This window comes from Pseudorca crassidens, chromosome 20 (genome assembly GCF_039906515.1).
Source record: "Pseudorca crassidens isolate mPseCra1 chromosome 20, mPseCra1.hap1, whole genome shotgun sequence".
In the NCBI taxonomy this organism is placed as follows: Eukaryota; Metazoa; Chordata; class Mammalia; order Artiodactyla; family Delphinidae; genus Pseudorca; species Pseudorca crassidens.
In genome coordinates, this window is record NC_090315.1 from 25778361 (window position 1) to 25850449 (window position 72089).

At 42.7% G+C, this 72089-nt stretch overlaps 2 protein-coding genes across 3 annotated transcripts in view; both read right to left on the bottom strand.

The window, feature by feature from the left end:
* Positions 1 to 2723: 2723 nt before the first annotated feature.
* Positions 2724 to 60439, bottom strand: MYLK3 (myosin light chain kinase 3). 2 transcript variants are annotated; one of them, XM_067719876.1, is made up of 13 exons: positions 60397 to 60439; positions 42940 to 43030; positions 41781 to 42165; positions 33072 to 33529; positions 31556 to 31661; positions 30845 to 30938; positions 30315 to 30424; positions 29236 to 29377; positions 22735 to 22805; positions 9071 to 9199; positions 7738 to 7890; positions 6656 to 6788; positions 2724 to 5614 (listed from the first exon to the last, which is right to left on the bottom strand). In XM_067719876.1, exons 3-13 carry the CDS (start codon positions 41846 to 41848, stop codon positions 5555 to 5557), a joined length of 1524 nt encoding a protein of 507 aa, XP_067575977.1. In that variant the 5' UTR covers positions 41849 to 42165; positions 42940 to 43030; positions 60397 to 60439; the 3' UTR covers positions 2724 to 5554. The 2 variants fall into 2 exon arrangements, with proteins under 2 accessions (XP_067575977.1, XP_067575976.1); XM_067719875.1 differs by lacking the exon at positions 60397 to 60439 and adding an exon at positions 49149 to 49782.
* A 10947-nt stretch (positions 60440 to 71386) lies between these two features.
* CEACAM18 (CEA cell adhesion molecule 18) overlaps positions 71387 to 72089 on the bottom strand; it is a 1339-nt gene continuing 636 nt past the window's right edge. Inside the window, 2 exon segments of the mRNA XM_067718398.1 lie at positions 71387 to 72027; positions 72030 to 72089. The exon segment at positions 72030 to 72089 is cut by the window's right edge and continues 21 nt beyond it. Of these exon segments, the coding sequence (XP_067574499.1) occupies positions 71726 to 72027; positions 72030 to 72089 (362 nt within the window). The 3' untranslated portion in view covers positions 71387 to 71725.

A 72089-nucleotide genomic window follows, 5' to 3' on the forward strand; every position in this document is an offset into this window, starting at 1 on the left:
AAGAGTGAACCCTAATGTTAGCAATGGACTTTGCGTGATAACAATGTGTCATTGTAGGTTCATCAACTGTAGTAAATACACCCACTGTAGCGGGTGATGTCAATAGTGGAGGAGGTTGTGGATGAGGCGGTATGGGCAGGTACAGAGGGCATAGCAGAAATCTCTGTCCTTCCTGCTCAATTTTGCTATGAACCTAAAAACTGCTCTAAAAAATAAAGTTTATTAACTTTCAAAAATAAAGAATACATGATCTAATTAAATATTTCCATGAAGAATGCAATAAAGTGATTGCATCCAAATTTTTAAAGCCTAATCAGAATGGAATCAATAATAGTGGTTGCCTTCTATCTGCTGTAAATAAGGTATAATACCTGCTGCATAGAACAGGAGTAACTAAGGGAGTGATTTTCTTTCCCTGCCCCTTTTAATTCTAGACATTTAGCAAGCTAAGGTTAGAGAAATGCTGTAATCAAATGATCCCACACATGCATAATGTCCCACAGCCATGTGGTAGAGGGGAATGAACGTGAGCTTTGGAACCACATGCACTTGCATTTAAATTCTGACTCTGCCACTTATGCCCTGAGGAAATATTACAACCTTAATGAGCTTCAGTTTCCTTGTTTATAAAATGGAAATATTATCTACCTTGTGAGAATTAAAGGTAATATTTGTAAAGTGTGTGACACTTAGAAGGCATTCACTAAATAGTGCTTCTATTATTACTTTGATCTAAAATGGATGTGAGTCTTTTCCTCATTTATTTTAAGAAGGTATATAATTTGATTTTGGTACCAAGATTTAGATTCTAGCTTTGGGTCAAAGCAATCTATTCATCACCAGGTAAAATTAAAGCACATTCACTTTTTTAAAAAATTGTGGTAAATATAAAATTCACTATCTTAACAATTTTTAAGAGTACAGTTCACTAGTGTTAAGTACATTCACATTGTTATGTGATCTCCAGAACTCTTCATCTTGCAAAGCTGACTCTACCCATGAAACCCATTAAACAACTCCCATTCCTCCCTCCCCCAGCCTCTGGCAGCCACCATTCTACCTCCGTCTGAATTTTAACTATTCTAGCTAGATACTTCATCTAAGTGGAATCATATGGTATTCATTTTTTGCTGTTTTTCACTTAGCATAATGTCCTTGAGGTTCATTATATTGTGGCATGTGTCAGAATTTCTTTCCTTTTTAAGTCTGAATAATTTTCCATTGTGTGGATATACCACACTTTATCCATTCATCTGTCAATGAACATTTAGGTTGCTTTTACCTCTTGGCTGTTGTGAATAGTGCTGCTATAGACGTGTATAGTTATGTGTCTCTTGGAGATCCTGCTTTCTATTATTTTGGGCATTTACCTGGAAGTGACATTTGATAATTCTGTTTTTAAATTTGAGGAACCACCAGGAAACATATTATGTTTTCCATAATAACTGCATCATATTACATTCCCACCAACAGTGCACAAGGGTTCCAATTTCTCCACATCCTGGCCAACGCGTATTTTCTGTTTTTTTTTTGTTAGTAGCCATCCTAAATGGGTGTGAGGTGGTATCTCATTGTGGTTTTGATTTGCATTCCTCTAATGATTAGTGAGCACTTTTTCATGTGCTTGTTTGCCATTTGGGAAAATGTCAGTTCAAGTCCTTCACCCATTTTTTTAATAGGTTTTTTGTTGTTGAGTTGTTCTTTATATAGTGTAAATATTAACCCCCTATTAAAAAATTATTGCAAATATTTTCTCCCATTCTTAAGATTGCCTTTTCACTGTTGATTTCATGAGAATAAATATAAGTACTGTTTGTGACTTTTTCTTCTATGCCCTGAAAGCAGGTGATGGTAATATATCTTGATTATCTGGAATATAGTAGGTACTTCGTTATTTTTTAAACTAGTTGTGGGGTAGGGGAATTGCCTTAAAGCAATCTTGTCCAAATGCCCTCCTAGGGCAGGAATCCTTCACAATTTTCCAACACATTCATACTCCAGCTATGGAAGCTTACTACTTAGTGGGTCCATATTTCAGTACTGTTGTAAAGACTTTCTGGAAGCTCATTTCTTTAACAGCTCCTCTTGGCTTATTTAACTGATCAAAAAATGTTTTATCATGGAAGTTTTCAAATGTATACAACAAATATATACCTCTTTACTAGAAGACAATATTATGCTACCCCATACTGACTACCCAAACCCAACAGTTAAGATTTTGCCACACTTGCTTAACTGTATCTCCCTTTTTCCTGAAGTCATTTAACCCACATTATAGCCACATTACCATTATCATACGTCACAATATTAATAGAAATTCTATCATCAGATATGCAATTTAAAAAAAATTATTTAGTTTTGGCTGCATCAGGTCTTCGTTGCTGCACGCGGGCTTTCTTTAGTTGAGGTGAGTGGGGCCTACTTGTCATTGCAGTGCACGGGCTTCTCATCGCGGTGGCTTCTCTTGTTGAGGAGCACAGGCTCTAGGCATATGGGCTTCAGTAGTTGTGGTGCACGGGCTTAGTTGCTCCGCGGCATGTGGGATCTTCCCAGACAAGGGCTCGAACCCGTGTCCCCTGCATTGGCAGGCAGATTCTTAACCACTGCACCACCAAGGAAGCCCAAATATGCAATTTAGAATTAAAGTTCCCTGGATGTCTCTGAAATATCTTTTTATCGTTTGTTTGCTCAAATCAGGGTCAAGACAAGGTCCACACTTGACAGTGGGTTGCTAATTTTTAATTTTAAAAGCAATACATGCTCATTGTTAAAAAAAAATTCAAATGATTTAGAAAGTAATAAAGTGAAAAGTAGAATTCCCTCTCTCCCCATCACCCACTTTCTACACCACACTGTTAACTTTCTTGCATAACCTAGAAAAGTTTAATGCACATATAAGCATGTCTCTCCATAAATGGGATAATACCATATATATGTTCTATAATTTTTTTCATAATAAAACTCAGTACATCAAGATCTATCTTTACTGGCTACAAGGTAACCTTCCATATGTATGTGGCAAAATTTAAACCCTTGCTGATAGGCACATATAGGTTGTTTTCAACCTATATGGGCCATTTTGCTACAGTAAAGGTCACTTTGCATACATCTCTGCCCGCTTGTTCAAGTATTGCTGAGGGATAAATTTCTAGACATGGAATTGCCGGGTGAAAGTATGGGCATGACTTTTATTTGGATACATATTCATCAAAAGTGAAAAATTCCATCTTCCCCACACCCTCACCAAATCTGATAGGTGAAAAAAGTGGGTCCTGACTACCTTTCAGAGTTCCTCTGCCCAGCAGTTTTCTTTCATTTTTTTCAATTTAATTTTTATTTTATATTGGAGTATCATTGATTTCCCAGAAGTTTTCAATGACTGTTCATTCAAATTAAAAAGTCCCGTTTGAAATAGTTAATGCTAGCAAAGTTGCAATCTAAAAAATTTTCAAGTACACACCAGCAGAGAACTAAAAATATCCAGAAAATTAAAGTTTCATAAAAGCTCCCTCGCCTTTCAAATAAGGGAAGCTAACTTCTGCAGTACCTCTCACTTGTGTGGGCCTGGTCTAAACAAATCCCTCAAAGGAACTTTGTTGAAAAGTTTCTCTAGGTAGAGAATAACAGCATATAGGGGGAAAAATTAAAATTTGATAGCTATCGGATTTTCTCTGGATCTGCCCTGTCTTATATAGAAGCCACTAAACATATGTGGCTATTAAGCACTTAAAATGTGGCTAATGCAACTGTATTTCTAATTTTATTTCATTTTAATTAATCATAAAAATACTAGAAAATATTTAAGATGCTTGAACAACTTGAATATGTGACTATATTTTTCCACAGTAAATTTTATGAAATCTAAATACAAATTGTATGTCTGATAAAAATCTAGAATCTGAACTGGCATGTATTTTAAGTGTAAAATACACACCAGATTTTGGAGACTTAGTATGAAAAAAATTCAATAATTTTTATATTGATTACATATTAAAATAGGTTTTGATATGTTAAATAAATTATTAAAATTAATTTTACCGGGGTATTTTTAGAGAAGCTATCAGAAAATTTTAAATTATGTATATGGCTCATATTATATTTCCATGAGGGAGTGGTGCTCTAGATCAGGATAACTAACTACATTTTTCTGGGGAGAAGATTTATAGCATTCCCCCAAGAATGTGAAGTCCCATGGAAGGGAAGAATCACCATACTATAGATGGAACTATAGATATCCTCTATAGCTCCTTCTGGAGGCTGCCTTCAGAACACCTTAAAAATAAAGCATTTTACCAAATCACTGTTACTGGCCCATGAAAGGGAGGTTTCCAGCAGCCATCTCTTCTGATATTCATCCACAAGCTGACAAGCTTGGAGCAGGCCTAGATGTGCTGATACTGAAAATCTTAGCTTCCCAACAGGGGTTAGTGTTCCAGAGGAAAGTTATAACCGAAGAAATGCAGCAGGAGGATTAATATCTCCATCTTCTGCCTCTCTCCCCACAATAAAAAAAAGTCTTTATTATGGGACAAAAGTCCTGAAAGGCTGTGAAACTGTTGCATGGCTAATTAAAAATTAAAAGTAACTAAAAACTTCTGGCCCAAGAAGGTCATGAGAATAGCAAAAAACTTCCTTACAACTAAGGAAATTAAAAGGATTGTTTCCTTTTGAATAATTACTCCTTGTTAATAATTTCTTGAAGTTAGTTAAGTGATGGGTATATACCTGATAAAACAGTACGAGAGCAGTTTGCATTTGTTTTCTCTTGATGCATCATTTCTGTGTTTCTCTCAGAAAGCTGAACATCATTACATTCTTATCTCTCTTTCACATATTACATATCAGTTCCCAGACTTACTAGACCATAGATTCATAACTGTGGAAGAGAGATCAGGAGGGAGACTGCCAATGTCAGGACAGGGCAGAATTAGGAGAGGGTAGAGGTATGTACAGATTTTAAAAGCTTATTCAAAACTATCATTACTCTGATATAGCCATGACAGTCAGTACATTTTGAAATTTCAAAGAATATTAAAGGATGCATGTTTTGATTCTCAAAAAGGAGCACACGTTAAAACAAGTTTGAGGATCTCTGCCCTGAATCCACGTTGCTTCACACTAGAGCAACAAATGTAGTACAAAATGTCAGCTCACACCTGAGCAAGTCAAAATGCTAGGAATTCTTTGCACTGGAGGAGGTAATACTAACATGCCCTGCGTGATAGTCCACTGGGTTCTTTAATCAGAGTAAGCTTAGACATTAAATTTGACATATGCAAAGTAGAAGCTTTCCTACCTACCTAAAGCATGCCTACACTTATCACCAAAAGTAGGTACACTTGAAAAGTAATCCCAGCATTTCAACTGATCTTATAAGGCAGAAAAAAGTTCTTAGGTCAGTCTCTTTACAGCCACTTTTCATCCACAAGGAAGGCAACAGCCATAACCTTTTTTTACAAAATAAGTAGAAGGCCAGATTATTAAAAATCTTCAGTCATGACTTCACCACAAGTCTCAGTAATTTCTGGGCCCATGGGAGCAGCAGAGTTGAGGATTAGGGACAAGGTGGAAATTTCCTTAACCTGTTGGCAGCAGTCACCACGTAGAAGTGTTTCTTAAGGTAAGGAGAGAAAAAAGGAAGGGAAAAAGGCATATTTATAGATCAATTACTTTAAGAAGAAACAATAAAAGGACTTGCTTAAGTTTAGCCACTTGGGTTTGTTTAAAATTGATAACTAAAGGGGAAAAGAAGATTCTAGCACAATTATAGTAAAACAGTCACATGACTTTCAGGGACATGTTTAGAGCAAGTTTGAAGTGAGAAAATATGTTATCCCACCCTTTTCATGTGAAAAATGGAGCACCCTAGAATGGTATTTTTCAAATTGTAACTCACAACCCACCAGAGGGTCATGAAATCAAACTGGTGGGGCATGACTAACAACTTTTTTTAAATGAAACTAAATATCATAGAATAGAAAATATCAAAAGTGCATCACACTCTGTGGAGCAAATGTCGCAGTATTTTTGTTTCACATGTGTGCGAGTATACGTGTACTTGTATACTGGCTCTCTGGGTAAAGCATTTTGGTTTTGTTTTTTATTGAAGATCTAAGCCAGTATCAAAATGTTGGAAAGTCACTTCCCTGGAGGACAATTGTTTTTAAGAGACATTCTATGTCCATGGTTCCAAAGCGTTCTGCTGTAAACAAAATTATAAAGCTTTCAAAGCCTAATAGGGCTTTCCTAGGCCCTTTTTCTAAAATGTGGAGGAATCATCCTCAAGCTATGGGCAGTTAGTTCTGAGCGCTGCACTGCGGTGTTCATTGAGAACACATGCTCAGACTTCATTCTGTCACTTCAAGTGTTCACATAAGTATGAATTGAAAGCTATTTTTATGCCAGTCACTTTTGGTCTGTGGCATTTTTTAATCAAGGTAACAGGTTTTTTTGTTTGTTTTTGTTTTTTTGCGGTACGCGGGCCTCTCACTGTTGTGGCCTCTTCCGTTGCGAAGGTAACAGGTTTTTGACGTGAGACAGTTTTCCCCCTAAATAATCTATTTAGAATCAAAACGTAAGTAAAAACTTAGTACACTTCTTTCAAAGGACATTTTAAGAAAACAAATGCTGCTTTTACTAAAAGAAAAACAGATACCTTCCATTTCCTCTGAGCCATGTATTTCTGCAGCAATAGTTGGGATTTGAGACGAACTTTCGATTTAGAAGCTTTGGCAGGCAAGTTATTCAACCACTCATGTTTCAGGCACTGTGTGGCACTCATTCTGCAGCTGTGAAATCAAACAGCAGGTGAGACTTTTAGTTGGGGTTGCATTTTTCTGGCTATCCAAAATCTGTTTAATTGGTAGGAAGCTGAGTCAGTGGAACAGATTAATCATATAGGCAGATTCATGCCACGTGCTAAAAAAAGACCTACTACCTAAAATTCCCATCCTTAAAAGTGCAAGAATGTCGTCAGCAAAATGTTCCCTGCCCTCTATTGAGGGTATGTGTCCTGGTGATTAATCACCACCTCCCAGAGAGAGCTGGGGAATCAAGGCAGGACAGTAGGAGGGCCAGCTGTGCCTGGAATTGCTCTTAAGAAGTAAAAGAGCATGAGCCTTGAAAGAAGCTCATCCTTCTTCACAGAGAATAACGTCAACTTGTTCATCTGAATTAGAAATATATTTCCTCTCACATAACTTTTCAAACAGTCAAGGCCAGGGAACGAGAGCTGTCTCAGAGCCCAGATCTTGGGCCCCACCACTTGTAGTTATTCCCATATGTCTGAGTATCGGAAAACTCAGTGGCCCAACCCATAACCTTGATATAGCTACTGAAAACGAAGTAGGTCTTCATCACCAAGAAATAAAGTTTTCTGTCTTTTATTCTGGGGAATAACAACTGCATATCTCAACTTTTTTTCAACATTAGCCTATGAAAAGCAATAACTTGGAAATAGGTCTTATTTGTAAATATGGTCCTTTCTAAAACTCTTGTCTAGATTTTATGCTCCTAGTTGCTTGTTTCTTAACTGACTTCCTTTGTCCCTTTCCCTGCTACCTTTTCTTTTTTTTCCCCAAAGAAGTAGCAGACTAAGAAATCCTGAAGAGAATCGGTCTACAGGGAGAAAGGACCATTCGCTCCAGCAGCCCTGCCCAGCACCAGCCTGATTTCCACAGCACCCAAATGGATGGTCACCATCAGGATGGATCATGGGTGACAAGCAATAAAGGGTACCTCTTCTCTTTGACCAGCAACCGGGAGACAAAGTCCTTGGCCTCCTCTGACAGCCCTTCAAAGGTGTCAGCATCAAAATCCCAACTACAGTTCACAATGAAATTCATGGTCTCTGCATCCGTTTCCCCTAGAAATGGCGACAAACCACTGAGCCTACAGAGGAGAGAAAGGACTGTCAGTATGTGGAAGCTATACCTGCCAACACACACCGACAATATAAAGAAGACTCTTACAAGGTCAAGCAGAACTAATCAGAACCAAGAGGGTTCAAAAAAAAAGCACCCCCATTGCCTCTCCACGGGAGAAGTCCAGTGCGCTCAATAAAGTGGAAGCACTGAAAAATTGATGACAGGAAGAGTGGTGGAATAAGTCCCCTATCATGCTCACCACATTCCCCCTTACCCTGAAGTAAGAGTAAATTTGGATCCAACCCAATATGCCCGTTTATCAGGTACATTTGACTGAATGTGAAGGTAGCTTGGCATGTCTCTGAGACTACCCAGGCCTCAGGGGCCAAAGGAAAACTGGCTTTATTAGGCTCCTCTAGAGGAGGGCAGAGAGATGAGACAACTTCACTGGCTGGCCTTGGGCCACAATATTCCCCAACCTGGTGTAGCACACACACAAAGTGTGGGGAAAGAGTTAAACTGTAATAATAAGACTAGGAGCAAAGCTTGATTTTGTTGGGCCTCTGAGGAAATAGCTGAGGGATGTCCACAGTTGGAGAGAGAAGAGGACATTTAGTCTGTGTACATATCTCCTCTCAGCCCATCCTAACTCTGCTTCCTCAGCCCACAGAAAACAGGGAGTGCAGAGCAGAAGGACAAAGTTAGAAGATGCAGGAGCTGTGCCCTGCCCTGCCCTCCCCTCTCCTTACCACTTCAATGCACTCCAGTCCCACTTGCACCACAGCACCTGCATTTCTTTGCCAGAGGGCTTTCTCTCCAGTGGAAGCTGATTTATCCACCCAGAAGTTTCAGGGAATTAATAATTCTGGGACCAGCCCACTAGCAACAACTGATTAGAGTCGGTGTATTAATACCCCAACTCCCTCCCCCACTAGCTGGCCTAGCTCTGAGTGGGTGTCCCACAGTGGGCCCCAGTTCCCTGCAGGATTAAACTCCAGGTGCCCACAGTGGTTACTGACTCCACCACACACACTTTACTGGCTGCCTTCCTTCCCCGTTTCACTTCCCCACTTCTCTGTTGGCTTTTCTTAGGGATGCCTCCCCAATAAATTCCTTGCCCTCAAATTCTTGCTGCTTCTAAGGATACCCAAACTAAGACAAATGGCCCCCATTCCCAGTGGGGCATGAGGCCCCTGGGCACTCACAGCATGTAGGTTATGACTCCCACACTCCACATGTCCGTTGGGAACGAGACAAACTCGTAATTGACGACTTCTGGGGCCAGGAACTCGGGAGTGCCAAAGTTCACCTTCAGCTTCTCCCGAGGCTTGTACCTGGGGAGGAGAGGTGCAGAGGACAATGGGAGTGGGCCCTGAGAGAAGTTGTGGATGTCCGGCTAATTCCTTGGGGGGCGCTAAACACTCCCTAAACTTTGCTGTCAGCCATGTTTTCTGGACATCACATCCCACCACACTTGGTTTACTGGGAAATCATCACACACCCAGGCCCTAAATGCAGACTTTCCTAAGTCACTGTGGAGAATAAGAAAACCACAATCCTCCTCCTCCTCCAGGTATTTACAATCTGAAAAAGAGGGAAGATCAATATATCTTATGTGACTGGCCTGCAGTCACACGGATGAGCACAAACAACCTGTGTAGAAGCTGTGTGGGGAGGACTGCTCTATTGTGCATCATAGTTAAAGGGAAGACGATAGGAGTTATAGAAAGAGGCAAAATGCTCAACATCACTGATCATCAGTGAAATGCAAATCAAAACCACAATGAGACATTACCTCACACCATCAGAAAAAAATAGCAAATTGCAAGTGTTGGCTAGGATGTGAAGAAATTAGAACCTTGTCAGTAGGAATGTAAAAGGGAGCAGCTGCTATGGAAAACAGTATGGCAGTTCTTCAAAAAAATTTTTTAAAGAACTACCATATGATCCAGGAATCCTACTTCTGGGTATGTATCCAAAAGAATTAAAAGCAGAGTCTTGAAGAGATATTTATACCCCCATGTTCATAGCAGCATTACTCAGAATAGCCAAAAGGTGGAAGCAACCCAAGTGTCCATCAGCAGATGAATGGATAAACAAAATGTGGTATATACATACAATATGATATTATTCAGCCTTAAAAAGAAAGGAAATTCTGACACATGTTGTAATATGGATGAACTTCGAAGACATTACAATAAGTGAAATAAGCCAGTCACAAAAAGGCAAATACTGTATGATTCCACTTATATGAGGTTCCCAGTGTAGTCAATTCAGAGACAGAAGGTAGGATGCTGGTTTCCAGGGGCTGAAGGCAGGAGGAAAATGAGGGGTATAGTTATTTACTGGGTACAGAGTTTCAGTTTTGCAAGGTAAAAAAAGCTCTGGAGATTGGTTGCACAAAAATATGAACATATCTAAAGACTACTGTAACTAATCTTGAAAATTGTTAACACGGTAAATTTTATGTTATGTGTATTTTATACAATTACAAAAAGAGAAAGATCTAGAAAAAGTATTCTGGACATGAAGTTTAAGGAAGGCTAGGAAGAGAATTGGTGGCTGTATGGGGAAAGGGGTTGGAGAAAGTTGGTTTTTAGAATCAATCTTGAAAAAGAAGAAAACTTCTAGCTGAAATTTAATGGGCAGCAAAAAAGATGTCCTTCAGTTGGAGAATGGATAATATAAAGTATGGTACATCTAGAAAATGTAATAGTATTCAACACTTAAAAAAAACAAAAAAAGAGATTCACAGAAAGAGAGACAAGATGAAGAGGCAGAGGGCTATCTACCAGATGAAGGAACAAGATAAAACCCCAGAAAAACAACTCAATGAAGTGGACATAGGCAATCTTCCAGAAAAAGAATTCAGAATAATGATAGTGAAGATGATCCAGGACCTCAGAAAAAGAATGGAGGCAGAGATCGAGAAGATGCAAGATATGTTTAATAAAGATCTAGAAGAATTAAAGAACAAACAAACAGAGATGAACAATACAATAACTGAAATGAAAACTACACTAGAAGGAATCAATAGCAGAATAACTGAGGCAGAAGAACGGATAAGTGACCTGGAAGACAGAATGGTGGAATTCACTGCTGTGGAACAGAATAAAGAAAAAAGAATGAAAACAAATGAAGATAGCCTAAGAGACCTCTGGAACAACATTAAATGCAACAACAATCGCATTATAAGTGTCCCAGAAGGAGAAGAGAGAGAGAAAGGACCCGAGAAAATATTTGAAGAGATTATAGTCAAAAACTTCCCTAACATGGGAAAGGAAATAGCCACCCAAGACCAGGAAGCTCAGAGAGTCCCATACAGGATAAACCCAAGGAAAAACACGCCGAGACACATAGCAATCAAATTGGCAAAAATTAAAGACAAACAAAAATTATTGAAAGCAGCAAGGGAAAAACAACAACATACAAGGAAACTCCCATAAGGTTAACAGCTGATTTCTCAGCAGAAACTCTACAAGCCAGAAGGGAGTGGCATGATATACTTAAAGTGATGAAAGAGAAGAACCTACTCTACTCAGCAAGGATCTCATTCAGATTTGACAGAGAAATCAAAAGCTTTACAGACAAGCAAACGATAAGAGAATTCAGCACCACGAAACCAGCTCTACAAAAAATACTAAAGGAACTTCTCTACGTGGGAAACACAAGAGAAGAAAAGGACCTACAAAAACAAACCCAAAACAATTAGGAAAATGGTAATAAGAACATACATATCGATAATTACCTTACACGTGAATGGATTAAATGTTCCAACCAAAAGACACAGACTGGCTGAATGGATACAAAAACAAGACCCATATATATGTTGTCTACAAGAGACCCACATCAGACCTAGGGACACAAACAGACTGAAAGTGAGGGGATGGAAAAAGATATTCCATGCAAATGGAAATCAAAAGAAAGTTGGAGTAGCAATACTCATATCAGTAAAACAGACTTTAAAATAAAGAATGTTACAAGAGACAAGGAAGGACACTACATAATGATCAAGGGATCAATCCAAGAAGAAGATATAACAATTATAAATATATATGCACCCAACATAGGAGCACCTCAATATGTAAGGCAATTGCTAACAGCTATAAAAGAGGAAATCAACAGTAACACAATAATAGTGGGTGACTTTAACACCTTATTTACACCAATGGACAGATCATCCAAACAGAAAATTAATAGGAAACACAAGCTTTAAATGCCATAATAGACCAGATAGATTTAATTGATATTTATAGGACATTCCATCCAAAAACAGCAGATTACACTTTCTTCTCAAGTGTACATGGAACATTAACCAGGATATACCACATCCTGGGTCACAAATCAAGCTTCAGTAAATTTAAGAAAATTGAAATCATATCAAGAATGTCTCCTGACCACAACACTATGAGATTAGAAATCAATTAAAGGGAAAAGAATGTGAAAAACACAAACACATGGAGGCTAAACAATACATTACTAAATAACCAAGAGATCACTGAAGAAATCAAAGAGGAAATAAAAAATACCTAGAGACAAATGACAATGAAAACATGATCCAAACCTATGGGATGCAGCAAAAGCAGTTCTAAGAGGGAAGGTTATAGTTATACAAGCCTACCTCAAGAAACAAGAAAAATCTCAAATAAACAATCTAATGTTACACCTAAATGTTACACCTAAACTAGAGAAAGAACAAACAAAACTCAAAGTTAGCAGAAGGAAGGAAGTCATAAAGATTAGAGCAGAAATAAATGAAATAGAAACAATAGCAAAGATCAATAAAACTAAAAGCTGGTTCTTTGAGAAGATAAACAAAATTGATAAACCATTAGCCAGACTCATCAAGAAAAAGAGGAAGGGGACTCAAATCAATAAAATTAGAAATGAAAAAGGAGAAGTTACAACAGACACTGCCAAAATACAAAGCATCCTAAGAGACTACTACAAGCAACACTATGCCAATAAAATGGACAATCTGGAAGAAATGGACAAATTCTTAGAAAGGTATAACCTTCTGAGACAGAACCAGGAAGCAACTGAAAATATGAACAGACCAATCACAAGTAACGAAATTGAAACTGTGACTAAAAATCTTCCAACAAACACAAGTCCACGACCAGATGGCTTCACAGGTGAATTCTATCAAACATTTAGAGAAGAGCTAACGCCCATCCTTCTCAAACTCTTCCAAAAAATTGAGGTGGAAGGAACACTCCCAAACTCATTCTATGAGGCCACCATCACCCTGATACCAAAACCAGACAAAGACACTGCAAAAAAAGAAAATTACAGACCAATATCACTGATGAATATAGATGCAAAAATCCTCAACAAAATACTAGCAAACAGAATCCAAAAACACATTAAAAGGATCATACACCATGATCAAGTGGGATTTATGCCAGAGATGCAAGGATGCTTCAATATACGCAAATCAATCAATGTGATACATGATATTAACAAATTGAAGAATAAAAACCATATGATCATCTCAGTAGATGCAGAAATAGCTTTTGACAATATTCAACACCTATTTATGATAAAAAACTCTCCAGAAAGTGGGCATAGAGGGAACTTACTTCAACATAATAAAGGCCACATATGACAAACCCACAGCAAACATCATTCTCAATGGTGAAAAACTGAAAACGTTTCCTCTAAGATCAGGAGCAAGACAAGGATGTCCACTCTCACCACTATTATTCCACATAGTTTTGGAAGTCCTGGGCACAGCAACAGAGAAGAAAAAGAAATAAAAGGACTACAGATTGGAAAAAAAGAAGTAAAACTGTCACTGTTTGCAGATGACATGATACTATATACAGAGAATCCTAAAGATACTACCAGGAAACTACTAGAGCTAATCAATGAATTTCATAAAGTTACAGGATAGAAAATTAATGCACAGAAATCTCTTGTATTCCTATACACTAATGATGAAAATTCTGAAAGAGAAATTAAGGAAACACTCCCATTTACCACTGCAACAAAAAGAATAGAATACCTAGGAATAAACCTACCGAGGGAGACAAAAGACCTGTATGCAGAAAACTATAAGACACTGTTGAAAGAAATTAAAGATGATACCGACAGATGAAGAGATATACCATGTTCTTGGATTAGACGAATCAATATTATGAAAATGACTATACTACCCAAATCAATCAACAGATTCAATGCAATCCCTATCAACTTACCAATGGCATTTTTATACAGAACTAGAGCAAAAAATCTTAAAATTTATATGGAGACACAAAAGACCCCAAATAGCCAAAGCAGTCTTGAGGGGAAAAAATGGAGCTGGAGGAATCAGACTCCCTGACTTCAGACTATACTACAAAGCTACAGTAATCAAGACAATATGGTACTGGCACAAAAACGGAAATATAGATCAATGGAACAAGATAGAAAGCCCAGAGATAAACCCATGCACCTATGGTCTATGACAAAGGAGGCAAGAATATACAATGGAGAAAAGATAGTCTCTTCAATAAGAGGTGCTGGGAAAACTGGACAGCTGCATGTAGAAGAATGAAATTAGAACACTCCCTAACACCATACACAAAAATAAACTCAAAATGGATTAGAGACCTAAATGTAAGAGTGGGCACTATAAAACTCTTAGAGGAAAACATAGGAAAAACACTCTGACATAAATCACATCAAGATCTTTTTTGATCCACCTCCTACAATAACGGAAATAAAAACAAAAATAAACAAATGGGACCTAATGAAACTTAAAAGCATTTGCACAGCAAAGGAAACCATAAATAAGACAAAAAGACAACCCTCAGAATGGGAGAAAATGTTTGCAAATGAATCATCGGACAAAGGATTAATCTCCAAAATATATAAACGGCTCATGCAGCTCAATATTAAAAAAACAAACAGGACTTCCCTGGTGGCACAGTGGTTGAGAGTCCACCTGCGGATGCAGGGGACACAGGTTCGTGCCCTGGTCCGGGAGGATCCCACATGCCGTGGAGTGGCTGGGCCCGTGAGCCATGGCTGCTGAGCCTGCGCATCCGGAGCCTGTGCTCCGCAACGGGAGAGGCCACGACAGTGAGAGGCCCGCATACCACAAAAACAAACAAACAAACAAACAAACAAAAACAACCCAATCAAAAAATGAGAAGACCAAAATAGACATTTCTCCAAAGAAGACATACAGATGGCCAAGAAGCACGTGAAAAGCTGCTCAACATCACTAATCATTAGAGAAATGCAAATCAAAACTGCAATGAGGTATCACCTCACACCAGGTAGAATGGACATCATCAGAAAATCTACAAACAACAAATGCTGGAGAGGGTATGGAGAAAAGAGAACCCTCTTGCACTGTTGGTGGGAATGTAAATTGATACAGCCACTATGGAGAACAGTATGGAGGTTCCTTAAAAAACTAAAAATAGAATTACCATATGACCCAGTGATCCCACTGCTAGGCATATACCCAGAGAAAACCATAATTCAAAAAGACGTATACACTCCAATGTTCATTGCAGCACTATTTACAATAGCCAGGTCATGGAAACAATCTAAATGTCCATCGACAGATGAATGGATAAAGAAGATGTGGTACATATATACAATGGAATATTACTCAGCCATAAAAAGTAGCAAAAGTGGGTCATTTGTAGAGACGTGGATGCATCTAGAGACTGTCATGTGGAGTGAAGTTAAGTCAGAAAGAGAAAAACAAATATTGTATATTAACGCATATATGTGGAACCTAGAAAATGGTACAGATGTACCGGTTTGCAGGGCAGAAATTGAGACACAGAAGTAGAGAACAAACGTATTGACACCAAGGGAGGAAAGCAGCGGGGTGTGTGGGTTGTGGTGTGATGAATTGGGAGATTGAGATTGACATGTATACACTGACGTGTATAAAATGGATGACTAATAAGAACCTGCTGTATAAAAAAATTAATAAAATAAAATTTTAAAAAATAAATAAATAAATTCAGTGATAAAAAAAGAATCATCAATCCATGAAAAGACATGGAAGAACTTTTAAAATCTACAAACAGTAAATGTTGGAGAGGGTGCAGAGAAAAGGGAACCCTCTTGCACTGTTGGTGGGAATGTAAATTGATACAGCCACTGTGGAGAACAGTATGGAGTTTCCTTAAAAAACTAAAACTAGAACTACCATTCGATGCAGCAATCCCACTACTGGGCATATACCCTGAGAAAACCATAATTCAAAAAGACACATGTATCCCAATGTTCATTGCAGCACTATTTACAATAGCCAGGACCTGGAAACAACCTAAATGTCCATCAACAGAGGAGTGGATAAAGAAGATGTGGAACATATATATAATGGAATATTACTCAGCCACAAAAAGAAATGAAATTGGGTCATTTGTAGAGATGTGGATGGACCTAGAGACTGTCATACAGAGTGAAGTAAGTCAGAAGGAGAAAAACAAATATCGTATATTAATGCATATATGTGGAATGTAGAAAAATGGTACAGATGAGCCTGTTTGCAGGGCAGGAATAGAAGGGCAGACGTAGAGAATGGATGTGTGGCCACGGTGGGAAAGGGGAGGGTGGGATGAATTGGGAGATTAGGTTTGACATAAATACACTACCACGTGTAAAATAGATAGCTAGTGGGAACCTGCTGTATAGCACAGGGAGATCAGCTTGGTTGTCTGTGATGTTCTAGATGGGTGGGGTGGCTGGGGGGAGGGAGGTCCAAGAGGGAAGGGATATATGTATACATTAACTGATTCACTGCACTGTACAGCAGAAACTAACACAACATTGTAAAGAAATTATACTCCAATAAAAATAAATAAATAAAATGGATAACCAACAAGGGCCTGCTGTATAGCACAGGGAACTCTGCTCAATATTATGTAACAACATAAATGGGAAAAGAATTTGAAAAAGAATAGATACACCTATATGTATAACTGAATCATATAGGTGTATCTATACACCTATATAGCTGTATAGATATCTTTAGGTGTACAGCAAAACTGTACACCTAAAACACCTAAAACTAACACAACACTGTTAATCAACTATACTCCAATATAAAATAAAAAGTTTAAAAAAAAGCATATTGCTAAGTGAAAGAAGCCAGTCTGAAAAGGCTACATACTGTATGATTCCAAATATATGACATTCTGGAGAAGGCAAAACTGTGGAGACAGTAAAAAGATCCGTGGTTGCCAGGGATTAGGGAGGAGGGAGAGATAAACAGGTGAAGCACAGAGGCTTTTTAGGGCAGTGAAAATACTTTGTATGATACTATAATGATGAATACATGTCATCATACATTTATCCAAACCCATAGAATGTACAACACCAAGAGTGAACCTAAATTTAAACTGTGGACTTTGGGTGATTATGATGTGTCAATGTAGGCTTATCAATGGTGATGAGGGGAGGCTTTGCATGTGGGGACAGGGGATAAATGGGAAATCCCTGTTCCTTCCCCCTAATTTTGATGTGCACCTAAAACTCCTCTAAAAAATGAAGTGTTAATTTAAAAAAATTAATGGGCACTTCCTATTCGTCAGATACCATGCTAAAAGTTTTACTTATATAAACTTCTCATTCTCACAACAACCCTATGAAGTAGGTAAGTTTATTGTTCCCATTTTACAGATGAGGCAATTGAGAAATAGAGAAGAATAAAATAAATATCCTGCCAATGTGCCTGATTCCCTTAAATCAGGGATGTGCGTTTTCAAAATACAGTCTCTTCTTTTCCAAATTTGCTGAGAGTCAGGCAAATGCAGACCCTGAGCCAACACAGACCATACTCATCCAGTGAAAGAGCAACAAAGATCAGCTTGGTGGCTGAGTTGTGGTGGGAAGCCAGGGAGGGGAGGAGAGTTAGAGCCTTCCTCTGGCAGTCTGTTCCTCCCCTGCTCTGGCACCTGACTGGAGCCTCAGGGCCAAGGAGCCAAACTGAGAGGAACAGGCTTCCCCTTGAGGAGAGAAGGTCCAGGCTCTCAGCCCCTGGATGTCCCTTTCCCAGGATGCATTCCTGTTTCCACTGCTTCATCTGCCCTACAGCCACATCCTGTATCATGTGACTTTGTAGTTCCTTCCACTAGAGATGGCATATACTGCCCCATCCCATTGATGGTGAGCTTGGTCACATGAGCTGCTTTGGCCAGTGGAATGTGGGTGGATGTGACGGTGGGCCAATTCCAAGCTAGGCTGTAGGAGCGTGCCCTCTTGCTCCTCGGCCATCACCATGAGAAGAGAATGAGACACACCTGGAACAGACCTGTCCTCACTGACCTGCATCCAAGCCCAGTTCAATTCAGCCTAGATCAGTGACTCCCAACCAGTGGTCTGTGGGTAAAAGTTTAATAACCAGCTATCTGATTTCTTTTAAGTTTTGATTTGTAGCATTTGCCAATCGTGTAAATACTGATTTCACCGTGTCTGATTTAAAAGTACCATCACCATGTCACTGAATGAAGAGTTGGGAAGAGATCGGCAATAGCACACTATTCTATAGTCTTTCCACCATATAGATAACAATCGGCGTAAATAAACTCATGAACATAAATAACTGTGAAATGTAGTGAAATAGTTAGGAAGTGTTAACTTTTTAAAATGTAACATCTTTGTTTTAAAATAATTTCTTTAATTGTAAGCTTATACAACTTAATTTTTAATAATGGCCATGTTTAACAACTGGCTTACAAGATTCCTTATCATAAGCTAGTATAAGTTGGGTCCAGCATACTAATTCCCCAGCTGACTCGAAAATGTGTGGAGGAAAATAAACAATTGGTGTTTTAAGTCACTGCATTTGGGGGTGATTTGTTATACAACAGTACTGTAGCAATAGTTAACTGATCCATCCACCCCAAAGCTGTGTCAAAATATCCACTAAGACCCCCCCTCCAGATTCCCAGCGCAAGGCCCTCTGTGATCATAAGGTCACATATGAGGTTGCAGCCTCATAAGGTTTGAGATAGGCAACTCCTTGCCCTGCCAAAGGATCTGATGAAATGGGCTTAGATTCCAATCTGAGCACTGGACTGGGAGTCAGGAGGCTCATCCCTGCACTCAACATTCTGGAGACCAAGATAATTAAACAAGATACTTCCCATTCTGTCTCCATTCTCGACCCCTTGACATGTCCCTACTTAGACCCACTGATGACTCTCACCACCCAGCCTGGTGTAAAACTGGTCCCTCTTGGGCTACCCTGGTGGTGCAGTGGTTGGGAGTCCGCCTGCCGATGCAGGGGGCGCGGGTTCGTGACCCGGTCTGGGAAGATCCCACGTGCCGCGGAGCGGCTGGGCCCGTGAGCCATGGCCGCTGAGCCTGCGCGTCCGGAGCCTGTGCTCCACGATGGCCGCAGCAGTGAGAGGCCCGTGTACCGCAAAAAAAAAAACAAACAAAAAACTGGTCCCTCTTGCTAGATGTCAGAGTCTCTGAAGATTTGTATGGCCCTACTCTACTGGGGGTCATACCTGCACTCAGAATCTCAGCGCCTTCTCATAGTCCCACCCAGAAATACAACTGTATTTTCTATAATTCGTGTTATGGGGAAAATTTGTCATTTCCTCCCTCTTTACAAACATTTAACTATTCCGGAGCATAAAGCATGCTCTCTCAAACTGCACATTCCCCCCACAGATCCCTTCTTTTAGAAGGACACACTTCCCAGGAAGCAGGCCAATTTGTCAAAAACCAATTTGCCAAAGAATCTTTTTGCTGAATGACCAGTTTGCCAGACTATTGAGGATGCTTTTGATGTTTTCCTTTCATCTCACAGCCAGAACCTGTGAACCTGTCAGCCCAGTTCCACTAAGTGCAATTTCCTGAGTATCATGTTTTCTGACACCTGCACTTCTCCAGTGCCCAGCAATTTTTCATGGGTGGCTTTCTCTTAAATATGGCTCCCTGGGAGTTCCCTGGTGGTCCTGTAGGTAAGACTCCGTGCTCCCAATGCAGGGGGTGCAGGTTCGATCCCTGGTCAGGGAATTAAGATCCCACATGCTGTGCGGCCAAAAAATTAAAATTAAAAATAAGGCTCCCTGTGTTTATTTTCTTGAACTTGCCCTCTACCTCTGTTCCCACTGGCAAAATTATTGCCATTGGGCTTCCCTGGTGGCGCAGTGGTTGAGAGTCCGCCTGCCGATGCAGGGGACATGGGTTCGTGCCCCGGTCTGGGAGGATCCCACATGCCGTGGAGCGGCTGGGCCCGTGAGCCATGGCCGCTGAGCCTGCGCGTCCAGAGCCTGTGCTCCGCAACGGGAGAGGCCACAGCAGTGAGAGGCCCGCGTACCGCAAAAAAAAAAAAAAAAAAAAATTATTGCCATTAATGCCCTTAACCAGATTAACAAATTTGACTGACAGTTTGGAATAGATTTTTTAAAATTTTTATTGAAATATAGATTTACAATGTTGTGCTTGTTTCAGGTGTAAAGCAAAGTGGTTCAGTTTTATATATATATATATTCCTTTTTAGATTCTTTTCCATTATAGGTTATTACAAAATATTGACTATAGTTCCCTGTGCTATACAGTTGGCCCTTGTTGGTTATCTATTTTATATATAGTAGGGTGTATTGGGAATAGATTTTGGCTAATCGATTTTCGGTAAATTGGCCTACAACACTTTTCACCTCCCACCATCTGAGACTCAATGGCCTATTGGATACCATTCCAACATCTGAGCCTCCCTACTCAGGATGCCCCATTAGTGCCCTCACCTTCTACTGTGTCTTCCTTCCCCAGTCCCACCCACAGCTCCTGCCTTCCCCAGGCCAGCCTGCTCATGCACAGTGTGCATCCTATTCTTGGTCCCTAACTGACACTATCCCTCCTGCCCCCCTCCACACAGAGTCGTGCTGGAGCCGGTTCTCACGGGTGCATGAGAGCCAACGGTGCACGTCTCCTCCCAACTCTGCACTCAGTGACGTCATGTTGGTAGCTTGAAATCAGCCAAAGTTAGCAAAGGTTACAAATCAACCCCACCTCCTCTCATGCCCCAGCCGCAGTGGGTTGTTAAACATTTACCAGCACACTACTGCCTGCAGGTAACAAAACCCTGTCCATTCATCTCTTCTGGCTGCTCAGAGACGTCCCAGACTCCAGGAACCTCAGGTGGTTACTTCTTGCTCTGAATTCACAGTGTGTCACTGTAAATCCTCATTTGGCAATTGGTCACCCGGCATTTGGTAGGGTCCTGCATACACTAGTGTGTGAGGTCTGAATGAAGAATATATTGCCCCACAGTGAGGGAACAGTGGTTCTTGGGGGAAGGGCAAAAAAATCTTAGCTATTACAACGGTCTGCGGCTCTCCAAAGGGCCACAGTACGTAAACAGATACACAATACACCTGTGGCATTACATTTCAAGAGGAAGGGACTGAGGGATTAGGAAAGAAATGGTTAAAAAGGCTCTTTGTCGGGCAGGTGGAGACATGAAAAATAGGTTGAGAAACACGCCCTGGTGCATAAGGTGTGCAAGTGTATAGGATGCATCCCAATTTTATACAACATTATTTGGGAAAATATTAAGCAAATTTTTTACATTATGGATTGAGTGGGTTGGGGGATTCGGGACTGTTCATGAAATGCAGTGTGCTGTGTAGTGTGGACCCTGAAGGTACAGCGCGGTGGTAAGAACTTCCCTCTGCTGTTGCTCCAATACCACACTTAGCCTCCTATCCATCATGTGGGGCCCTGAAAATGTACCTTTCACACCTGCAAAGAGGTGACATTTACCTCTCCAACCAGTGGGGAAGTGACCTAGGAGGACCACCACTGTGGGTTTGAACGCCCCCTCTGGGAGGCCAGTGCTGGACACCAGAGGCTGAGCTCAGGCACGGCTCTGCCACCATGGGGATGAAGTGCTCCTTTCCCCCCTTGTGGATGGAGTGGTAGATGCTGCAAGGCTCCGAAAGTGACAAAAACAACTTCTGTGTGGAAAATGACCATTAGAGTAAGAACATTTCAAGATTTGAAGCCGTGGTGTGAAGACATATCTAGAAAGTATGTGATTCTCAGAGAAATGTCATTCTTGGTGGAAATAGAATTCTGGAGGAAGCCTGGAGGATGAACATACATTTATTGCCATCTTCACAGACTGTGGATGCCCTCCCCAATGCCAAGGGTCTGCTACAGCCACACCACTGGTTGTGCACGCCATGGGCAAGAGCCCTGCAGAGACACGGTGTTCATCAAGCATGAGGATCCAACAGTAAAACTATATGTCACTAGGCTTTAGGCGTTTTAAGGGACTTTAAGATGTTTTTTAAATTATATATGATATTCTCTTTATGCACTGAAACTTGAGAACCTAATCACCCTCATAGAATGGGTCTCCACTGTTGATGTATTATCTCATTTAAACTTCATTATTGCCCATATCAGCGGGCACTGCATTGTATCACCATTTTACCAAGATCTAACCCAGTCCTGAGTGCCCAGAACCACTTACCCATGGCACCATCCTATTTAACCTAGTCATTTTCTGGAGGGCAGGGTTGGTGATGAATGCATCACACAGCCCAGTACATCTTGGCCCCAGGAGGCCTGCAGGATGAATAGAAGGAGCTTCCCAGCACCCCCATTCAGTGACCCCCTTTATCACTCCCCTCTCTGTTCACACAGGTGGTTTGAAATACTGTTAATCCCACAGCCTTTTAAGGAGAAGCAGAGCCCGCCGCACAAAGCCGCCCCCTGCAGTAGTAACGAGGCCTCTCTACGCAGTCTTTGTAAAGGCTGCCAGCCTCAGTGAGAGAGCTTTCTTATATCCGTCCCAAAACTCAAAAATTGGCTGAGTTGTAGGTAACCATGTCCAAGAGAGCCACCAAGGGTTTCCAAGGAGCTCTGTCAAACCACCGAAATAAAACTCCCTTACCTTCTGGCCAGCCCGAAGTCAATGATCTTAATTTGGTGTCCCGTCTGATTGACACACAGTATGTTCTCAGGCTGGGAAAGAAAGAGAAGTTAGCATAGCTTAATCAACAGCTAAGAAGGTCTGAGTTCCCACACTTAGTTGTCAATAGGCCTCAGTTTCCCAGCCTGCAAGGGAAAGCCCTACAGGGCAGCCCTATAGGGATGGATAGATATTGAAAATAAATGATGTGGCCTAGTGTGAGACAATAAGGAGTAGTATGGACGGTGGGGAACTGGAGAACTCCTGCCCTGGGTAAAGGGGCAGCCACTGCTCAGCTCCAGCCACTGGCCACCACACAGGAATGCAGGCCCAGTCGCCAGAGTTCCTCAGTCCTCAAGGGAAGCCAGAAATCCAGGTTTAAGTAAAAATTCCATGCTTTTAAATGTTGACAACTTAATCCAATTTAAGCATGCATTCATCACGTATAGGAATCAAACACGACATGTCTGGGATGCGGATTTGGCCCACAAGCTGATTGTTTGTGACCATTGGCTTGGGGTGGCGGCTCCAAACCCTGGCTGCCCGCTAGAATCATCAAGGAAGTCCTCAAAAGTCCCAACACCCAGGCCCCAACCCTGACCTGATTACATCAGAATCTCAGGGGTGAGACCAAATCTGCAGTAGCTTGGTCAAGGAGATCAGAGCTGCAAAATGTCAACCTGCCATTTTGTGGTGACAGCTGTGACCCATGGGATGGAGGTGCTGGACTTGACATACTTCTCTTAAGTGTTTCAGATCAGCTTGGAGGCCCTGAGGGAGACTGGAACGATTCTCGTTGCTTGTGCCAGACAAATTTGGATAGGGGTAGGGGTGGAGGGCAGATGGAGGGCTTATGGTATAAAGGATCTAGAGACCTAAGGCCAGTGCCTGAGGTCCAGGGGTCCATTACCAGGGTCCCTAGCCCTAGATGAGTACTTTCCCATTCCGGAAACTCAGTGTCTCCATCTGTAAAATGGGAATAATAACCTCTTCCTGCCTTCCTCCTGGGAGGGTGGGAAGATCAAATGACAGAGTATGCATTAAAAACTTTCCAGCTTATGAAGCAAATGTCAGGTACTATTTCTCCTAACAGAAGTTTTTATTGCTATTTACGTTACAAAGCGGTTGTGAAATCCCTCAGATAGGTTCAGGAAGTTGATGATTAAAAATCTTCATGTCTTGGGAATTCCCTGGTGGTGCAGTGGTTAAGAATCCGCCTGCCAATGCAGGGGACATGGGTTCGAGCCCTGGTCAGGGACGATCCCACATGCCGCAGAGCAACTGGGCCTGTGCGCCACAACTATCGACCCTGTGCTCTAGAGCCCGTGAGCCACAACTACTGAGACCACCTGCCACAACTACTGAAGCCCATGCACCTAGAGCCCATGCTCCGCAGCAAGAGAAACCACTGCAATGAGAAGCCCGCGCACCACAAGGAAGTGTAGCCCACACTTGCCACAACCAGAGAAAGCCCGCATGCAGCAACGAAGACCCAACGCAGCCAAAAATAAATTAATTTATTTAAAAATCCAAATAAATAAATAAAACTAAAACAAAAAGTCTTCATGTCTTCTTTGTAAGGTCTAGAACAACACTGTCCAATAGAAATATAATGTGAGCTACATATATAATTCAAAATTTTCTAATAGCCACATTAAATAAGTAAAAAGAAATAGGTGAACTTAATTTTCCTAAAATTTTGAAATATAAATAATAAACATAAATTATTGAAATATAAATAATAAACATAAATAATAAATAAATAATAAAACATGAGATCATAAAAAAATTACCATTTTAAAGTGTACAATTCAGTGGTTTTCAGTAGATAGTTCACCACTATCTAATTTTAGAACATTTTCAGCACTTCAAAAAAAAAAAACCCATATTCATCAGCAGTCACTCTCCATCCTCCTCACCCACAACTCCTGGCAATCACTAATGTATTTTCTGTCTCTGTAGATTTGCCTGTTCTGGTCATTTCATATAAATGGAATCATATGAATCATAAATATGTGACCTTTTGCATCTGATTTCTTTCAGTCAGCATAATATTTTCAAGGTTCATTCATGTACCAATACTTGATTCCTTTTCATGGCTGAATAATATTCATTGTAAGGACAGTACCTACCACATTTTGTTTATCTATTCATCAGTTAGTAAACATTGGGGTTTTTTCTACTTTTTGGCTATTATGCATAATGCTGCTAAGGACATTTGTGTACAAGTTTTTGTGTTGACTTCTGTTTTCAATTCTTGAGTATATGCCTAGAAGTGAAATTGCTGGGTCATATGATAACTCTTTGTTTAACGTTATAGGAACTGCCAAATTGTTTTCTAAAGTGGATGCACAACTTTACAATCCCACCAGCAATGTACGAGAGTTCCAATTTCTCCAAATCCTAGTAACACTTCTTGTCTGCCATTTTTATTTTTTATTTTAGCTAATCCAATGGGTGTGAAATAGTATCTCATTGTACTTTTGATTTACATTTCTCTTCTGACTAATGATGTTAAAAATCTTTTCATGTGCTTATTGGCCATTTTTATATCCTCATTGGATAAATGTCTATTCAAATTCTTTGCCCATTTTCAAATTTGTCTTTCTCAATGAGTTGTAAGAGTTCTTTATATATCCTAGATACAAGTTCTTTATCAGATATATGATTTGAAAATATTTTCTCCCATTCTGTGGGCTGTTATTTCATTTTCATTATGGTGTCCTTCGAAACATAACGGTTTCTAATTTTGATGAAGTGTAATTTATCAACTTTGCTCTTATAGCTTGAGCTTTTGATTCATATATAATATACTCCTATGCTTTCTTCTAAGAACTTTATAGTTTTAGCTCTTACCTTTAGGTCTATAACCATTTTGAGTTAATATTTGTATATATTATGAGGTAGGGGTTCAACTTTCATGTGGATATCAAGCATGGTGCCCCAGCACCATTTGCTGAAAAGACTATTCTTTGCCCATTGAATTGTCATGGCACTTTTTTCAAAAATCTATTGACCACAAATATAAGGGTTTAATTCTGGACTCTCAATGGTATTCCATTGATCTGTCTGTCTGTCCTTACATCATAATACAGTTTTGATTTCTGTAGCTTAGTAGTAAGTTTTGAAGTTGGGAAATGTGAGTCCTCCAAATTTGTCCTTTTTCGAGATTGTTTTTGCTATTCTGGGTCCCATAAATTTCCATCTGAATTTTAGGATTAGATCATTAATTTCTGCAAAGAAGCCAGCTGTGATTTTGATAGGATTGCACTGAACACACAGATCATTTTGGAGAGTATTGCCATCTTAACAATATTAAGTTTTCTGATCTACGAATATGGGATGTCTTTCCATTTACTTATGCCATCTTTAATTTCTTTCAACAATGTTTCATAGTTTTCAGAATATAAGGCTTATACATCTTTGGTCAAATTCATTTCTAAGTATTGTATTCTTTCTGATGCTACTGTAAATGAAATAGTTTTCTTAATTTTATTTACAGAATGTCAACTGCTAATGTATGGAAATACAATTGATTTTTACATCTTACATCCTACAACATTGCTGAACTAATTTATTAGTTCTAATAGTTTCCCTCCACCCTCCTTAGGATTTTCTATATCAAAATCATGTCATCTGTGAATAGAATTTTACTTCTTCCTCTCCAATCTGGATGTCTTTTATTTATTCTCTTGCCTAATTGCCCTGGTTAGAACCACAAGTACAATGTTTAATAGAAATGGCAAGAATATACACCCATGTCTTGTTTCTGATGTTAAAAGGTAAACATTCAACATTTTATCATTAAGTTTAAAATTAGCTGTGTGTTTTTCATAGATGACTTTTATCAGGTTAAGGAGTTCTCTTCTATACCTAATTTGTTTAGTGTTTTCACCATGAAAAGTTGTTTGATTTTGTCAAGTGATTTTTCTAGCTACTAAAATGATCATGTGATGTTGTCCTTTATTCTTTTAATATGGCATATTACATTGATTGATTTTTCATATGTTAAACCAACCTTGCACTCTTGGGACAAATCCCACTTTGTGATGTGTATAATCCTTTTTTTTTTTTTTTTTTTTTTTTTTGCGGTACACGGGCCTTTCACGGTTGTGGCCTGTCCTGTTGCGGAGCACAGGCTCCGGACGCGCAGGCCCAGTGGCCATGGCTCACAGGCCCAGCCACTTCGCTGCATGTGGGCTCTTCCTGGACCGGGGCACAAACCCCTGTCCCCTGCGCCACCAGGGAAGCCCTGTATAACCCTTTTTAAATGTTGCTGTATTCAGTTTACTAATTTTTTATTGAGAATTTTTACATCTATATTCACAAGGGATATTCGTCTGTAGTTTCATCACAAGAAGTGATGTCTGCCTGGTTTTGGAATCAGGATAAGTCTTGTCTCATAAAATGAGTGAGGAAGTGTTTTATTCTCTTCTAATTTTTGGAACAGTTTGTGAAGGATTGGTATTAATTCTTTAAACATTTGGTAGAATTCACCAGTGAAGCCACATGGGCCTAGGCTTTTCTTTGTGGGTAGCTTTTTACACCAATTTGATTGTTTTACTTGTTACAAGTCTATTCAGATTTTCTATTCCTTTTGAGTGAGTTTTCAGAAGTTTGTGTCTTTTGGGGGAATTCTTCCATTTTATCTACATTATCTAATTTACTGGCATACAATTTTTCATAACATTCCCTTATAATCTTTATTTCTGTAAGGCTTGGTAGTGATGCCCCCTCTTTCATTCCATTAATTTTAGTAATTTGAGTCTTCTCTCTAGTTCAATATAGCTAAAGATTTGTCAATTTATTGATCTTTTCAAAGAACCAACTTTTGGTTTCATTGATTTTCTCTACTGTTTCTCTGTTCTCTGTTTCAATTATTTCTGCTCTAACCTTTCTTATTTGTATCCTCTGCTTGCTTTGAGTTTAGCTTGCTCTTCTTTTTCTAGTTTCTTAAGATGGAATGTTAGATTATTGGTTTGAGATGTTCTTTTTAATATATAAGTATTTGCAATTACAAATTTCATTCCTAGTTTAGATGCACCCCCATAAGTCTTGGCATGTTGTGTTCTCATTTTCATTCATCTCAAAGTATTTTCTAAAACTTAATTTTAATAATAATTTTCTCTGGCCTGATATATCAAAAACACTACCATTTCAATAAGTTACCAAAATAAAAAATATCGATGAAACATTTTCCATTATTTTTATCATATTGCCTTTGAAGTCCAGTGTGCATTTTACATTTATAGCACATCTCAAATCAGACACTAAATTTTCATCAGAAATACTTTAGATGTATTTAGATCTCATGAATTATTTGTATTTAGATTTCATGAAATTGATAGCTTTTGAAAAACAAATTAACATATTGAAATTGTTCCAAATATACTTAAAGTTTTTCAATAATTTAATCATGTCAATTTTTAGATTTAAATTAATAAAATTTAAAATTCAGTTCCTCACTCACACTGGTTATATTTCAAGTGCTTAGTAGTCAAATGTGGGGCTTCCCTGGCAGTCCAGTGATCAAGACTCCACACTTCCACTTCAGGGGGCATGGGTTTGATCCCTGGTTGGGGAACGAAGATGTCACAAGGCACAGTCAAAAAAAAAAAAGAAAAGAAAAGAAAAGGAAATTCTGCCATTTGTGACAAGATGGAACTTGACGGCATTATGCAAAGTGAAATAAATCAGACAGAGAAAGACACTTACTGTATGATCTCAGTTATAAGTAGAATCTAAAAAATTGGAGTCATCACACTTCCTGATCTCAAACTATAACTAAGCTACACTAATCAAAATAGTATAATATAGGCATAAAAAGGCAGACATGTAGATCAATGGAACAGAATAGACATCCCAGAAATAAACCCATGTACAAAAAAGAAAGAAAAGAATGGCTACCTCGTGCTTACTTTTTGTCAGGTAGACAAAAGAAGCTGTAATGCATTCATTCAATGGACTATACCATGGCCCTTAAAGAGAATGAGAAAAGATGTCTACAGTGTACTGTTAACTAAAAAGGGCAAGTTTAAAAACGAGATGTATAGTATGATCCCTTGTGTGTGTGTGTGTTTGTCATGCCAAATTGCTAATACAGAAGACCTCTCAGCACAGAGACTGAGTGGGAAGAACTTTCACTGTGCATTTCATACATTTCTATATTGTCTATACTTGTTACCACATGCATGTTTCTATTTTAGTTTTTAAAAACTAATCTTAGAGATTTTTTTATAGAAAAAAGTCACTGTATCATTTGATCGTCAAAGAACACTTAATGAGGTACCTATTTTCCACATGTCACAGATGGAGGAACTGAGGCTCAGAGACTTGGCCTGCCCTAGACTCCAGAAGTAGGCAATGGCAGAGCAAGGAATGGAAGCCAGGATTGGGTGCTGACAGAGCTCTCAAAGATGAGAGAGCAGCAGAGGCTCAGGAACCAGGGCACCCAACCGCCACATGCCCAGGGCGGAGCCTGACCTTGAGGTCCAAGTGCAGGACGTACTGCTGATGGAGGTATTGCACACCCTCGCAGACCTGCTTGGTGAACAACACCACATCCAGTTCAGTCAGGTTGTACTTCTCTTCTGTGATCCGGTCAAAGAGCTCACCCCCATCCACACTGCCAAGGCAAAGGAAGAGGCAAGCACTGACTGAGCAGGGCTCTCAGAAGACTGGCCCACTCATCACCAGGTGAGCCCAAGGGTGCCACTGCCATCTGGGGTTTTACGGGGACCTTTGCTCTTGTCCATTCCCAGCTCAGAGTATGGGTGGTAAAAAGGAAGCGATGGGCCAGATGGGAGACTGGGGCTTATCTGCAGTGTTGATCATCCAGGCTCACTCTGGATACTCACTCTTGATACTCTAGGCCAAGGTTGTAAGCTCATTGGCCTACAGGGGCCAATTAGTACCTACATGGCAAGAAGCCTAAATCAGACCAGATGTAAGACAAAACTTTTCTTAGAACACATAGCCCTTAGTCTAACTTCTTTTTCCACTTTTTATAGAGAACTGACATGACAAATATTTCACTATCCTCAGTCCCACCAGAAGGAAAATAGCAACACAAGCACAATAATAAATGTCCCCTGAGCCCCTGGCCTCAACGTCATGGGTAGCTGGAAGTGATAGGGACTGTAGCAAATGGGAGTTTGATTGCCCCGTCTACAAAGGTCAGTTACTATGAGCTCCATCACACCACTTCCAACTGGAAATGTAGATCCAGCATTACCAGATCTTTTATATTTGCAAGGAAAGCTAGACATCTAGGTTTTAATGTGAAATTTCCCAATTTCCAACTAACAACTAAATTTAGTTAACAACTAAATCAAAATTACTAAAAATTGTGTAGGCCAAAACAATATCTGTAGGTCAAATCAGGTTCACTGGCTGCTGGTTTGTGACAAATGGCTTTGTCCTCTGTGCTCTATGTTGGAGGTCAGGCAGAGGAGGTGATGCCTTTCCCTGGGTGTCACTGAGAGGGGAAGGAAAGGGAGAGTTTTGCTGGAATCTCAGTTCCCAGCCCCACCCCGAGCCCTGGCCCCGTCTCCCATGCTCACTACTCCATGACAAGGGTAAAGCTGTTCTTGCTCTCAAAGGCATCGTAGAGCTGGATCAGGTTCACATGGCTGAGCTGGTTCATGATGGTGATCTCGTTCTTCACATCCTCCTTGTGGAGCCAAAGGGGAGAGGAGTTTCCAAGAAATGGGTCAGGAAGAGAAGTCAGCTGCCCTTCCCAAGACACACACATCCCCACCCTGCATCCTCATTTCCTGTTCTCACACCAGCTTTCCTCAACTCACCACCCACACCAGCTTCTTACAGCAGCAAGGGCCCACCCATTTCACAGATAGGAAACCTGAAGCCCAAAAAGGAACCCTGGAGGTCTAGGAGGACCTGTTGCCCAGGGTGCAAGGTGACCTGCTGACTGGAGTGTGGGAGTCATGGAAAAGAGGCAGGAAAGGTGGCTAGGTTTCCTGCTCAGAGTGGAGGGGCCTGGTGCAGTGTGGGGTCCAGGGTGGCCCAGAGGGAAGTGAAGGAATCCTGAGCTTGGTCCGGGACACCCACTGGCCTGGGGCAAAAACCTCACCCGGTCCTTGGCACTCTTCACTTTGATGATCTTGGCCGCCAGCGAGAGGCCCGTGGCCTTCTCCGTGCATCTGTGGACCTGGCCAAACCGGCCCCTGCAGAGATATGATGACAGAGCAGTCTCAGAGCCCCAGAAGCACACCCGCCATGTGGTGGGCCAGCCCCATCCTGGACCCTGGGCTTTCTGGTCCTACCTCTACTCCGCACACACCACAGGGATTACCCTGCACCCCAGAGTTATCAGTCACCACCCGCACACCCACGGGCTCTGAACCTGGAAAAGAGCTTCTTCACCCCATATATGTGGGCCATCCTGCACCCCAGAGGATGTCCCCCCAACCCACAGAACCCAGCCCATCCTGCACCCCAGGTGGTGTCCCTGTCACCCACACCACCCAGGCCGTCCTGCACCCTAGAGGACATCCCTCTTACCCCACCCCATGTCAACTCCTGTGCCACCTCCATTACACGGGTCTCAGGCCCGCACTGTGGGCCCTCCTGCACCCTACACTTCATCTCACTCACACCATGCGGGCCCTCCTGCACTCCACGGATATCTCCTCACCCACTCTTTGTGAGCCCTCCGCCCACTCCCATGCTGTGCGGGACATCCCACTCCTGGCGGTGGCTCCATCGATCAGTTCCTGAGAACCACAGCGGCACGCAGCTGTCCAGTTGCCCCGCCCCTCATCAAGGCAGAAGGCCAGCTTACCCTCCCAGGACTTCGTGCTGGCACACTGTGTAGCCCGCTGAGGTCGAGGTCTCCCTCACACTCACCATCCGATGCTCGAAGGGGGCTGGCGGGGCTGGACTGTCGTCTGTTCGGGAGACAGCAACCTGTGAGCCTCCTTCGTGCCGTCCCCACCTCTCAGCTCCCCCCCACCCCCAGTCCCAGACCCACTTGGTTCAAAAACGGCTTCTGCCAGTTTGTTGGGGGCTTATCGAGGGAGTACTCAGAGTGTTCCAGGAACAACTCCATGACCTCTGCAACCCTGGACCCAGAGCAGGGGAAATACTTCTATTTTCTCTTAGTTTGTCTCACAAGCCACTTTCTGCTCCCCAAAGTAGAAGACTGAATTTGCTTTGAGAGCATATTGTGTACCTTTTTTGTGTCTGCAAAGGTGAGCCCAAGCCCTAGACTACAAGGGGGTAACATTTGCATGATTGTGTTGTTTCCTGGGCCCCTGGAAAGCCTGGGTGTGTCGCAGAGAATCCACGTCTAGAATTCCAGTCTGAAGTCTCCTTCACTGCAAAGTAACTGCCTTCTCTTCTGGAGCCCAACCGTCAGATCCTGGCTCTGTCAGCACTGACCTTGTGACCTTAAACGTGCTTCTTAGCCCCTCCTGTGTTTCACGTGTCTCCACTCCACAGGCCTGTGAGGGTAAACGCCACCACAAATGCCCGAGGCTCGGCTCACAGGGAGTCCTCAGCTAACATTGGCTTTATCACCATCTCAAGTCTCAGAAAAGGCTCTAAAGTCACAGCCTGCTCTCAGCTGTGTTTCAGGAATTAAGGGAGGCCTATGTCCACATCTGGACCAGGTCATGCAAGGGGAGAGGAAGCAGCCAGAGAAGTCAGAGCACAGCACAGGGCAACCGTGGAGCCCGGAACTGGCAAGGGGCACCAGGATGACCTGCAGAATGCTCAGCCCTTCCTCAGGGACCTCCAGAAATTCTGGAACAGGGAGTCAGCAAATGGTGGCCTTCCAGCAGCCATATGGGATGAGGGCTCAGACCAACGAGGGTGTGGCCCTAAGGGCTGGAGGAGTTGAGGCCCTTTAGGTCACAGGAACACAAGGACGCCTCCCACCACCATTGGGACAGAAAGCAGGTCAGCAGCCCCTTCCCAATCCTGGATGAGAGTCAGCCCACTGAGTGCAAATGGTTGATAGTGGGTTATATATACCAGTTAATGGATTTGCCTTTTAGCAGAAGCCTTCCCTGTCTCAATCCAGAATGATACCAATAGTATCGGGCAGGCAGGTGGCTTTGAGAAATCCGAGTTGAGCCCCATGGGTTCCCTCCTCTCCGATGGCTAGAGCCAACATGAGCTCAGCCTGCTGCATCTCCGTGCCTTGGTCTCCAGCCCTGGGATGTGCTGGCAGGCTGTTCCCAGTCTTCGACTCCCCAACACCCACATTCTCTCTCCCTGGAAGCTTCAGGGAGGCCTCCCAGAGTAGGCCTTTCAAACTCACTCACCTCGGGGCACATAGCAATGCCCTCACTTACCCAGAAACAGGCTGCCCGCCTCAGCTCCTGGGGGTGTCCTCCTTCCTGCTTCAGCTCTGCTCGTGCCCCTGGCTGTGTAGTCTTTTCCAGGCTCAGGGTTCCCTGCTCCTGGGCCTGTGTCCTGCTGCAGGCCTGGGGTCCTGGCATCGGCTCCCTTGTCCCTCCAGGCCCTGCTTGGTGTCATGGCGGGCTCAGGCCCAGATCCCTGTTTCTCTTTGGCCTTTGCTCCGCAGTCGCTGCTCCGCTTCCACAGTGGGGAAAACACCCCGGCTCCTTTTGGGTTATGTTTTCCTGACTCAGTCCCAGGGGCCTGGGGGTAGCACGTGGGCCCAGGTGAGTCCTGTTCACCTGGATGGGCAGCTGCTAGAGCCTCTGCAGGGGGCGTGGTTCTGAGGCTGCCGCCTCGTGTCACAAGTAGCTCCCCAGGGATGTCTGTCTCCTGCACATGGATGGAGATCCTGGGGCAGAGAGAAATGTGGCCCTGAGGTTAAAAGCAAGAACCTGAGTCAGAACAGACCTGGGTTCAAATGCCTGCTGCTGCCATTCACTGACCACGGCCTCTTAGCCTCAGTTTTCTCATCTGTTAAAACGGGCCCTTTGGGTTGTTATAATAGTAAGAGTTAGCTTGTGGTTGAAACCAGCAGATTCCATCCCCTGTCCCTCTCTACCTAGACAGGACACCAGGGGAGAGACTGGCTTCAGTGACATACGGTGCCACCAGCTCTCAGGATTCCACTGGATCAGCATCCAGGAAAGACTTGAAGCAACCTGTGGTGGATGGGGCTTGGGAGGAGTGGGGAGGTGGGCACCAGCTGTCTCTGTGGCCCCTTGGGAATGTGCTTCTGCTCCAGGAGGAATGTGGCCGGGAGGCAGGAGACCTGGGCTCTTCCCTCCCTTCTTTGGGCCTCAGTTTCCCTTCCATTAAATGAAGAGAAGGGTGAACCAAGTCAAACATCACACTGAAGCTTCAGGTCAGACACATTTTAGTAAAATCAGGGAATTGCTCATAAGAGTCTGGACTTTCTGTTTCTCCTGAATAAAACAGTCCTGGCTGTGCTGGGCCTGCGTGCTTACACAGCTGAGGAAACTCTCTGCCTCCCTACAGGCCCCCCTGCACCACTGGGCCATGCCAATGGGCCATGCCACTGGGCCATGCCACTGGGTCCGCTGCATCCACCTTTGTTACCCAGACCAAGCAGCATTGTGGTTTTGGAAGCCAGCTGGAGGTCAGGAAGGCCTTCTAAGCCCTGACATTCAGAGGGAAGGACCCTGATCCTGGGAGCTTCAGACCCTCCCTCTCAGAGTTGCCCTCTGACTGCCCTTCACAACCCCACTGCCGAGGTCTATGAGTGTTGGGGCAGGGGTGAGGGGGTGAGTGCCTGGCGGGGACTGAGTCTCAGGAGGGAGCCAGGCAGCCTCCATCCTGGCCGTAGTTCTGCCACAGGTTGCTGAACAGGGCTGGGTTTGGGCAAGTCTAGCCTCAGCAACCTCTTCTGTCAAACAGGGACAGTAACACTTCACAGATGTACTGAGAGTCGACTAAGAAATGAAAGTACAAATGCAGGAGGTTCAAACAGTGAAGCCTAAAATGGTGCAGCTACTGTGGAAATCAGTATGGCAGTTCCTAAAAAATGTAAAAATAGAACTACCATATGATCCAGCAATCTCACTTCTGGAAATATATCCAAAAGAATTGAAAGCAGAATCTCAAAGAGATTTGCACAGCCATGTTCACAGCAGCATTATTCACAACAGCCAAATGTGGAAGCAACCCAAGTGTCCAGTGATGGATGAATGGATAAAAAAATGTAGCATATACATACAATGGAATATTATTCATCCTTAAAAAGGAAGGAAGTTCTGACCTGGATGAACCTTGAGGACTTTATCCTAAGTGAAATAAGCCAGTGACAGAAAGACTGATTCCACATATATGAATGAATGAATCATATGAAGGACTTACAATAGTCAAATTCATAGAGACAGAAAGTAGAAAGGTGGTTACCATGATCTGGAGGGGAGGCGTTTGATGGTAACAGAGTTTCAGATTTACAAGACAAAAAAGTTCTGGAGATCTGTGTCACAGCAATATGAATATACTTAACACAACTACACTATACACTTGAAAATGATTAAGATGGTAAATTTTATGTTATGAGTTTTTAACCACATTTTTTTAAAAATTAAGGCTTTCCCTAGCAGCTGGAGGCCCAGGCCCCTCCTCTGAGCTGCTGCAGGTCCTCTGAGAGCAGTGCCTACTTCTGAATGCACCTGGTTCGGCAGCCTGTTCACAGCTAAGCCTTGGGTGGGAGCCAGCAAAAGTCCCCCGACACTCCCTCAGGAGCAAGTACGGGTTGGTGATGATAGGGTAGGATGGGAAGGGTGGCATCCAAGCCCAGCTCAGCCCTTGCCTTAACCAAGGGACATGGGAAACTGCAGGAAGCCAGTTTCTGGAAGAATATCCAGGTAGCCAGGTAGCCAGCTAAGAAGGCCAACAGCCATTGAGTTCCTCTTGGTCTTCATACCTGGGGGCATGGGATGACCCCAAGGTACTGCCATGCATTCCCATGCCACTCTGAGTGCCTAAGGCTTCCCCACTTCCCGCGCAGCACACCCAGGGCAGGCATTGCTAATTGATTGCAGCACTCTATTCCACCAAGTCCAGCAAGGGCCCAAGGATCCTCTACACAGGCAGCCACTGCCAATCACAGCCAATGCTCGAGTTCAAATCCATTTTTCTCAAGATATACCCATGTGCTAGGTGACGGAGGGTAGGCAGTGATCGCCCCACTTCCTGAGCCCAGTCTGGTGTCTGAAATTCAACTCAGGGTTGAAACTGACACACAGACCTTTCCCCCTCACCCAGAATTCTTTTAGGGCCCCTAACAAGTTCATGGAAAGTTCATCCCCACCCTAGATTCCACATTTAGAGCCTTGGCCAGGATCCAAGGATGCCTGCCAGGAATCCCTCCCTCCAGCTGTTTAGGTCTCCTGGGGACTCATATTTCCTTCCAGAACAAAGGCAGAAAAAGGACTGGGCTTCCCTGCCAGCCACCACAGCATACACAGACACCAGCTCCTCTCCCTGAGCCAGGCCTTGGGGGACTCAGTTATAGATCAGGACAGCCAAGGGCAGGTGCAGAAGGGCACAAGTCCCTTTAGAGAAAGGCCCAGGAAGCAGAATGCCCTTCAGTGGGCTGCCTGGGACCAGGATGCGCTGCCCCTGGAGAACACTGCTGGAAAACACAGGGCTAGGTAGGACCTGACAGTCAGCAGTTCTGGCTCTTCATTTTCCTGCACCATGTCTGCTGAGGGCATGTCCTGAGACTGAGTCCTTAGAGCTCCAAGTCCACTTCCAGAGCTCCAAGCATAATCTTTCTGAAAGCCCCTGGATTGATTCAGCCCATACCAACCTCCCACCTCTGAACACCCATCATTCTCTCCCCATCATAGTATTTAAGACTTAACTAAATGCTGACCTGAAAAAACAGGATGGTGCAGTGGTTAGGGGCACAGATTCTGGAGTCCAAAAACCTAGATCCAGCCTCTTAAATTTTTTGAGAATTGTTTTGTGGCCTAGCATGTGATCTATCCTGGAGAACATTCCATGTGTACTTGAAAATAATGTGTATTTATTTATTTATTTATTTATTTATGGCTGTGTTGGGTCTTCGTTGCTGTGTGCAGGCTTTCTCTAGTTGCAGCGAGTGGGGGCTACTCTTCATTGCAGCACGCAAGCTTCTCATTGCGGTGGTTTCTCTTATTGCAGTGGCTTCACTTGTTGCAGAGCACAGGTTCTAGGCACGTGGGTTTCAATAGTTGTGGCTCACGGGCTCTAGAGCACAAGCTCAGTAGTTGTGGCACACGGGCTTAGTGGCATGTGGGATCTTCCCAGACCAGGGCTCGAACCCGTGTCCCCTGCATTGGCAGGAAGATTCTTAACCACTGCACCACCAGAGAAATCCTGAATGTGTATTCTTATATCAAGCATTTTTTCCAGCTACAGTGGTATGAAATCAGAAATCAATTATAGAAAGAAAAATGGAACAAGAAGAGACACGTGGAGACTAAATGACATGCTACTAAAAAACCAATGTGTCAATGATGAAATCAAAGAGGAAATCAGAAAATACCTTGAGACAAATGAAGATGGAAACACAACACTCAAAAACCTATGGGATGCAGTAAAAGCAGTTCTAAGAGGGAAGCTGATAGCAGTACAGGCTTTCCTCAAGAAACAAGAAAAACATCAAGCAACCTAAACTACCACCTAAAGGAATTACCACCTAAAGAAGAACAAAGAAGGCCCAAAGTCAGCAAAAGGAAAGAAAAAATAAATATTAAAGAGGAAATAAATACAATAGAGATCAAAACACAATAGAAAATATCAATGAAACCAAGAGGTGGTTTTTTGAAAAGACAAACAAAATTGATAAACCTTTTTTTTTTTTGATAAACCTTTAACCACACTAATCAAGAAGAAAGGAGAGAGGACCCAAATAAACAAAATAAGAAATGAAAGAGGACAAGGTCCTACTGTAGAGCACAGAGAACTATATTCACTATCCTATGATAAACCATAGTGGAAAAGAATATTTTTAAAAAGAATGTATATGTATGTATAACTGAATCACTTTGCTGTATATGTATGCATAACTGAATCACTTTGCTGTACAGCAGAAAGTAACACAACATTGTAAATCAACTATACTTCAATTAAAAACAAACAAGAAAAGAAATGAAAGAGGGTAAATAACAAACAATACCACAGAACTACAAAAAATCATAAAAGAATACTATGAACAGCTATACGTGAACAAATTGGACAACCTAGAACAAATTTCTAGAAACATACAACCTGCCAAGACTGAATCAAGAACAAACAGACAATTTGAACAGACTGATCACTAGTAGTGAAACTGAATTTGTAATTTAAAAAAAACTCCCAGCAAACAAAAGTCCAGGGTTGGACAGCTTCACAGGGTAATTCTTTTTTGTGTTCTATAAAAAAGAACTAGTGCTTATCCTTTTCAAACTAGTCCAAAAACTTGAAGAGGATGGAACACTCCCAAATGCATTCTATGAGGCCACCATTACCCTGATATCAAAATCAGAAAAAGACACTACAACAAAAGCAAACTATAGGCCAGTATCTTTGATGAAAATAGATGCAAAAATCCTCAACAAAATATTAGCAAACTAAATCCAACAATATATAAAAAGGATTGTACACCATGATCAAGTGGAATTTATTCCAGGGACCCAAGGATGGTTCAATATTTGCAAATCAATCAATGTGATACATCATACTAACAAAGGGAAGGATAAAAATCACATGATCATCTCAATAGATGCCTAAAAAACATTTGACAAACTTCAACATCCACTCATTATAAAAAGCTATCATCAAAGTAGGTATAGAGAGAACACATCTCCACATAATAAAGGTCACATGACAAACTCACAGCTAACATCACACTCAATGGTGAAAAGCTAAAAGCCTTTCCTCTAAATTCAGGAACAAGACAAGAATCCCACTCTTTCCACTTGTATTTAACATAATATTGGAAGACCTAGCCACAGCAATCAGACAAGAAAAAGAAATAAAAGGCATCCAGATTGGAAGGAAAGATGTAAAACTGTCGCTATTTGCAGATGACATGATACTTTAAATAGAAAACCCTAAAGTCTCCACCTGAAAACTATAAAACAAATAAGCAAACAATAAAACAGATAAAACTATAAAGCAAATAAACTATAAAAACTAATAAACAAATTAAATGAAATTGCAAGACACTAGATTAGTATACAGAAGTCTGTTGCTTTTCTATACACTAATGTTAAACTATTAGAAAGAGAAAGTAAAAAACAATCCCTTTTAAAATCACATTTTAAAAATGCCTAAGAAGGAACTTAACAAAGGAGGTGAAAGACCTATATACTGAAAACTATAAAACATCGATGAAGGAAATTGAAGATGATACAAAGAAATGGAAAGATATCCCATGCTCTTGGATTGGAAGAATTAACATTGTTACAATGGCCATACTACCCAAAGCAATCTACAGATTTAATGCAATCTTTATAAAAATACCCATGACATTTTTTCAGAATGAGAACAAATAATCCTAAAGTTCATATGGAACCACAAAAGACCTCAAAGTGCCAAAGTAATCTTGGTAAAAAAGAACAAAGCTGGAGGTATCACCCTCCCAGACTTCAGGCTATATTACAAAGCTACAGTAATCAAAACATCATGGTACTGGCACAGAAAACAGACATATAAATCAATGGAACAGAACAGAGAGTCCAGAAATAAACACATACACCTATGGTCAATTAATCTATGACAAAGGAGGCAAGAATATACAACGGGGAAAAGATAGCCTCTCTGATAAACACTGTTGGGAAAACTGAAAAGCTACATGCAAAAGAATCAAACTGGACTACTTTCTCACACCATATAATAAAAAAAAACCCAAAATGGATTAAAGACCTAAATATAAGACCCCAAACCATAAAACTCCTGGAAAAGAATGTTCAGTCAGAACAGCCTATGATGTAAATCATATCAACTGTTTTTTTTGTATCTATCTCCTAAGTCGAAAGAAATAAAAGCAAACAAACAAACAGGGCCTAATTAAACTTAAAAGCTTTTTCACAGCAAAGAAAAATGAAAAAATGAAAAGACATTGAAAAAATAAAAAGACAACCTACTGAACAGGAGAAAACATTTGCAGATGACATGACCAACAAGGGGTTAATATCCAAAATATATAAACAGCCCATATAGTTCAATATGAAAAAAACAAACAAGCCAATGAAAAAATGGGCAGAAGACCTGAATAGACATTTCTCCAAAGAACACATACAGATGGCCAAAAAGCACATGAAAAGGTGCTCAACATTGCTAATTATTAGAGAATGCAAATCAAAACAACAATGAGATATCACCTCACACCTGTCAGAACAGCTATCATCAAAAAGACTACAAATAGGGACTTCCCCAGTGGCACAGTGGTTAAGAATCCACCTGCCAATGCCAGGGACACGGGTTCGATCCCTGGTCCAGGAAGATCCCACATGCTGCGGAGCAACTAAGCCTGTGCACCACAGCTACTAAGCCTGCACTCTAGAGCCCGCGAGCCACAACTACTGAGCCCATGAGCCACAACTACTGATGCCCACATGCTCTAGGGCCCACATGCCACAACTATTGAGCCCCCGTGCTGCAACTACTGAAGCCTGCAAGCCTAGCGCCCATGCTCCACAACAAGAGAAGCCACCACAATGAGAAGCCCGCACACTGCAACAAAGAGTAGCCCTCGCTTGCCACAACTAGAGAAAGCCTGCATGCAGCAACGAAGAGCCAACACAGCCAAAAAAAAAAAAAGACTACAAATAACAAATGTTGGCAAGGATGTGGAGAAAAAGGAACCTTTGCACACTGTTGGCGGGAATGTAAATTGTGCAGTGACTATGAAAAACAGTATTGAGGTGCCTCAAAAAACTAAAAACAGAACTACCATATGACTCAGTAATTCCAATCTTGGGTATATATCCAGAAAAAAACCAAAATCATTTATTTAAAAAGATACATGTGCCCCAATGTTCATAGCAGCACTATTTACAATAGCCAAGATATGGAAGCAACCCAAGTGTCCATCAACAGATGAATGGATAAAGAAGACATGGTATATACAGATAATGGAATATTATTCAGCCATAAAAAAGAATGAAATTCTGCCATTTGCAGCAACGTGGATACAACTAGAGCATATTATGCTTAGTGAAATAAGTCAGACAGAGAAAGAATTACTGTATGATATCACTTATATGTGAAATCTAAAAAATAATACAAATGAAGGTATATAGCAAAACAGAAACAGACTCATAGATACAGAGAACACACTACTGGTTACCAGTGGGGAGAGTGAAGCGGGGAGTTGCTCATTAGGGTACACCTACCATGTATAAACTAGATCAACAACAAGGATATATTATATAACCCAGGGAATTATAGTCATTATCTTATAATTACTTTTAATGGAGTATAAACTATAAAACTTCTGATCCCTATGCTGTATATCTGAAACTAATATAATATTGTAGATCAACTATACTTCCGTAATAAACAAACAAACACCTGGATTCAGATTCCAGCTCTATGAATCCCAAGCTGTGTGGCCCTGGGCAACCTGACCCTGTTTCATCATGAGTAAACTGGGGACACCAACCACACTTGCCTCCTGGGGAGGTTGTGAGAATAAAACGAGATGATGTCTGTGAAATGCTCAGCCAACGACTGGCACCTGGGATGTGTTCAGTGAACACTTTTAAGTATTATTATAGCTACTACTATTGCTCTCAGTCTTGTTCCACATGGGACTCACCTGGGGAGCTTTAAAAACAAACAAATAAACAAAAAAACGATGTTTGAGCATCACTCCAGACTGAATAAATCAGAACCTCTGGGCATTCGTATCTAAAAAATTCCTTCCAGTAATTCTAATGGGTGCCAGGTAAGAACCAGTGCTCTAAGCTTCTGAAAGCAGGGCCTCGGCCTTCTCCTGTCTTCTCGTCTCGAGGCTAGCCAGAGCTGCACACACAGTGGACACACAAACAGGAGCAGCTGGCCCCTTAGCAGGCTCCAGCCCAGGAGCTGCAGTTAATGCCTTCCCTTGCCCAGCTTGGAGGCACATCCCTTACCTTGGAGGTGTTTCTCCACCACCGTGAGCTGACTTGGCCTGGGCTGGCAGCGCTGGAGTCAGCCTCATGCCCTCCTCCGAGGGCTGAGGGTCAGGTCTACTGGATGATGTTCCTCGTCCTGCACCCGATGCAGCTTCCTGGCTGGTGGGAGCCTCACTGACCCTTTCAGACACCACAGACAATTCCAGGCCCGTCCTGGGGTTCTCGCTGGATGTTACAGGAGCTTTGGCTTCCACCTCTGGGCGTACCTGGGCTGGGCCAGGAACTCTGTCTCCCTGCCCTGGTGAGGCTTCTGCCTGGGTAAGGAGGTCAGCTCCTATCCCCGAAGCACTGATGGGGGGCAACCTCTCCACTGTCCCCTCTGGCAGCTCCACCTTCTGGCTCTCTATAGGAAAATAAGCAGGATAAAAATGCTCTCCTATTTAGAAGAACCTATCCCAAAGGTATCCTGAAAAATATGTAGAAGGCCATTCAGTGCACCATGTTTATAATAGACAGACTGGAGATAATGCAAGTGACCATCAGGAGGGAGTTGATTGACTAAACCAGGGCCACCCAGGCATAAAAAAGGAGAAACAAATATCTCCATATGCGGCTATGGAGTGATCTCAGGATATACGGTGGAGAAAAGCAAGGAGGAGAAGTGTGTGGTATGCTTCTGTTTGTCTAAGAAGGAAGGCTGTGTGTATGTGAGCCTGCATATGTGTGTGTATAACCACTTATAATGTGGTCTAAAGAGACTGGACCTCAAAGGAAAGACAAGACAAAAACTTTTTTACATAGTTACATATGCAGGGGAGAAAATAGGATGCAGGGAACATGCATAGAAGCTAGACTTCTCTTAATATACCTTGTTTTGTCAATTCGACTTTGGAACCATGTAACTATTATGCAAGATTATAAAAGAAAATTAGCTTAAAAAACTTTAAAGTTGACCAAGTGCTTAAAAAAAGCGATCCATAAAAATTTAAAGCAAAGTGAAATAAAGAGCAATACAGAATGGAATAAGCATAAAGGACAAAAAGAACTGCAAAAAAAAAAGAGGACGAAGAATAAGTTTCAGCAGTTTTTCAGTAATCATATTGGTGGTGGTGGTGGTGGTATTTTTATTCTGAAATTAGGTGGGCAGGTGGGATAAAGCCAACGGGGCCCCACTCACCTTCCCAAGGCCCCTTGAGCTCGGCTTGCACGCCTCTGGTGCTCAGTGCGTGCTTTGGTTTTGCTCCTTTCTCTTCCACTCGCTCTTTGTTCTAAAAGAATAACCATAAAAACTAGCATCATCATCAACATCATCGTTCAGGCCACAAACATTTGTTGAGCACCTACCTTGTGCTTGAAATAGAAGAACTTAGGTTATTTCTTAGTCTCAGAGTAATACTAGAGGGTACATATTACTATTGTCATTTTAGAGATAAGGATGCTGAGGCTTTCCCAAGGTCACCAAGTCCTTTCTAATGGGTCACCATAGTGCAGGTAAGGGGCAGACCTAGCCCCCGACAGGGTGATCTAAACAGACCAGACCTGAAAATACTAGACAAGGCATGGAAAATAAATTTAAGGTGTCAATTTAGATCAATCGGTCATGGCTTTTACAGTGTTGGCTTGAGTTGGATACTAAGGTCAGATAAATCTATGCTTGCAGGGGGAGAGTGCCACTATCAATTAATAATGTCTGCTTGGGAGCTAGGTGGGTGGATCCCAAGGTTGCCTCTTTGCAGTACAGGACCCTTGAACCAGAGTTGCTGGGTTTAAACCCCACCTTCACCACTTGGCCAAGATCCTTAACTTCTCTGCATCTCACTTTCCTCATCTGTAAAATGGGAAGAATAATATTATCTACTCGTAGAGCTAGCAGGAGGATTGGGGGAGTTAATTTGTGGAATTTCCTGAGAAGTGCTCCCAGCACATGGTAAGTGCTCAATAGCTCGGATGATTTTGTGTTGTCTGAGACAGAGCAGATCATGTAAGGACACTCGGACCCCACCCAGTGAGGCTCTCAGCAGGTCTTCCTGAACTGAATGGTCCACACCAGTCCAGTGCATATGCTCGTGCCCCTGAAATCGTCCAGAGCACTCAGTATTTCCAAATGCAAATATTTCTAGGTGGCCTGACCCTTGCTGGGCCCCCCTGGTATTTCTGAGCCTTTGACTGATATGGCCCCTAAGATTCCTCCTGGCACTTGTCACAGAAGTGGGTCTGGTCTCAGGCCAGAGACCGAAGGCCCTTTCTCCTGCCTTGGCCACAGAGGCCCCAACTAGGAGGCCAGAGTCCAAAAAGAGCTCGCATTTTTTTTGGCTTGCATAGAATTTAAAAATTTTAAATTTGTTACCACCATTTTAAATCTAGGAGATTTTTACATCAAAATTCTAAGTTCCATTTGGGGGTTATAGAATTGTTCTACATTTTGATTGTGGTGGTGGTTATTAGGGTATATACATTTGTTGAACTGTATACTTAAACTGTGCATACTTAGTGTGTGTATGTGCAGTTTATTGTATGTAAATTTTACCTTAATAAAACTGATTAGAAAAAATTCTAGGTTCCCAGCTTCTCTTGAAAAAGAAAATTGGAAGATCTGGGAATTCCAGGCCCATGTGGCAAAAATCAGCTGGAGCAATTCCCACCATAGTGCTCACCTCTCTTGCATGTCTCCCTGACACTAAGGATGGAGGTTACATTTGCTACCAAATCAGGTCCAGCTGCTTTTTCCTCAAAATGCAATACTTGAGAGAGGCAAATGTTGGTAGAAAGGAAAGTTGCTTTTAATCAGAATGCTGGCAATCTGGGGAGAGGGTGGACTCAGCGTCCCCCAAAAACCGCCTCCAAAGAATCTGCTCAGCCATGAAAGTTTTTAAAGGGAAAGAGTGAAGTAATCTCAGTTAATCAGAGTTGTCGCCATCCCCCAGTGTATGCAGGCTTGTCGTGCAGGCTTGTTGATGCTATCTTGTTCACAGTTTGTTCACACAGTTTGTGAGCTTACTGAAGGGGAAGCTAGGGAAGAGATCTGGTCTTCTGTTAGTTACTTATTCTTCATTTCTACTTCTTTGATCTACAGAAAGAACTGACTTGTTAGGCAAGGTATTGTGTGATCAAAAGACTTGAAAGTTGCGCTTGGGCCAGAGATGAGTAGAGCATGGGGGTGCCTGGTTTAAGGTTAGTGACAAGACAAAAGGGGCCTCCTGCAAAGAGCTCTTTCCTGCCAAAAGCTGCTTACAAATCCCCACTTGTCAGAACATCATTCCATTTCTATGGGATTATGGGCAAAGGTCCATCTTCTGTAACTACTTCGTGCTGACATAGGGCGCCATATTCTTAGAGTGGAAGATGTCGGCATGGGTCTGTAGCATCTCTTTGCTGTCAAGTGTAGTTGCCCATTTACATATACGGGCAGAAGAAGCTACAATTATGTTGATGCCCACAAAGATATAGATTATTATGAGCAATAGTATCCCATTCTCTTGAGGCCAGTTCTTGAAATTTTGCTAGCCATAGATTCAGTGCTGCTCAAGATGGAGCTTAAGTCATGGCTGCAGTCTGGCCATCATGTAGTTAGCTTTTTCCCTCTGGTGGCAGTTACAGTATCTGTAAAACAACTCAGGAATGTGCATCAGACACTGAGTCTGTGACTCTGTTGTCCTAATCATTAGCTGCTTTGGCCTGCTCTTTTGTGGCTTGGGGAGGCCTGGGAGACTTCAGCTTTTCCACAAACAAGAGGCAGGGGACGTGGAGGGTCCTTTGTACTGGAGTGGGGGTGGGGGGTGGCACATAGGGTTCTGCTTGGTTCCAGGTTGGTTCCACTGTTTTTCCTATGCTGTGCCCCTCAGTCCTGTTTTCTGCTCATGTCTTTGGGATTCCAGGACAGTAAGCTTTGCCCTCTTAATGGTAACAACATAACACACGGAAACACGTAATAAATAAGTGCTAGCTGCTGTCATCATGATTATCACCAGCATCATCAATGTGACCCGGATGCCCTGCTCTGCAGAGACCTCTCCTTTGGTCTCTTTCTACAGACTCTGCCCTGCCACCCCCGTAGTTGGGGGAACTGAAAGCATTATCACGCTGCCTCCTGTTTCACCCACCAGTAGAGAAAGACTTGAACAGACTGTCCTTTGGTAGACCTTGTGGGGCTCAGACTGTCTTCTCCCTCCCTTTGTCTTTGGTGGAGAGAGGCGTGCGTGCGCGCACACACACACACACACACACACACACACACACACATACAAACACACACACATGCAGAGCTGGGTTTTGACTTCAAGGCTCAAACTTTTGGTTCCTGCCTTGTCCGATGCATCCAGAAGAAAAAGGATAGACCCCAAATGCCTAGGCATCTGGAGGACCGATGCCTTCTGAGCAGGTTGACTGATTCTGCGCATCCTGGCTGAGCCTGACTCTGTCCATGAGAGAGCACGTGGCTTCCAGTAATAATCTGATTCGTTGTTACAACCAAACGAAGTGCCACTGGGCACTCCAGACCTGAGGAGAAGCTTCCCGAAGTCCTGGCAGTCACTGCTAAGGCTGAATTCAATTCCACAAATTGCTATGCCCCTACTCTCCTAGGAAATACAAAGAGGATCTCCAGACAGTCTCCACAGTGCGCTGCTTTCAGCATGGACAGTGTGTTAAGTAGCTGGGGCTCGGTCACAGCTGTCTAATGGCCAGCCCTGCCCGCACACAGAGGGAAGCAGAGGCCTCACAGTCAGCAAGGAGCTGACAGCCTGCCTGGGAGACTAGATCTAGCCCTTAGTTCTAGATCTAGTACTAGATCTAGTAACATAGTTACTGGGATGTGTAGTAAACACAAAGACCGGAAGAGAGATCAGTCACGTGCCAGATCAATCACAGGCAGGAACCATGGCAAGAACTCAGAAAACAGAAAGTTCCATGACTTCACCCTATCCAGAGATGCCTAAATATCTGCAACACGTATGACAGCTGATTTCACTAATATATGAAGAATTCTTACAAATCAAGAAAAAGGCAAAAAAAAGAAATAGAGGGAAAAGGGCATGAGCAAATTAAAACTACAATGAGATATATCATTCTGTCTACTTTTGGTTATGTTTGAAATTTTTCATAATAAAAAGTTTTTTTTTTAATTTTTTTTAAAAAGTTAGCTTTAAGAGGCATATAACCAATTGCCTTATTCGGATTTTAACTCAAATAAACAAACGATAAAAATAAATAAATAAGGCATAAGCTGATCAGGGACATTTGAATGCTGACTGGTAATATCAAGTTACCATTCACATTTTAGATCATGATAATGTTTTTTAAAAGAGCCCTTATGGTTTAGATATACGTGCTGAAATGCTTATGGAAGAAATAATCCATTATCTCAGATTTTCCTCAAAATAATCTGGAAAGGGCTTCCCTGGTGGCGCAGTGGTTGAGAGTCCGCCTGCCGATGCAGGGGACGTGGGTTCGTGCCCCGGTCCGGGAAGATCCCACATGCCGCGGAGCGGCTGGGCCCGTGAACCATGGCTGCTGAGCCTGTGCGTCCGGAGCCTGTGCTCTGCAACGGGAGAGGCCACAACAGTGAGAGGCCCGCGTACCGTAAAAAAAAAAATAATAATCTGGAAAGAGGGAAGTGGGTGGGAAACATCAGCCTCCAGTTATGGGCTCACAGGGTTCATTGTACTAATCTCTATTTTTATAAATGTTTGACATTTTTTATACTAAAATGTTTTTTAAAAATCACATGCATAATAAGATGTTTTCATCCGCCAGACAGGCAAAGAGTCAGAAACTGGATAATATGCTTTGTTAGCAAAAATGGGGCAACAAGCATTCCCATACGTTATTGAATTAGAATAACTCCTTTGAAGGTTGGTTTGGCTTCATTTATTGTATAAATTTACCCTTTGGCTTAGCACTGCCACTTCTAGGAGTGTGTCATATAGATAAACTCACACTTCCATGGTTAGTCACTGCATCATTATCCATAATAGCTAAAAATGAGAAACAATATAAACAAACAATGATATGGGACTGATTAGCAAATTAAGACACATCCTCAAAAAGAGAGCTCTCTGCAACTTAACAAGAACGAGGAAGCTTTCTAGCTATAAATATGAAACAATGCCCCAAATATATTAAGTTAGAAAAAATCCAGGTCAGTACAATGTGAGTAATATTTGAGTTAAAACAAAACAAAACAAAGAGGGTGGTGTGTATACCAATGTGCTTGTAGATAAACAGACTCTATCTGGAAGGTTTCACAGGAGACTGGTTCCTATGATTGTCTGGGGAGGAGGGCTGTCCCGGGGACTGGGGGGATGCAGTAGGAGGGAGAATGTTTTCTTACCATGAGCATAAATTAGATTTATTTTCTGTTTTAAAGCTGAGGTTGGTTATCATTGTCAAGAGCAGAAGGTCACATCTCCCCTGCAGGCCTGACTTTCAGGGGAGGTGCAGAAAGCAGGGAGCTGGGGTGGGAGGGGCCAGCTCTGGAGAAGCAGCTGGGCAGGGAGCGAAGGGATCTGCAGAGCGAGTTCTGGCCTGGCTGGGGAGGGGGAGGGAAGGCAAACTCCTGCAGCCTTGCCTCTGAAAGCCTCAGTCGCTGACAGAGTTTAAGCACAGACTTCAAGCTGGGGGGAAGCTGCAGAGATCTGAAAGGGTGGCTGCAGGCCATGTGAGTGTTGCTAGGTGGCTTACCCTGCTGTTCCCAGTGTTGCCTCTACACACCACACACACACACACACACACACACACACACACACACACACACACACACACACACCAGCCAAGCTTCCATTAGCCAGTGGGTCTGATTATGCAACCCTTAGGAACAGCCGCTCCCAGAAATGCCACACTCCACCCCCAGGCTCCGGCTCCCGCCTGTGTCCCCCGTGGGTCACTGTCAACACTCATGTCCCCACAGGCAGCTGCACACTCCGCCCACTCTGGGACAGAGCACAAGGCTGGGGACAGGAAGGGAGGGAGGTTTGGGTTTCTGAAGGGGGCTCTGTCGGGGTAAACTGAGCACTCCCCACTTCTCTCCCACCCCAGGTGTAAGGAGAAAAGAAGTTCCTGGGATGTCAAAGAAGTGTAACTGCCCTCCTCTCCCTAATGGCTCATTTGTCCCTCACTTCTAGGTTCCCTGCACAGCCCAGGGCCCCACAGAGGCACTGCCTCTCCCTTTCCCTGGGGGAAATCCACCTGTCCTGGCCTGTCTGGAAACCCACCTATGGTCTTTAAGTTTCCATCTCTCCATGTTCCCATCAACAGGTCACGCAGGAGGCACAAGAGGGGACAACAGCCCTCCAGCTCTCCTAGGACTAGCTTCCTGTCTGGTCTCCCCACCAGGGACCCGAGCCTCCCTTCCAGCCAGAAGGGCACCGGGGCAGGGCAGCAGGAACCAACCTCCGCAGGGCCGTCGGCCAGACTTCCCTTCCTCCAGGGGACACTCCCTTGCATGATAAAATCCACCACCTTCGAGTTCTGGAGCACGGCCCCCAACAAAGCTATGGCCTTGTCCACAGCCACCACCATCCGGAAGAGGGCTTCTAGCCTGGCGCCCTGCTGGGCGACATCCTGCCGCCCGGCCCTCACCAGTTCCAGGACCTCCGGCCACCCAGCCTGCATGTCAGCGGGGGGAGTGCGGTCGGCCCCAGCTGGGCCCAGAGTACGGGAGGCTTCCAGACGGTGCAGGCCTTGCTCCAGGTGGCCCATGCCTCGGTACACACATTGCAGTTTCTCCATGACGTCTTCTTGGAAATTTAAGAGTTTGTCAACCTTCTCATCCAGCACATTAAGCTTTTGGTCCATGGTGGTTAAGCAGGCCTTGCCCAGCCCTGGCAACCCCGGCAAACTCTCCTTGGGGGCTCCTGACATCCTGATGAAGATTGCCAAGGGTGAGGAATCAGAAGAGCTGCAGACCTCTTGCTTTCACTTGGGCAGCGGTGTCTGGAAGTTCATTGTTCTCTAGCTAAGGCTCACCTGGGTTGTTCAGGGCGCCCAGAAGACCAGACTCTCTCCGAGCCGTTGCCTTTGCTTATCTCCCACTCTGCTGTGGCCATGAGTGACAGGCTGGGCTTGGCCCAGGCCCTTCCCCTTGGGGGCCCCTTTGACATCACTGCAGCATTTAACATTCCTCTCTGAGAGGCTGTTGATGGGCAAATATGTTAAGAATCTGCCCAGGGCAGGCAGAGTTCGTGTAGCTGAAACTAAAGGTTAGAAGAAAAGGGATCCTTTAGGTAACGACCTGATAACTGGACTCTATGAGGGGGCCTCAGGGATACCAGGGCAGAGTAAGGGCTTTAGAGGTCCAAAGCACTGAGAAGCAGATGGTCCCACCCATCACATACACATCCAATTCACAATAAGAAGCTAGACCAAAACAGAAGGAAACGTGAGGCCATTCAACAAAGTTCTGATTTTGCCATGATGAAAAAATTTGGTGCTTCTGCAAATTAAAAAAAAATTTTGGTTCCCCTACTTTGCTGATGCCCCAAAGGTGTTTAGTCTGCTCTGGGGTGAATCAGCAGGTCCTTCCCCACGTGGGGCCCCCAGTCACTAGTCACTTGTACCTAAAAATAGAAGTGAAGAACAGTGGCCAAGTATCATCCCTCAGGTCATGTTCCTTGCAGAGCCCTCTGGGGACCATTTGCCAGTGACACCCTTCTCCCCCCAAGGATGTCTACACAGGCATCAGGCACCCAGTCTCTAAACTGAAACAGGCACAGTAAGGCCCTAGAGAGCAAGGGGGCCTGCGTTTCCTGTGGTTTCCAAATATTTTAGCCTCAGAAACACTTGGTTCAAATGAAACTTTTACAGAAGCCACAATAAATATACCAGACAAAAGGACACGCTCAGGCTGACACTAAGGTGGGGTGTGAGGGGGCACCACAGAGCCCAAGGCTGCCGCAGAACAGTCCACTGACACCACTTGCATCCAGGCCCTCAGAGAGAGAAAACAAGGCCAGAGAGGGACTCTGTCCAAGGTGGCCCCGGCACATGACCTCCTGAGGATAGCGCAGCTCTGGTGAAGGCTGGCACCAGGGAGGTGAGTGTTAGCATCCCCCTAAACTCCCTCCTTCTGAATAAAAGCAATTATGAGAATAAATTTGACCTGGAACTCTGACATCTAAAAACACCTTGGGATCGTTTTGCTGTTTTAAGCTGTAGCTGAGTAGTAAACACAGTGTGCAGCTTGACCGCAAACCCCTTGCCACTCGCCCTCTGTCAGGACAGCTGCCCTTAGCAGCCCATGTAGAAATCCAGACCCATTTCTGGGAGCACGGACTGGGTGTCATTGATGGAACGGCCCAGAGCATGCTCAAAAGGGCACTGGTCTGTTACATTTACTGTGATTTAAAACACACAGATAAACTCTCCTTGAAAAAGAAATGTGGGACACACGAGGCTCCAGTCCCTCCTGAGGATTCACCCTCAGCAGGACCTCACCTGTCACAGAAAGAAACCAGCACCTGGGTAGGGACTTACTTCTTCCTCCGTAATTCCTGCTTAATACTTCCCTGTGGAACTACTGTTCCCTGGGTCAAACTTCGGGAAGTGTCCGCCTAGAGAAATCTCTGGAAGTCTAACACCCAGCACAACTGTCTGTCCTACAATAGGTGCCGATAATCTTTGTGAAAGGAAGTCCCCACAGTCTAAAGAGACAGATGCTGTCTCTGGGAGACAGTTCCCACCAATCCTTGGCTTCACTACGACCGCTGCTCTAGAGAGTTTCAGAGTAGCTTGCATCCAGGCAGGTCCCGGGTTAATAAAGCCTGGAAAGAAAGTCTAGATGAACACAAAGGACAAAAATAAATGTCCCAGACACCTATTCATATCAAAAGCAAATTATTTAAATTACAAAAGTATTTGCCCCAGGTCTCCCTTAAGCGACAAGTAATTGCAAGGCAGCTGGTTTACTGCAAACATGTCTGCTGCGTCATACACTGGTACAGAACCACCTTGAAGGCCCCTGAGGCCAGAACAGTGCCCCTTTGGCTTGCCTTTTTCCCCAGCGCCTGGCACATAGGTATGGAAGGAATGAATAAAGGAGGCACAACGTGCCTGGCACATAGGTATGGAAGGAATGAATAAAGGAGGCTCCAGCAGGAGCCGGAGGCTGGGCTGACCACCGGGAGAATTGTGGAAGGAGGAGGCTGCAGCCCAGATTTTCCAAAACAATCAAATGAGCAGAAGGCAGGAAGTCCTGACAATTGCCAGAAGTAAGCTCTGGGACCCTCTGGGAGAAAGCTCAGAATATGCCGACAGGACACGTCCTTAGGTCTCTTTGATGAAAAGGAGCAGCCAGGAAAACCAGCTTTGAACCCCTTTCATTTCTCAGCCTCCAGAAGACATGAGTTTGTGAGCACATGGGTTCTCTGAGGGCTGGTGCATGGCTTCTCTCCAACTCCCTGATTTAGAGGGCACAGCAAGAGCCACGGGCAATTCCTTTTGGGCAATGCCGCCTGCCCAGAGGATGGGGGAGGCATTCCACCCAGCAAGCCAAGAGAACGCAGACAGAGAAAAGGCAGCCTAGCTGGATGGACACAGAGTAGCAAGTGCAATGACACCTCATCCTTCCTGGCTGAGGACTGGCAGCCGATCCACTCCCGGAAAAACACAGGCTGACCTCTGCCGTAGGCTGCGGTCAGTGTGTGCTGAATCCCAAGACTATTCCCTTGTCTTTCTGGTGACAGCCAGCTTTCCCTGAAAAACCCCAGAGAGGCCTGTGGACCCTGAGACCCTAGGTGGAGGAAGAGGGGAGCAGAAATGCAAGGCTGAGGAGTCCATCCAAAGCTATGGCTCTCCTCCTTCCCCACCCTCCCTGCAGATCAGAGATCTGTTTCTGCAGAGACGGAGCAGTCCACAATACAACCGTTCTATGCACTGGCTTTGGGGTCCCTTGGGAGCTCCCCATCTGATCCTCAACAAAGCCAAGCAGTCAACAAGCCTCAACCACCCACCCAGGTTTTTGTGACTTATTCTGAACTATGCACAGAAAAAAAGGATCACCAGGTATTCAAAGAAAGCCCCCAAGATGAAAAGGGGAGCTCAGAACAAATAAACCGAAATATAATTGTGGCAGAAACAGAGGAAACTTTTAAAAAAAGGCTCTCATTAGTAACCACAGAAAAGTGTGAAAGACTGTTCCATCCATTAAAAAAGAAGAGGGTGTTATGGAAAAAGAACAAACATAGAATAAAAGGGAGGTCTTTTACAAATATGAATGTTAACATTTAAAAATCCAATATAGGGATTAGAAAACAAGGTTAAGATAATATTCCAGAAAACAGAACTGAAAGATGAAGATGGAGAGAAAAGATAAGAAAGAGAGACAGTGGATCCAGCTGGTCCTACATCTAATTAACTGGAGTTCAGGAGGAGAAAGGAAAGAAAGAGGGAAGGAATTTATCAAAGAAATACTGCAGACATTATGCAATTTTAGAACAGAGAAGTAAAGAGAAGACTATAAAAGCTCCCTGAAATTTAAAAGAAAAAAAATCTCATATCAGAGAACTGGAATCAGAATGACATCAGACTTCTCATCCTAAAAACAACCAGATGCGGCAAGACAGTTAGGTTGCATGTAAAATTCGAGATGAGAGAGAATTAGAATTTTGAAGAAATTGCACCATTGTCAGGAGACAGAATAAAGACTTTTAAGACTTTCCAAGATGTAAAAAAATGTATGCCCCCTTTCCAAGGAAGCTGCTTGGAGGATAAACACCAGCAAAACCAGGGACTAAACAAGCAAACAAAAAAACAGAGCTCCAGGAAACAACAGCTTCAACCTAGGCCCAAAGTTGAAGCAGGAAGATGGAGGATCCCCAAAAGGGAGGACTTCAGGGGGGAAAAAAACAGTATACGATATAATATAATTAAGGACATGTAGTAAAATATTAAGAGCACGAGGCCTAGGGTCAGACCATCTGGATTTAACTCCTGCCTCTGCCAGTTTTCGGGCAGAATCACGAGCCAGTTTATTTAACCTCTCTGAGTCTGTACTTCCTGGGCTGTAACATAGTAACAATGCACACACTTCATAGAGTTTTCAGGATGGTCACTGGAGAATTCTTGCAAGGCACCTGGAACAGAGCTTGGCACCCAGTGAGTGCTCAAATGTTAGCCATCAGTATGATGCTGGCAACAGGACAAAAAGGGAACAAAAGGAATCAGAGACTCCGAGAAAATCAGAGTTCAGGAAAGAATGAAATTAAAGTACATGATTGAATTTTCAGTGAATTATATTTATATAATATAATATTACATTATATATATTATATAACTTTATGCCATAATAAAGTAAATACTTTACTAAGTTAAAACAGTGATATATGTATTACAAGAGTTGTGATGGGAAAATGGGGAGAGCTAAATCTTCGTTTCTCTTAAGAGGAAGTCCATAGATAATGAACAAAATTGATGAGGAGAGAATTGGAGTCGAACGCCAGGAGAAACAGCTCAAAGACTTCAGTGTGTTTGCGGCTGGGGAGCAGAGGAGAGGAAGCAGGTTTTGCAAAGCTCAAGGGCACAACATCTGAGGGGGAGACTGACATGCGGTAGACTGTGTAGGTTTGTGGATTTATAACAAGTGTGGCAGCACAAGGCAGTGAAAGGTCTTGTTCTAAGAAAATCAAACATCATGGCAGTTTTCTGAGAGACAGAGGCCACGTATCTTGAGGAAAGGGGTGCTTACCTACTTTCATACCTAAGTGCCCGTAGGGACCAGCTGCGTACCTGGAACTTAATCTCCCCGAACACAGCTTTCCTCATTTGTAAAAGGGGCTCATAACAGTGCAATAACTTCAGGGCTATTTGAGTATTAGGATAAGTAAAACACTTAGCACAGCACCTGGCACATGGTAAAGTACATGAAAATGTGCAGATTGGAACTCACCACCCCTCACCACACCCATCCCACCCCAGAAGGTCAGCCAACAAGGATGGCAGTGTACTCAGTCCCCTCCTTGTGCGGGGGCAGGGGGGGGACAGGAGGATGAGGGGATGTCTTCCCAGTCCTAAGTCAGCTCCCCCAGCCACCTGGCCTGGCCCAAGCCACCTCCCCGCATGCACCATTAGCCGATGTGCGCTCAGAAAGGGCAAACGCGTCCTCCATGAAGCTGCGCTTACTCCTGGAAGGAAACCAGAGCTGAAACAGAACCTCAGAAAGTCTCGCAGGCTTCAACGTGGACAACTTCGGGGTTAGCTGCCCCTCAGCCTCCTCTGCCCGCTATATGGCATGTTAGTCGGGAAAGGCCTGCGCTGACCGTCCCCGGGCTGTACCCATCAACCAAACCTTCCTGCTGATGGAGCTTCTTGGTCCAAGAGGACCCAGATCGGGGGAACAATTGTCACCGAGCCTCCCTTAGTCCCATGAACCTAACAATGCTTCCTCGGGCTCCTACTTCAAAGCAGACCGGCCTGCTTACCGCAAATATCTGGGTGTAATCCGACGCCCGCTACTGGCCTCTGGCGCTGGGACTGCGAAGTGCCAGAGTGGGGCACAGTATCCCCGTCCTGCTGCTGCGGCTGTGCCAACCCAGCGTTTACTCTGCCTGGAGATGCCCGACTGCCCGGAGGCCTGGGAGCGAGGTGGGCTGGCCAGGATAGCTTCTCTAGAACTCGGCCTGCAGCGATAAGCCTGGCATTTCCACTTATCACTGAGCCTGCCCCAGGCCCCAGAGGCATCCAGAGGTTTCACTTGGTTATCTGCTTTGCTGGGCGGTATCTGCCTCCCTGGGGGCCTACTTCCTGCATCACTTAGCGGAGTGTCCAGTGTGAAACAAACACCACGTGGTCCAAGGAGAGAAGAAAGATGGGAGGGAGTCCTAGGACAGAGCTGACCTGAGTTCAAAACCCAGGGGCCCAGGAGAGGAGCTGGGGCTCCTTGCCTTCAGGCAGCCCTCCAAGACAGAGCAAAGTCCTGAGCAGCAATAGAACAGGTTGCTTCAGGGGATGCTTGCACCCTGGCTGGGAACCTGGTTAGTTATCTCCACACTGGGAGGGACCAGCTATTGCCTCTTCAAGGAAAACTGCTCAGGAAACAATGAAGATATCTAGAGTCCCAAAGACTGAGGCATGCTGCAGTGAGGGGAAGGCTATGACCTGCCTCTTCTGCTAAATGAGACACCTGCTCCAACTCAGCTGGTGCCCTCAGGGAGGCTCCCTGGACAGATCTTCCCAGAGTGCCCTGGGGGAGGCCAAGCCCTCCACATACACTGGCACATGTCCACAGACAGACAGATGGAAACACGCGCATATCACTCCAGGGCACCAACTCACCTGGCCTGGCTGACAGGAATCAGAGAAGGGGCTGCAGTCTTTTGATATTGGCTTGCTTTGCTGAGCCTGACCATGGGCAGATCCTGCGCTAAGCACTTTAGCCGCACAGGTCTTATTTAAACCTTGCTACAACCCTATAGGGTAGATTACTATTTATCATCCCCATTTTACAGAGGGGGATCAATCTAAAGAACTTAAGTGGGCTACCCAAGGCCACGAGGTCAGAAAACAGTGGAGCCAGAATTCCAACCCAGGTTGATAACTCACAGCACTCTGCCACTTTCAGAGACAGTGAGGACTTCAGAGACGGTAAGGGTCAACTCCCTCATTTTGTAGATGGAGAGTCTGAGACCTGGAGAGGGGAAGGGACTTTCTGAAGGTCACATAGTAAGTCAAAGGCAAAGGCAGGACCAAATAACAAAACTGTTGCCCTCAGAGTGGCCATGGAACCCTCCACCCTGCTCTCTGGGTTTCAGAAGGGTGTGTGTGTCATGAAATAGGCCTCTGCCCACAGGCTCAGCTCTGACAGTTGTCTGAGGAGATGAGGAGGGGGCCACAGGGCAGGGACCCCCCAGATACTATATTGGTTGCTTATTCTTTTGTAGAAAAACGTCTACAGCTTATCTCATCTGGCTATCCAGAAAAATAGCCACAGTCCTGCCAGGATGAATCCAGGAAACGTGCTTGGGAATAAAACCAAAGTCAAGTTGGCCTCTCTGAAGAAGCAGAGAGGGAAATGACAGCTGCATGGCTGGCCTGGGCCTCAGGGAAGTCCTCTGGTAGCTCTCAGGTGGCTAGTGGGTTTACTCCCAGGATCTCACGGTCTTCTGTAGTCAGCATTCCTACCCCTGGTTGAAGTCTTTTCATTTCGTCATTTCCTTTCCCACCTACCTAGTCAAAATTGTTCCCAGCCAAGCACGGTCAGATGGAATCAGCCTGAAAATACCAGAGAAGAACAAAAAGCACCCTCATAAGCCAAATCCACACCAGCAGCTATTCATTCATTAAACATGTACAGAGCAACACTTATTAGGAAATAATAAAATCACTAATATTCATCGAGCGTTTCTATGTGTCAGGCACTGTTCTATATCTTCACATAAATTACTTTTGCCCCTCACGACAATTCTAAGAGGAAGAGACTATTATTCCCATTTCACAGACAAGTCAACTGAGGCTTGGAATGACGAAGCCATTTTCCAAAGTCAGTGTAAGAACCTGTACATCAATGCAGGCAGCCAGACTCCTGAGTCTGCTTACCACTGAAGGAGTCTAACTGAAATATTTTGTCTAGAACCGGACTTTGTCTCTGGGGGGCTGCATTTGCCAACTGCCAGTTCAGAAACACAATTATATTTGCAAGTTGGAACTAGGCCAACCAGTTTCTTGCCAACACATTGTATTGCCCGTCCTTCTACCGGCTCACAATGGCAGGGTGGGCCCACCTGCAAAGTGCTTTGCTGTGTGCTTCACTTACACTCATCGGAGGTGCATGGATTATGAATCTTATTTTACTCATGAAGAGACTGAGGGTCCCAGGGAGAGGCAGTGCAGAGCTGGTCTTGGCCCCAGGGCCTGTGTTCACTGTAGAAGGTAGGGTTTCTGACCACACACACACACTCACTCACACACAATCACAGTCACTTTCGGATCCCCAACACATCTGACTTGATAGGAATCAGAGAAGGGGTTGCAGGCTTTTGATATTAGCTCTGAGCCTGACCACAGCAGACCTGTGCTAAGCCCTTTAGCTGCAATATCTTACTTAAACCCCTTGATTGTGCTGACTCTTGTGAGCTCAGAACTCTCTTTGTGCCATGGCAAACTCAGGAAGTCTGGGTGGGAGCAAAGTTAACACACTGGAACAACAGAGGAGGCGGGAGAGCCACTAACTGCTGGGTGCAAAGGATGTGGGTGGGATGGGGCAAAATTATATGATGCACCAGTGTCTCCAGCCCTCTTGTATCTGAGAAAAAGAATTCCATCATCATCTGCTCAAATTCTCTCCCCGCATTTTATCCCTACCCTCTGAGGAGAGCCTGGTCTCAGGATTTTTGGTGTCAGATCTGAAGAAGGGGTGGAATCTGAGGTCTGGAGGAGACAATTTAGTGAGCTGGGTAGCAAAGTACCAAGAAGGGGAAGAAAAGACGGGGAGAGATAGACAGGGAGCAGGGCCTGGGGTTGGGGAGCTGCAGACCTGGGGCAGCCCCATGATGCGAGAGAATGGGTGAGAAAAGAACGGAGGGTTTGGAAAACTGTGTGCTGCCACATGTGGATGGTCATGGGGAAACATAAGTAGGAATGGCAGGGTGGTCTACCTTCCATGGCCCCAAGTCTTTGCAGAAACTCAGTCACTTGATGTCAACCGATACAGGGTGTAAGAGAGAGGTAAAGAAATAGGAAAAAATTTTGGCAAAGTGGAAGGATTTCTTGCCAGAAACAGGACTTGGTCTGAACCTTGAAGGATGGGTGAGGTTCGGGGAGGCCAGGGAAATGTGAGGGCACAGAGTGAACAAAGCTCCAGGTGGAGCCTGGCAGATGGAAGTGACAGTGCAGAGACTGGCCTCAGGCCAGGAGATGTCAGTAGAGGCCCAAATGATTCAGCAGGCAGGACCCTTAAGAAAGTGGACCTGGAAAGTCAAGCAGGGACATTTAGACCCAAAGGAGCAAGATAAAGGGGCAACAATCCTGTGGAATGTTTTTAGGTGGGAAATAATATGGTAAAATTAGTGTCTAAGAATGGACAGAATGATTACCTAGGGGTAGGAGGGATTGACTCAGAGGGGACACAAAGCCACTTCTGGGATGTTGGAGATGTTTTATATCACGGGTAGTGGTTACACTGGGTCATGCCTATGTGCATACAGGTGTGCAGTATTCAATTCAAAAGGCTGTAAGATTTGTGCATTGTGCTGCATATAAACCATGCCTTAATCAAGTTCTGTTAGTATGAAGAAAAGGGAGGAAGGGGGAACCGATGGATCTGACAGCAGAATGCAAATGGATCAGGAGGACACAGGACCATCATCTGCACAGACGCTAAAATCAGCAAGTGTTTACCAGTTCTGGGATGTATGCTGTTGCCAAAACACGGGAGCGCTAAGGAAGTGGAGTGACATCTGAGAGAACAAGTCTTTTTTTTTTTTTTTTGCTGTATGCGGGCCTCTCACTGTTGTGGCCTCTCCCGTTGCGGAGCACAGGCTCCTGACACGCAGGCTCAGCGGCCATGGCTCACGGGCCCAGCTGCTCCGCGGTATGTGGGATCTTCCCAGACCGGGGCACGAACCCGCGTTCCCTGCATCGGCAGGCGGACCCCCAACCACTGTGCCACCAGTGAAGCCCAAGAGAACAAATCTTTGAAACTCCTTTCGCAAGTCCTGACTGAAGCTCTGAGGCCCTCCTTCTACCACCCCCATGCCCACAACCGAAGCAGGACCTCTCCCCACTGTAGGCCAGACACTCCAAGGATCTGTGGTGTTCCACCCAGATACAATAGGTGAAGGCTTCAGCCCAACAGCAGGTCACAAAACAGCAAGTACATACATTAGAATCCCATATTTGTTTAAAATATATATATATGCCAGTATGGTTAATTCTGCATGAGACAATTGCAGATGATCTTTCTTTTCTATATTTCACTTATATAATTATTCTAATTTTTAAGTGTATTATTTGTGTTATTAAACAAGTTTGTTTTTCTATAATAGTCACCATTCACCTGGACCCACAGGAATTATTCTAGACAGACAATATGCACCAGAGAAAGGTTTAATTAACCAAGAACAGAGTGACAGACTCCCTCAGGAACCCAGCTGACAGAAAGCAGCGTTTAGTAACCTTATAGGGAGGTCAGAGGTCAATTGCTTAACCTTAAATGAACAGAACAAATGTATATGTAACAGACTCAGGACTCCTCAGAAATAGCAGACCTCCAGGGGTTAGAGCAACAGATTCCTCTTTGCACTTTGTTTTTTAAATAGATTTTTGCCTCCTTCCAACTTGGGAACAAAAGTTCCAGACTCCACGTGCAACTCATAAACTATACGGGAGAATTAACTTGGGAATTTTTTAGAGCAAATTTGGCAAACATTTGGAAACAATCAACAACCACAGCATATTCTCAAATGATTTGAGCCATAAGTATTACTAATCACAGCAATGTTTGAAAACAGTCTTGAAGTCTGAATTACACATGCAATTCCCCCAAACCTGCACAAACCCAAAGACAAATCCATGCACTTAAAATTGTTAGTTTTTATTATTGCTTGCTTTTGGTCAGACTCTAAATGTGTTTTCCGGAGGGTCTACATGCCCCTAATGCACCTGCTGAAAACACACACACACAGTAAGTTTACCATCTGCACTTACATACCACCTTCCATCCATGGATCCTGAGTGGTCTGTCAGAAATGTTGTTTTCATAAGTCCCCAGTGAGATGCGTAAATATTGTTACCTCCATCTTATATGCAGATAAACTTAAACATGTGGGCAGCTAAGTGGCTTGTCAACAGTTATAACCCAAGACAAAATCCATGCAAGCCGCCCTCTGGTCTCCCTTCCTCTTCTGACCCTGCCTTTGAGCTTTTTTGTTGGCCCTGGTTTAAATCATGCACGCAGGCCACGGTTTCCCTGGTGATGGAGATGGCATTCTATTTCCTGCCCTGAATCTGGCCCGGGGCCCTGGTGGCACCACATTTAGCCACAAGTGCATCAGCCATGCGTGAGTGGGGACAGCTTGGCTCCTTGGAAACCTAAGTGGCATGTGTCAGCTGGCACCAGCCTGCTAAGAGCCACTCCAGGCCACCCTGCTAACTCTTCCATCACTAGCTCAGAGCAATCCATAACGAAGGCAATGACGACTCTCCAGGAGCTGGATGAACAAATAGGAACAGCTCAAAGGCAAACTCTCTGGCCCGGCTTCAGTCCAGCCCTCAGGGAGAAATAATCCTTACATACCTGGGAACCAGGCCCCTAGATAAGTCCAGCCTTCCCTCTGCTCATTTCTATGGACAAAGTGTGATGGTCACAGATTACATTCGTAATAGGCAACTGAATTTACACTTCCAGTTTCCAGTTGCAGTGTTTATTTTTATGGTTCATTAATTAATGTGTCCTAGAATGACCATTCAGAATCACCTCCAGAAAAATAAAGTTGCTGGGGCATCCACGAGGTAATGAGTTACCACCTGAAAAGTTTCTCTGATGGTTGCAGTCACTCTTAGAAATTAAGGGTGGAGATTGTTTTGTGAACTCTCTGTCATTTGGTCAATAAATGCCATATACTGTCGTTTTTAATTAATTTCAACTTCTTTGTTAACCTTACTGGATGGTCATGTGCATTTATGAACTAGAGGCTGGGTTAATTGCCCTTCCTTCCAATGTGCTCCCAAAGCACCCCATACATCTTCCTCTCGGCCCCTGCGAGCGATAATAGCCCTGCAGAGCATCTACCTTGTGCTAGGTAAATGCTAGCGCTTTTCTTTTTTTTTTAATTCTAGGTATTACCACTAATATCCTCATTTTACAGATAAGGAAACTGGCCTAGAGAGATCACAAAGTCACCTGTGATCGCCATAACAAATTACCACAAACTTAGTGGCTTAAAACAACAGAAACATATTCTCTCACAGTTCTGATGGCCAGAAGTCTGAAACCAGTATCACTGGGCCAAACCAGGCGTCAGCAGGGCTGTGCTTTCTCCGGAGGCTCCAGGGGAAAATCATTCCTTGCCTTTTCCAGCTTCTGGTAGCAGGTGGCATTTCTTGGTTTGCGGCCAATCACTGCAGTCTCCTCCTCCACGATCACACTGCCTTACCAACTCTTCTGTGTGTGTGTCAGATCCCCTGCCTCCCTTTTATGATGATATATGTGACTGCATTTAGATCCCACCTGGATAGTACAGGATAATCTTCCCATCTCAAGGTTCTTAACTTAATCACATTTGCAAAGTCCTTTTTCACCATATAAAGTAACATTCACAGGTTCCAGGGAGGAGGAGGTGAATACCTTTTGGGGGGCCATCATCTAGCCTCTCAGCCACTCAAGGGCCTTCAAGTTTCTCTTCTCACGCGCTCATGAGGGTTCATTGGCTGAGTGGTGAATGTGTAGCACAGAGGTCAGAGCTCAAGCTTTGGTGCTAGGCAAGCCCAGGTTTGAAGCCCAGCTCTACCACTTCCTGTGTGACTTTAAGCAAGTACCTTAACCATATCTAAAGCTAATATGTGGGATTGTTTTGAGGATTAAATGAGATAATGAACGTGAAATGCCTAATACAACAGTGCCTAAACATAGTTTAGTGCTTGGTGAATTTGTTAAAAGCAGGGTGTAAGCTGGAGATCTGATCCAGCCTTACAGAGGGGAGGCCAGGGAGCACCAGGTTTCTATAGATGAAGAAATGTGAAAACCTGGGTGAGGGGGACCGAGGGGGGTCATTCTGCCACAGAGCCAAGAAAGTCAGTGCTAACCAAGCATAGAACTCTCAAAACCTTTTGGTGTGGGACAACATAAGGACCTGCCAGAACTGGCCATGCAGAAGGATTTCTGCTCTTCAAAAGTGGAGAATGTGACCTTTCTCCAGGGCAGGTGTGGATCTGGGTCCCCAAAATGTGTATTTTCGTCATAGATAGTCTTATCATTGTTAGAAAGAGGATTCATTTGGAAATTAACACTCTGATGATTCTCTTGAGGTTAAACTGATTACAGTTTCAAGACCTGTAACAAAAAAAATGAGCAATAAATCAAGAGCTTAGAGCATGGTGAATAAACAAAGAAAAAAGTCAGGAAATAGTAGGAAAAGAACAGTAGGGGAAAAAAAGAACGTTTTAAACGTGGGCATTTGTTATTAGTACGTTTGAGAGATGACACGCAAGCTGGTTTGCCTCCTTAACTCTGATCAAAATAAATGTGATCTGATTCTGTTCCATTCATTAACTGGGGTAGGATAATATGAATTTTAATAAAGAAGTTTTAGTACTGTACCTCTAAATATTATCATATATTATGATCTGTTCAACTTGCTATATTTCATTCAGTCAGTTTAATCCACTGGGATTCTTTTCAGTTTAATCCACTGGGATTCTTTACAGGTATGACAAGGATTTCTCAGTTTGAGTGGAAAGAATGCTAAGGGACAATGAAACAGGAAAGTAATAGATTTTGCCTTTCTGAAAAAGAAAAACTACAAACTACTTAGATGTCAACTGGTAGGGGAAAGAATGATAGCTCTACACCTACTGCCATGAAAAGCTATCCAAGACATATGGTCGAGTTAAAATTCACAAAACCACATATAAAACTTGATCTATCTAAATAAAAAAGACAAACAGCCTGATAACCAAACAGATACAGATATATAAATACATTAGCAATAGTCAAGTATATATATACCTAGTTATTAACAGCAGTTACTTCCTGGGAAAAGAGCAGAATTGCGTTGGGGAAAAAAGAAGGGAACAGCCAATTTCCCTGTATAGTCTACATGATTTTGTATTTGCATTTTTATAAGGAGCATGTTTTTATATGTTACTTGTACACTTTTTAAGCAATAAAAAATAATTTATTTATTTTAATGTAACCATTACATTAATTTATAGTTCTTTTGTTAGAAATATTATTTGTGGGATAATAAACAGTAAATGTGTATGTTGCTTTTTATTAATGAACCAGACATGCTCTCTCTGCCTTGACTCTTTGTACTAAAGGAACAGAAGTACACAAAGGACTAAACCCATACCTGAAGGAGAACAGAATAAGGAGGTATTACTTGGGGATGAGATAGTTAGCATATATCTGGAAGCCAGCAAGTTAGCAACTTTCTGGAAGCCAGAAAGTTGGTGGAAGAGGTTTAACAGGTAAAGGATGCCTTAGACAGCCAGCCCAGGACAAGCTATGAGGGCTGCAGAGGAGGGCTGCCAGTTAGCCTGGAGAACCGGGCAAGCTCTGAAGGTGGATCAACTGTACCCACCTGCTTTTCTCCACCACCGGCTTCCACCCTCCAGTCCCTCCCTCATACCCGGTAAGTACAGGCAGCTGGCATTTATCCTCAGGCAAAAGTAAACAAACAAGCCCCTGATAGCTCTTCTTTAAAGAAATTAAACAATTCTCCATATTGGAGAATCTAAGGTTTTTAGTCATCAACTTCATGTCTCACAGTAAAGTTCTCATTCTAGCCATCAGGTGGGCTCAGCCTAAAAATGAGTTCCCACTCACCTCCCCCACCTCATGTCCAGAGCACCCAGTCAGAATTATCACTGGAGAGATGTCACTCCAATTGCATGGACCTTCTTTCTTAAATATGACCAGACAAGCAAAGATCACCAAGATATTAGCAGATCCAGCAGCTTGAAAGGGAAAGACCAAGATATATAAACATGAAAAACAAATTCTGGTGAAAACAAAAATAATCAGGGAATAGAAGAAAACTTGACTCAAAGAGATTTAAGAAAGATTTTTATGAAGAAGATGTTGATTTGAAAAAAGAATAATCAGAGAAGCGATTAGAGATTTAAAATATGATAGCAGAAATAAAATGTTCACAAATCATAACATCTCCTAGAGCATAGGATAAAAAGAGAGAAAATGTGAAAGAACAGATAAAATCTGAAAGTCCAAGCTTCAGTAAATGGAGTCCCAGGAGAAAAGTATAGAGGAAAGGCTGGGAGTGGGAGGGGAGGGATGAGTGAACTCCAGCCATTTTCCCATCTTTGCATCACTCATTTCCCAGGGAGCTCTAATGGGATTCCCATCACGACTGAGGGGTAGTATGCTCAGGAAGGGGAGTTGAGGGTGGTCAGAAAATGGCAAATGGCTATCACTTTTTTAATGTGCCCTGATATCACCAAGGAAGCCAGGGTCATATAGCCTCTGTTCTTGTGGGAATTTGCATTTTAGGGATAGCTCATCTGAATCACTGAAAGAAACGTTAAAATCCGGGCAGGGTGAGCAGAGCCTTTCAGCTCATCACTAATGACCTGCCTTCAGGCTAACATCAGTACACCTTCTTTGGATTTGATTGTTCAGTTACTTACAATTGCACCCAATTCCCCAAGATTCAGCTCATGTTTCTCCATCTTGTTTACAAGGATATCATAACTTTTTCCAGTGTCCTGGTCTACAGAGTGAAGAAGGCACCTCTTGGATAAGTACCTGGCTAGTAAACATTCTGCCTTTTCCAGGAAAGCCCCTAATGAAGTCAGTAGACTCCCAGCAGCCATGTCTGTACTGTGGGATTCTGGTCCCTACTCAACTTGTCATGACTGACTGATCCAAGAGTAGATTTCTGATCAATTAGAAACAACTGGTTTTGCCATTCCAGAAAGTTGAAAATTGGTCTAGTAAGAGAGATTCTGGAGACAGTCTTTAGGTTTCAACCTACAGAGATGGGCCATGAATTCCCATAAATTCAAAAAGACAGGGTAGAAAAAAGCCAAAAAAAACCAGAAAATGCCACAAGTGAGAAAGTATAAGACAAAAGTCTCAAAAGTATGGTTGTCAAGAACCAAGAACTATAATATAGGCAAAGGTAGATTAACTGGAGACTTTCAAACCTCAGATGAAGAAACGGAATCCATTAGACAGGGTTAGGGAAGCAGTCGAGGCTTAGAGTTGAAAGATGGGGGCATGGTAAGAACTCTTAGGAAAGGAAATTTTGAATTAGCATTTTGTTCAGAAAGAGGTGGTAAGGCCAATGAGGAGAGCATAATAGTCAGTATAAAAGCCAATGAAAACATAAACAAAATATTTTAATCCAAAATTTGAATACGAAAAGAAAAACTGCAACACACTTAAAGAAGATGCCAGCATCAGTCAAGAAGGTTAAGATGAGCACTTGGCTTTCTGCATTTTTTTTTTTTTATTTTTTTTTTGGCTGTGTGGGTCTTCATTGCTGCGTGAGGGCTTTCTCTAGTTGCGGCGAGCAGGGGTTACTCTTCGTTGTGGTGCGCGGCCTTCTCATTGCGGTGGCTTCTCTTGTGTGGAGCACAGGCTCTAGGCATGCGGGCTCAGTATTTGTGGCTTGCGGGCTCTAGAGCACAGGCTCAGTAGTTGTGGTGCATGGGCTTAGTTGCTTCGCGGTATGTGGGATCTTCCTGGATCAGGGCTCAGACCTGTGTCCCCTGCATTGGCAGACGGATTCTTAACCATTGCGCCACCAGGGAAGCCTGGCTTTCTGCATTTCTATGTAACATTCCCAACACAGTTAAAAAAAAAACAAGTTCTGTCTACTTAAATCTCCTACTATTTTCTAGATGATGTTTATGCTGCCTTCAGCCAGTCGCAATAATATTAAGCTATTTGAAATGTATTTCCCTGTTTCTCCTCCATCCATCAAGATGTTGTATTTCTGTTACGAAGTTGGAGTCACACTGACCTGGCTTTGAATCCAGTCTCTGCCACTTCCCAAGTATGTGACCTGAGCAACTTTCTTGAATCTTTGAGCTTCATTTTCCTGATTTGTAATTATTAAACACAATCATACATGGAAAGCATTTGGCATGGTGCCTGGGACATAGTGAGTACTCCATAAATGGTTGTTCTTTTCTATTGTTTCTGCTATTGTTCCTTTTATTTGCACTCAAACACTGGCACTACCATAAAAGACATAAACAAATGTGTTCAGATGTGTTCAACTGATTCATTTGTTACAAACATGTTTGAAATTTTTAAGTGTGCTTTATATTTCTACGGCCTCAAAATCACACTTAAAACTTTTAACCCTGAGCTCCCTGATGAAGGTCAGAAGTTAGTTACATTTATCAATATATTTAGCACCAAATTTATATAGCTCTTGGGTTGTAGCTTTTGAGTTAAAAGAGGTGCCTAGCAAACTTGTGTCAGAGCTGCCTTTGCTGGAGCAGAAGCAGATTCTCTCAATAATGACGTATGAAATTTAGAAAGTGAATTTCTCAACTGCAAGTCTAATTAGCAACCAAAGAGTAAAGGTGTTTTTGTTTGTTTTGTTTATGTTTTGTATTTCACTGAGATAAAATTTTCCAACCCAAAGAAAAGTGAAGTTTAACAGGTCTATAACTGGAGCCTTGGGAGTCTCACACACAATCACTTCCATTAGTCTAGTCAACCATTCTTTTCTGGAAGTTTGCCATGTAGAAACAAAAGGAGAACACTGAAAACAGCCCAGATACATGGGAAGCAACTTGGAATCACTGTCTGCTTCATCTATTACAAAGAAAGATCTGCCACATATGTCACACCACTGTTATAGAAACATGGCAAAATTTTCTGTGGAGCATTTTCTAGATATGTTAGATATAAAATACCAAATGAGTATCTAAACTCCCAGATCTTTGAAGAACATATAGATTTGGGCTTACAGCTCTCCCGCAAAAACCAAACAACCCAATTCAAAAATGGGCAAAGGATGTGAATAAATATACAATAGCCAGTAAGCACATGAAAAAGTGTTCAATATCACTAGTCATTAGGGAAATAAAAATCAAAACCACAATGAGATACCACTTCACACCCATTAGAATGGGTACTATTTTTTTTTAAAATGAAGGAGGAAGGAAGAGAGGAAGAAAAACAAGTGTTGGTAAGGGTGTGGAGAAATTGGCACCTTTGTGCATTGCTGGTGGGAATGTAAAATGGTGCAGCCATTATGTAAAACAGTTTGGTGATTTCTCAAAAATTAAACATAAAATTACCATATGATCCAGCAATTCCACTCCTAGGCACATACCCAAAAGAACTGAAAGTAGATACTTGTATACTAATGTTCCCAGCAGCATTATTCACAATAGCCAAAAGGTAGAAACAACCCAAGTGTCCATCAACAGATGAATAAACAAAATGTGTTATATATATACAAGGGAATATTATTCAGCCTTAAGAAGAAATAAAATTCTCATTCATGCTACAATATGAACCTTAAGTATTATTCTAAGTGAAATAAGCCAGATACTAAAGGACAAATGTATGACTCCATTTATATGAGGTACATATACTAGGCAACATAAAGACAGAAAGTAGAATAAAGATCACCAGGAGGTGGGGGGAGGAGAGAATGGGGAGTTATTGTTTGATGCGTACAAAGTCTCTTTGGGATGATGAAAGAGTTTCAGAAATAGATAGTGGTGATTGTTATACATCATTGTGAATGTACTTTATGACATTCACAAATTATACACTTAAAAATGGTTAAAATGGTAAATTTTGTTATATAGACTTTAACCACAATTTAAAAAAAACATAAATCCACCTCAACCCACATAAAACAAAAATAAGACGTCTAAAGTCCTTGGGCCATGTATAATGCCACAAAAATGTTTGATAACTACATCTGGCAAGCAGCTCAGCCCAGGAATGTGATACCATAATAGCATAATAAATACCAAAAGGCTCTGAAGCAGATTTCTCTTACTGGTTAAAACAGATGGAATTTTTTCATTAAAAAAAAAAGAAGAAAAATATTAGAGCTTTTTGATGGTTATGTTGTTAATAGATTCTGAACAAAGATTAGTTCAGAGACCAAATAGATGGCATGTGCTTTATCACACATCAGGAAAACATGTATAATCAGACTCTAAAGTGTTTTCTATTGATAGCAACTGGTTAAAACCAATATGTGGCCTTTTTGTACATTTTAAAACCTGAGAATAATTATGAGGTAAATAATAGAGGCAGAACACTCCTACTTTCAGCCAAGATGGAGTAAGGACTGGATTTACCCTACTATCAGTTTCTTTTTTTAATTTTAGTTGCGGCATGCGGTATCCTTTAGTTGAGGCATGCGGACTTCTTAGTTGTGGCATGCAGACTCTTAGTTGTGGCATGTGGACTTCTTACTTGTGGCATGCATGCAGGATCTAGTTCCCCAACCAGGGATCGAACCTGGGCCCCCTGTAATGGGAGTACGAAGTCCCACCTACTGGACCACCAGGGAAGTCCCTACCCTACTATCTGAAACAACTAAAAATCAGGACAAAGCATATGAAAGAACAGTTCTCAAGACATTAGCCATCAGGCAATAAAGGACAGTGATGCATGAGAGATGGGGAACATACAAGGTGAACCCCATGATTGTTCCAGTTTCCAGAAACCTAGAGAAACAGCAGAATGTATTAAGTAGAGACATGGAAGATATTAAAAACTCTTAAAATGAAATTCTAGAAATAAAAACTACAACATCTGAGATGATAGATACACTGGATGGAATTAAAGGCAGGTTAAATGTTGCAGAAGAAAAGATTAGTGAACTTGAAGACAAAGCAATGGAAACTATCCAAAAAGGAATACCAAAAAAAAAAAAAAAGAGAGAGAGAGAGAGAGAGACTCTAAAAAAGCAAAGAAAGAAAGAAAAGATGAGAGCAATAGTGAGATATGGGACTTCAGGAGGCCTAATATGTGTATAATCAGTCTCCAAAGGAGAGGGAAAGAAATAATGGCCAAAAAGTTTCCAAATTTGATGAAAACTGTAAATCCACATATATGAGAAGCTTAATGAACACAAAGGATAAGAAAAATCACTCCTTGTCATTCAGGTTTCAGCTAAAATGGCACCATCTCAGAGAAGCCTTCCCTTACCACCAAACCTTAAGCAGCATTATGGAATTATCTTGTCTTAAAAATTGTTTACTTTTTATTGCATATCCCTAAATCCTCCCCTCAGTGTAAGCTCCACAAGGACAGGCCTTTTTCTGTATTCTTTACTAGAACAAACACATAGGCACTGTGTTCCCAGGACCTAGCAGAGCACCTAGCATTGAGAAGGTACTCAATACATATTTTATGAGTTAATGAATAATTTTATCCATTCCTAACCTTTAGTAAAGAATTCCTGTTTCAAAATCCTTCTCAAATGATCAAAACCATTCTTTTTGCATTCCCAACATTTCCTTTTGCTCCCAGATTAATATAATGTTGCCATTGAACAATAAAGCATTTATTAGTACTAACTGTCTTTCCCTAAAAGTAGTCACCTCACCATTTCTCGAGGAATGACCTATAAGAAAACAGTGCTTCCCGGCCACATTGACTCCAGGCAAGGCTCTGGCAACACTGCTGCCAAGTTTGACATCCACCTTTCCAGAGAACATATTCTTAGTTCTCCAGTAGAACATCATTTCCATCAAAACAGCGGTTTACTGGACAGATATTATAGGCAAACATTTTACACTTTATATATATTATTTATTTAATCTATGATGAGATTACAGATAAGGCAATTGAGGCCTAGGAAGGTGAAGTAATGTACCTAGTCACATGACTAGTAAGTAGCAGAATATAAACCTAAGTCTGTTTGACTCCAAAATGTTGTTCTTTATACAACACTGAGATGAAATTTAAAGTGTTACGAAATTACAGCTAAGTATCAAACAGCACATATCTCTGTAGGAGGGATATAACTTTCAGCCTACTTTCCATCTAATAAAATGAAAAAGACAAAATTAGTAGCTCAATCACAGAGCCTCTACTATTGTCTGAGATGATGATAATCAACAACAAACACTTGTGTCAGCCAAGGTATTTTTCTCTTAAAGCTCGGAAGATTTAAAGCTAGGAAGACCTGAAGTCTTGAATAGAGGGAAATTATTTTACAAAAATTCATGTATCAAAGATATGTGACTATACAAAGAAAATGAAGTTTCTACATTCTAGAAGATTGGTTGAAGGGAAACAGAATACCTTTCATTAACTTTAAGATGTACTTTTTCATTTTTCACATTTCAGCATCTCTGAAATTCATGTGCATCTTACAATCAATAGTGTCTGACCATCACCCAGGCAGCAGTTTATGATGTGGCTATCAAGTTACATGAGTGAATTCAGCCATAGCCATTCATATTATCATTGTTTCTATGTCTAAATAAGTCCAAAATAACTTTTTAAAAAAGTTGTTCAAAATATATTTTTCCTTTTTTATGGAGATATAACTGACATATAACGTTGTACAGTTTAAGTTGTAAAATGTGTTGGTTTGATTCATTTACATATTGCCATAGGGTTACTACAGTAGTGCTAGCTAACACCTTTATCATGGCACATATTTATAATTTCTTTTTTTATAGTGAGAATAGTTAAGATTTAGTCTCTTAGCAATTTTGAAGTTTGTAATACAGTATTGTCGACTATAATCCCTATGTTGTGCATCAGATTTCCAGATCTTATTTATCCACTAGTTGTAAGTTGGTACCCTTATACAGCATCTTCTCAGTGCCCCCACCCCCAGCCCCTGGTGACCACCATCCTAATCTCTGTCAAAATAAGTTTTTTTTAACTTCATGCTGTTTTACCTTTATTGGGGTTTGTTTTCTAATAATAAGAACAATTTATATAATTTGTGAAAAAAAAAAAACACTTCAGAATATACAGTAAAGTGCAAAGAAGGAAACTGAGATAACACTGTTGATAGGTAATATTTTCCACAATTTTTGCACAGTTGCGTATATATGTGTGTATATATATATGTGTGTATATATATATATACATATATATGTGTGTGTGTGTACACATAAAACTGGAAAACACATACATACATACACACTGTAATATTACATCTATATCAATTAACTAATCTATACTTTTCACAATATGATACTATCAGATGCAGGTTTGCATTATGCATTTCTAACCTGGCAACAAGTTGTGAACATTCTCTGCATCAGTAAATGGCTTTCCCCAGCGTGGTTTCTAACAATGACAGATTCACTCAACATGTGCTGCATCCCATTTAAGCAATTCCCGGTTATTGGGCATGTATAGGTTGTTCCGTTTCTCTGTCCCTGGCAATGTTGAGAAGGGGCATACCTGATGGTCCCATGGTGTCGGATAAGGAAGTGGGGGAGTTGGAACCCTCCTTGCCCATCTGGTCTTGTCTTCTATGTCTGAGGTGGGTGGTCATGTAGCCCAATTTGCCCTGGTAGAGTAATGTCTGATCAGGGTATGAATGAGGAATGCACAGAAGAGGACACTGCCCACTGCTGTCACCATGATGAGAAATACCAGCAAGGATCCTGAGATAGTGAAACCTTTGCTAAAAGCAGTCCTGTGCCAGGGCACCTGGAGTTGGACTTCCTGATATCTGTATCTGCCCATCTGGTCCCAGATCA

Bases quoted from the DNA above. Each gene is read 5' to 3' on its own strand.
- MYLK3 (XM_067719875.1), bottom strand. From the start codon at position 49,619: ATGTCAGGAGCCCCCAAGGAGAGTTTGCCGGGGTTGCCAGGGCTGGGC. The intron at 31,662-33,071 runs GTAAGTGAGGGC...TCTCCCGAACAG, and splicing joins GGCGGGCAGCCTGTTTCTGG to ACGACAGTCCAGCCCCGCCA. The intron at 30,425-30,844 runs GTGAGGTTTTTG...TGGCTCCACAAG, and splicing joins TGAAGAGTGCCAAGGACCGG to GAGGATGTGAAGAACGAGAT.